This window comes from Homalodisca vitripennis, chromosome 1 (assembly GCF_021130785.1).
Source record: "Homalodisca vitripennis isolate AUS2020 chromosome 1, UT_GWSS_2.1, whole genome shotgun sequence".
NCBI classification, from domain to species: domain Eukaryota; kingdom Metazoa; phylum Arthropoda; class Insecta; order Hemiptera; family Cicadellidae; genus Homalodisca; species Homalodisca vitripennis.
In genome coordinates this window covers 28,645,383-28,717,471 of record NC_060207.1, presented here as the reverse complement: position 1 = coordinate 28,717,471, position 72,089 = coordinate 28,645,383, and the positions used below count along the sequence as shown (strand labels likewise).

General features: G+C 33.1%; 2 protein-coding genes across 3 annotated transcripts in view; one reads left to right on the top strand and one right to left on the bottom strand.

Annotated features, from left to right (window-relative positions):
• LOC124357090 overlaps nucleotides 1-17,254 on the bottom strand; it is a 23,243-nt gene extending 5,989 nt beyond the window's left edge. The window contains exons 1-2 of the mRNA XM_046808564.1: nucleotides 16,867-17,254; nucleotides 5,587-5,743 (exon numbers count right to left, since the gene is read on the bottom strand). Of these exons, the coding sequence (XP_046664520.1) occupies nucleotides 5,587-5,743; nucleotides 16,867-16,880 (171 nt within the window). The 5' untranslated portion in view covers nucleotides 16,881-17,254. The remainder of the gene's footprint in view (nucleotides 1-5,586; nucleotides 5,744-16,866) is intronic.
• Nucleotides 17,255-25,958: 8,704 nt separating this feature from the next.
• On the top strand, nucleotides 25,959-71,811 carry LOC124358857. 2 transcript variants are annotated; one of them, XM_046811102.1, is made up of 10 exons: nucleotides 25,959-26,094; nucleotides 26,427-26,553; nucleotides 31,446-31,528; nucleotides 37,763-37,846; nucleotides 42,169-42,307; nucleotides 48,122-48,255; nucleotides 50,289-50,468; nucleotides 57,278-57,495; nucleotides 69,238-69,325; nucleotides 71,446-71,811. In XM_046811102.1, the coding sequence occupies exons 2-10, from the start codon at nucleotides 26,472-26,474 to the stop codon at nucleotides 71,632-71,634; spliced, it is 1,197 nt and encodes a 398-aa protein (XP_046667058.1). In that variant the 5' UTR covers nucleotides 25,959-26,094; nucleotides 26,427-26,471; the 3' UTR covers nucleotides 71,635-71,811. The 2 variants fall into 2 exon arrangements, with proteins under 2 accessions (XP_046667058.1, XP_046667050.1); XM_046811094.1 differs by lacking the exon at nucleotides 25,959-26,094 and having other exon boundaries at nucleotides 26,103-26,553.
• The last annotated feature ends 278 nt before the right edge of the window (nucleotides 71,812-72,089 follow it).

Genomic DNA, 72,089 nt, shown 5'->3' with positions numbered 1-72,089 from the left:
TTGACAGGAGGCAACATGGGTTCTGTATGACATACCAGAAAATAAACAAGTCACAATAATAGATGTATTCAGGCAACATGGGTTCTGCATTACATACTAGAAAATAAACAAGTCACAATAATATATGTATTCAGGTGACATGGGTTCTGTATGACATACCAGAAAATAAACAAGTCACAACAATATATGTATTCAGGCGACATGGGTTCTGTATGACATACCAGAAAATAAACAAGTCACAACAATATATGTATTCAGGCGACATGGGTTCTGTATGACATACCAGAAAATAAACAAGTCACAACAATATATGTATTCAGGCGACATGGGTTCTGTATGACATACCAGAAAATAAACAAGTCACAACAATATATGTATTCAGGCGACATGGGTTCTGTATGACATACCAGAAAATAAACAAGTCACAACAATATATGTATTCAGGCGACATGGGTTCTGTATGACATACCAGAAAATAAACAAGTCACAACAATATATGTATTCAGGCGACATGGGTTCTGTATGACATACCAGAAAATAAACAAGTCACAACAATATATGTATTCAGGCGACATGGGTTCTGTATGACATACCAGAAAATAAACAAGTCACAACAATATATGTATTCAGGCGACATGGGTTCTGTATGACATACCAGAAAATAAACAAGTCACAACAATGGATGTATTGAAATACTCCAAATAAACCCCCTCTAAAAAAAAAAATCCTTTAACAACAGAAAGATTATGGCTAGTGTTTTGACACCAGAAAGGTGTTCTGCTTTTAGACCATGATAAATACAGAAGGCTTGTGAAATACATCAGCGGTTGCTGGGACCCATTCAAAACAAAAGAAGAGGAATCTCACTTCTGGAATTCTCTTTATCCATGACCATCCTCACAATGTTGTCCTCATAAAACGGTTTTTTAACAGATTTCAGTAGAACATCTTTTACCATCCAGTCTATAATCCTGACCTACCAACAAACAACTCACTTGTCTTCTTAATTCAAGAAGTGGCTTGGAGGGCAGAGCTGCCGAACATACAATGCACTCTGAAATGCTGTGGAAACCCATCTCAAGTCACTACAGCAACATTCTATGAAGAGATTATTGGAAAGCTTGTAACCCGGTATGGCAAATACCTCAATTTAAATGGTGGTTATGTTAAAACTTAAGCATATATGTATGTAACTTTTGATCATAAATTTATTTCACATGTTCATTGTTTTATTTATATAATACATCAGAGGTTGATAAACAGTCCTTGTAATTATGAGATAAGGTGTCTAAAAAATATTCAAATACTTAAATACTAAATTAAATTAATAAATTCATGAAATGAAAATCTTAATTAATTATTCAATTTAAATTTATTCAAGTATTAATGTCCTCTGGTACTTATTCTTAGTAAAAAACAACCCAAATCTTGGGTGATAGTTCCAGAATATTGAAATAATATTGGAACAACAAGTTAAAATATTGCAGATATAAATCAATAACATTTGTATCAATTAATATTATTGATATTAATATAAATATATTTTTTTTTCAAATGGTATTAATATTAATTTACAGTACAAATAGGTCATTTAAATATAAAAATCTCATAAGTTGCTAGGAATGATACAAGGAACATTTTAAATATAAAAACCCAACATATTTACATATACAAATCCAAAAACATTTGTAAAAACAATTATTTTGAGGTTCTACTTGTACATTAGTTTCCTTCTTTTTCAACATAGTTACAAATACATTCTAGAAGCTCTTTTCTTATTGGAATTATTTATACATTTAAAAACAAACACTCCATTAATATACTTTTTATTTCTGTGAAGCCTTTTGTGCTCAAGGAACACATCATCAGACCCATATAACCGAATAAAAGTTATCTCCATCTCCAGTAATAGCAAGTAAAATGTCCATCTAAGCAAAAATCTTAATTTCAATAAATTTAAATAGATATTTTAACATTTGAATTTAAAAAGTGTTAAATATTACTATAGTATGGTTTTCCTTGTGTGAATATATTAATGAATGTGTAAATACATCAAGTTACAACTCAAATGATTTTAAATCAACTACTTTCTTTTATATTTTATGTATGTAAGAACTGTAATAGTGTTTTAAGTGCAGGATAAAGTTTTTGATAAGTACCATAATATTTATACTTATTGAAATCCACATAGTTTTTTAGGGTTTAAAAGATACAAGTAATAAACTAAATTACTCACTGTTTCCTGGTACTGAAACCACTGGTTTTCTGTGAATAGTCTGGATATTTATTACACTTTTCACAACTTCGTTATACACATTTTGCAATATGTATTTTTAATTTTGAACACTAATGCACATTACCTATCTAAACCTTGCAATATAAATCATCTGTCTTGATAAAAACCTAAATGTAATAAAAGGAGGAAGAGGAAAGTTTTTATCTTGACCTCTGGGATCTATTCAAACTAACAGGTTTTATCCAAACTAGTTACCTGGCTAAGTTTCAACTGAGAGAGGACCAGATCACTGATAACAGTTGGCCTTGCATTTTTAAGCACCTGTGTTATTGAACTCAGCTTTGATTGCATTCTTATCTGACACTTCTACACTACTCTGCACAATATATGTCTGTAATACTAAATTAAAAGAAATAATATACTTGAATATAATTGATATATAATTTAAAATCAATTTTAATTATATAAATGTTATTGATTATATATGTTGTTGCCATTTAATATTAAATATATTAATACTAAAAATGTCAATGGTTACAAAGAATAATGATTTTAATAAATATAAATTCGGGGATAGAGTTTTGCCAATGGTGAAGGTCATTCACCATGGCCTGCTGTAATTAGTGCCTTTGACAACAAAAATAAAATACCTAAGTATAATGTAACATTCTGTGGCGCAGGCAATGTTGCCTGGGTTAATAGTCGTGCAATAAACATAAACATGTTTTTTTTTGTTCAAAATTAAACATAAAATATTTGTATTTAAAGTAGGCCATAACAAATTTTTAATTAAATGAAAACTTTGCAAAAATATTTCTAAAATTTGGGAGGAGGACCATGCCTATCAAAATGTAAATGTGAGATAGCCAGTTTGTCTCAAATATCATCTAGTTTCAGAAAAACATGGAACCATAATAAAGCTATAAAACAAAAAGCATTTATGTGCATCAATTATGAAAATCAAGTATATATGCAAGAGGTAGGTAATTCAAGTTTTGCTGATACAATTGTACATGAATATATGTTGTATGGCATATTTTCTTACAGAATGTAATGAACAATACAGAAGCAATGAAATATATCCATAACTAGTTTTTTAAAAAGTATAAAAAAGTTACTTTTTGTCATTATTCAAAAACTTTATGAAAACTTTTCATATGGCAAAGTACAATATAATTTTGAAAGTTTGTATTAAATGAACATTTATACATGTATGGTTTATAAATGACAGCAAATTTTATTTAGTTTTAGAAGCCCATAAACTATATCTAAATATGTGGAATAATACAAAATTTCAATAGAAAATGTAAAAATGTGCACCAGTTAGAAAAAAATTCAAACCCACAATAACAAACACAATGTTACTAAAGTAGCTAATCTTTATTTAAATCAGCCTGAACTTTGCTGAGATAGAATTGAAATAATTTGTATTAAGTGACATGAAGTTTGGCCAAGTAATTTTCCAATAGGCTACCCCAGAACTGATAATTTATCAAACAGATTTCAGTAAAAAGATATTTCTTTATTCTAAACATATATTTATTTCCACTATTGTAGTGTCCAACGACACCACACATTTAATACCATACTAAAACACGAATAAAACTACTAAAACTTACAATTATACATGGCTCGGCAGAGAAGTAAATGTAAAGAATGTCAGCAAGATGGCATTCACAACAAACAGACGACTTTTTGGTACATTTGAAATGATTAACTTGCTACGTCACAACCATGATAATAAAGAAGAATAAAACTGTAGTTTTCATTAGCGTGTTTCTTCCCGAATGCAATGTTTGATTGACAACATTTTGTTGATTAACACTACATAAACGGTAAAACGTGACAACATTTTGTCGATTAACGCTGAAAGGGTTAATAACCATGTTTTAGTTTTGTTCTTCATTGATCATTTAACAAACTTTTAACTAATGTAAAATAACTGCAGTGCTAACATTATAAACAATAACCTCTATAACATTCATTATTTTATAGAGGTCATATGAGCATTTGATGGTTTTTCAAGTTTAAGCGCCCAATGGAAGGTGATTTCGACAACCTTGCTTTTATATCTACATAAAAGGAACCTGTAATGACTCAAATTATGACATTGCCAAGCCTGTATATTTATTGTTTGTTACTCCAAGTAAATGAAAATATGAATAGTTTTATAAATAGACAAGATGTTCATAGGCATACCACAGGAGAAATAAATACCTGTTCGACATGTCCTCATTTAGATCAAATAAAATTTAAAATAGTCATGTGTTTTTGAGAATAAAACTATTTAACAAGTTACCAGAAAGAGCATGGGATGTTCACTCTGTGTGTGATTACCAGAGCTATGATATTAGCTCATTAGTGTTTTAAATCTGTTTTAACTAGTTCTAGGATTTTAATTAATAAAAAGATGTACTTTATTTCTTTTTTACAGTTCTTGTATTAATATTATAAAATATTTTACTTATATTACACAAGTGAATTGGTTTGGAAATATGTTTCTAATCTTATTGTGTATAATATACCTATACAATAGCATAGTTTGACTTTGCCTGTTGCATAATCTGCAAATGTGCTTAATGATATAAATATACAACACGAATCTTGAATCTTAAAAAGAAAGAATATAACTTCATCAGCAGGTTTGCTTCAAAACTTTAAGGATGGAATTGTTCAATAGGTAAGTAAAGAGTCTTAATATTATAAAATTATAGATTTTATTATCAAAATATTCATCATGTTCCAACAAATTAAAAGATAACCTAGACAGTATGGTAAACAAATTAAAAAAATGGATTTTCGAAATCTCTACCTAAACAGTGTAAAAAGGATTTATTCTAAGCAACTTTGATGCAGCAGTAATATTCATTTACAACATTCAGCTGTATAAGCAAATTTACAAGTTTTTAGATTGTAGAAGTTGGAAGTGCGTATAATGTAATTTCCATTCTAAAAGGTTTCCATTTAAAAAATGTTTTCAGGAGAAGCCCCCTTCCCTCCGTGGTACCTCCCACTTTCCTGTGATACTACTCTTCCCCGACTCTCCTCCCCCCTCCAAGTGGAGTGTAATAACTTATTTTAAATCCCATGCCACCCACATCACTGGATAAGTTGATGCTATCCTTTACTAACACTACACATGACACTACTTTTATCAGTTTTACAAGACAATGGATTGGAGTAGGACTTAAGCCAAAAAGCAGATGAAGAAATATGGAAAGGAACAGCAGCACAGTTTTAATTTAAAAATACAACCGGTTTAATGTGCTTAAGTAAAGAAGATTAAATCATATAAATTGTTAAACTACAAAAAGTAAAATTACAGTTACTCAAAGCAAATTTAAACTTACCACAGGTGTCTGTTGGGTCTTATCTATTATTTCACAGCCTTCTGGTTTCTCCCACACTGACTCTTTGGTTATGATGTTATAATAGTATGGCTGGTTTCTCTTGGTTGACATTTCCTTTGCCCAAATAGGAGAAGTTGTTTTACTTGAGCTGCTCATTCTAGAACAATTTTCGAAATTATAAATACATATACCCTTGGAGATATATATATATATTTATCCTGCAGAAAACGGATACAAAACAAAAACCATATACAAATTAAAACAAAAAATAAATTTTAAGCACCAAACAAACCAATCAAACCTATTCCAAGATATGGACAACATTTAGTTATATTAGAAATCAGACAAAACAAATGACAACACTTTTTAACGATCCAGACCAAAAGTTTTTAACAACAATTTGCCACTTGAAGATAAAGACCAAAACAGAATATAAAATTGAATGCAATGTCCACAATAATATTTATACAAGGAAGACAAAGAAAAAATGAGCTCAAAGATACAGAGAACAAAAAAGCATTATAAAACCCAAAAATACATAAATCCAACTTAGTAACTCAAGCATTAGAAAATTATCACCAATTAATGACATCCAAGTTATAACATCCGGAAACAAAGAGAGCTTAAAATGGACATTTAGGAAAATCTTAATATTTACAAATACAAACAGAATAATCCATTAATATTAGAACTAAAACAAACCAACAGCAAACAAGACCAAATTTTTAATATACACAACATAAAAAATCACATTTCTTTCTCCACTGAATACTGAAAGAAAAGAAAAGGAGAAGCCAGAAATGCAAAAAATGAACTCCTCCCCTCCACACCAGAAGACAAAGTGACCTACCCGAGAGATGAATTTGACTTCAGCAAAAAAAAGCAGTCCTCACCATGGCTGTACCACTAGCATTCGAAAACAAGTTCGTCATAATTAAGGTAACATTCATCCATTCAGTAGTGTAGAGAAAATGATTCAGTATACACATATATAATTTGTTATACATATGGGTTTCTATATGTATCACGTTTTCCTTTTCAGTAGTTTTTAGATTATATTTATATATATATATATATATATATATATATATATATATAAATTATATATTTTTGTATTTATAAAGTCAAGTAGTGAATATTAATACATAGTTATTCATAAAACCAAAAAGATTAATTATTTTAGAATTTATGTTACAATATACTAGCTGTTACCCGCGGCTTCGCACGCAATTTTTAGAACCAAAGTCCTTATATTACTTAGTAAAAGCAATTATGATGTAATATGATGGGAGTCCTACAAACATTTTAAAACGTAAGTAGGCATACATCAGGTAGATATTATTAAGTTCATTGTAAATAGTATCAGAGTTTAACTTAATTATTATATCATGTTTGGCACGTGTAGGAGCATTTCTGGTTCTAATTAATTATATACATAACGTCACAGCTGAATCTGCCTTGTAATCCCGATCAAGAAAACACAAATCTCGCATCACACAGGTCTCGGAAACTTACTTTGGTCAAAAAGCGTATATTTCCAGTCCTTGTCATATATTTCAGGTCTAAGATATTTCCAGTACCATAGTAGAGTTTGCCTTGTTGTTCTGACGAAGAAAAAATATATATATACTTACATAGGACCGAGATGCCTACTTTGGTTAAAAAGTGCCTACTTAAGACTGTTTAAATTCTCTTACCTATTATGTCCCAGGTTAGCTTGCCATATTGCCTCGATCAAATTTTATATAAGTTCAATTACCTAGTTCTCGGAAATATACTTTGGTGAAAATCGTGTTGACTTAGTTGAGTTTGCTAGGACTGAAAAGCCTATTACGACCTAGGGGGAAGTCCTACCTACTTCTTATGTACTTCCGGTATTAGGGGGAAATCCTTATTAAGGTTATGCAACATTCCAAAATAATCGTTATTAAAGTTTTGCGTTACACTTGTGTTTTGGACTGTAGCCAGGGAAAGAATGAATCGTTAAGGTATGTTAGTATTCATTTCTCTGTTTTTCCGTAAGCCATTGTTAAAATGTAATATCATAATGTCAAGGAAGCCCACCAGTTTAAAGTAACTTATGTGAAAATATTCATAACTTTGTTCATTAAGGATAGTTTTATAACAGTATTTAATGCATTAGATGATTTTAATTCATCACTGGCGCAATCTGGAGTAAAATTTATTTATTAAAGTTTTATTTACTGTCTGCATTAGACTACCAATCAATTAAATGTAAACAGATGTTTCAGAAAGTTTGTTACATTATAGCTGCCAACAGCTGTTTAGTGCCAGTTTAATTTGAACTATGAAACGTTTCGTTCTTATCATAACATTTGAATGTAAACAAACTAATTTTTCTATTTGAATTCGACTTTATTTGGTGAAATGAATGTGTTATGGGTGGTAAAAAGCACTCTAAGTGTTAATTCAGACCAAAAGCTAAACCTGTTCCAAATTTCAGCACAATCCGTATAGCAGTTTCAGCGTGATTTGAGAACAAACCTCCAAACATCTAAACATACATACATCCAAATATCCATACATTCAAACTTTCGCATTTATAATATTAGTGGGATTTATTTAAACTGAAAGAAATAATAAATAAAAAATTACTTATCTCATTTATATTAAGGATACATTAAGTTTTTAATGGTTAAAACTGGAATTGAGCTATTGAAACTGAGTTTAAAAATAATTATCATTCAGTCACTGTTTCAAAATAATGTTGGTTTCTTGGTCATTTTAATGTTTTAACTATGTTTTGTAGTAATTTGTATTTAAATAGTATATTTCTTTTAAAAGATCGTACTTGCTTCTTGAATTCACAGCACCAAATATTTTATTCAAGTTTTAATTTTCTTCAGGCTGTCAAAAAGAAAAAAACCACAGGTCATACAAGTAAAAATTAAATGCTATAAGCAGTTCAGTTTTTATTGACAGGGTAGAACACCTATATTTCTCATCTTAGTCCATTTCAAGTTAAAATATGAAAAATATCTTTCTGCAAATGGAAGCGGAATGCTTAGACAAAAGTACATTACTGTAAATAAATTTGGTAGTTCTCAGGTTTGCTTGGATAGCATTTGTTATTTTCTGTCCACACTCATTTCATTTACTGCAACCTGTGCTACTCATTTACCACTGTCAACACAGCCTTTCACTACGCAACATTCATCATATAAGTTGTCTAAGGACACGTCTTCAAGCTCCAGTTGTTCAAAAATAGCTGAGAAGTCTGTGAATTGGAGCTTATGGTTTAGAGGCATTGGTCGTAAAATATAAAGAGAATTAGCATCTTGGAAATCAAACCACTTTTTCAAACATTTAATTGTTGTTTCCAAAAACTGCTGAAATTTTTAGTAGGGTCGTTCTACTAGAGTGATTTTATCGTATTCCGGGTAAACTTTACCAACAAAGGGAACTTTGAACTTTTGACATTTGGGAACCCTGTCTAGGTTCCTGTAAGCATTGGGAGACCAAATCTAAACTCTTAAAACATTGATATCAACATTGATGGCCTGTTGCATTCTTGAACAGACCCTCTGTAATTTAGATGTGTGATTATCATAATAGTAATAACTTGAAAAATGTTTTACATTTGCCTCGAAGACAATGTAGCAACAAATTTGGATCCAAGTAAACAAGTGGTTAATACTTTGAGAATTATAATATAAATTTTGAAAAACTGATTCCTCACTTATTTAAGCCACTAGTACCCAAATTAATTTTTTTCAATTTTTGTTTACCTCTTAATATTTTGTTGCTAGGGCTAGAAGAAATAACAAGTTTTCATAGTTCCTACATTTGTTAACTTGTATTTCTACATATAATGGCATGTATACAAATGACAACGGGAATAGGTACAATACGTAAATGTCAATAAAAGGTTGATAACGAGCGTAAATAGATTTGTAAGTATGTTCACATACTAATATAATAATTCACAAATATAAACTAATAATATTTTATAATGAAGATAAGGATAGGATTAAGTTGCAAACATGATATGTAATAATCGCATAATTGTGAAAAACAATGGCTTCTAAGAGTTTTACAAGTAGAATACACAAAGTTAGGTGAGATTAATATACAGCAAGTGCATTTATAAAATATAAATAGAGGTAAGTAAAATAGGTAAGTGTTGTGTATTCAAAACATAAATAAAACTAGCTGTGACAAAAGAACTTCTGTCAAAAATTTGTTTTGTTTTTACTCAAAATTAAAATATTATGTTAAATATTACTGGTGTTGTTAGTGGACATATCCTGTGTGGAATGGTTTGTCATAGTACATGACAGCCAGCTTGACATGTAGCAGATACTTTCCTGGTAGATTTACTGCAGTGGACACACCTGATTTGTGTCATTGATGCTCTCTATGTGGTTTTACCCTTACTTTGTTGTTATGGATTTTTCCCTCCTTGATATTATGGTTTTGCACCGCTCTTCTGGGACGTGTTACAGAGTAGGTCATCGTTCTTTCAAGGCTGCATTTTGCGTATTGCCACCAGGAACGGCTGTAGTCAAAGTGACCAAACCACACATGGTACGAACTACAGAGCAGGCAGTATTTGGGATTTGGGCAGAATCTGCATCGCTTCAGGGCTGATAATTAGTAGTAAAACATTGCAATTATTTAGGGCAGCTGGTCAATATGAATATGATGAAAACTGTTATTAGGGCGAGCAGGAGGGGCTTAGGGGGGAATTATTATTACAGGATGTATTCATGGTTAATAGTAATTTAGTAGTGTCCAGAAAAGTCAGTGAAAGGAAAGGTCAAGTGTCGAATTGGAAGGCATACAATCAATAAATCAAGGTAACACTTAATTCGATGGAACAATTGTCATTTTAATCTATTATGATTTAAGCATGTAACTAACTGTGTCCGTGTTAAAACAGATTGATATCATGTAATACGTTATTTGCAGAAATTACTCAATCATTAAAGCTGACTGTGTTAGGGACGAGGCTACTCAGATGGTTAAGACAGTTGTCACATTTACAGTGGTTTCAATAGTCATTTTACGAGCCTAGTGGGATGGCTACCACAGGAATAGCAGATCAAGGAAATCTATCAAGGAATGAACACACACAATCCACTAAAACTGAGCCGTCCTTGCTTTTTGACATTAGTTTATTGTGATTACCACATGTTGTGAGTATTATAATCCCATTAAATTTATAACCGTTTTGAGGAGGTTTATCTAACCTATCACGGTTTATAAGTCAAGAACACCTTTGCCTGTTAGTCCAAGGCCGCACTATACACCAGGCCGGAGTCACCCCCTCTACTTAGCGCGCCACGTCATCACAGTGGCCGGCCGCATCAGCTGAGACAAGCCGCACGGCGCACTGGCTGAGTAGCTCAAGGCAACACCAACCATTCCACCCTGCGCTTGCACGTGATTAACTGACTGTGGTTATTTATTGCTAGTTTGGATGATATGTGTAGTGTCGCAACTGTTGTATTATTTCGCTTGTTAAACCACATACACCTAGTGCTTATTATGTATTACAAAATGAAAATGTAAAATTAGCACCTGCTTTGTCTCTGAAAGCTCTCTATCCCACTTCGATAGAAAGGCAAAATGTTTTACTTTGTTGTAAATTATTTGATGAAAAAACATTGCAGCTCTAAAAAATACCGATATAAACTCTAGTACTGCTTATTTCATGGACATCATTTAAAAATGGTGGAAAGTTGTGAGTGTAAAACAAGCTTATAAATGGGTAAGATTTAATGATGAATATTACAAGCCAATTAACTCAATAACAGACAAAACCAGTTTATATTTAGAAAAATTTTGTTCATGGTTAGTTAAGTAGAATGAGATAGAGATTCAAGGAGAAAAAGTAGGTAGTAGGAATGGTAAATTATCTAAAAAAAACTCAAGAAGCTTTATTACATACGACAAAAACTCTGTTAGAAATAGTCTAATTCTTAACTAAGAACCTAAAATTGTCCTACATCTTACTAGGAAAATTTCAAACAGATAGTTTGGAAGCACGTTTTGGCCAATTTAGGCAAATGAGTGGGGCGTGCTATAACATTTCAGTAAATCAGGTAATACAATCTGAAAAAAGTTGAAAACATTAAGTCTCATTAAATTATACTCTGCAAAACATTCTGAAATATGTATATCAGATATATTCTCTCAGAACGATGATTTAGAGAAATGTGAAAAAGAAATCGTTAATTCAGTTTTTGATGATTTTCAAGTAGATCTGAATGAAGTTAAAGTTACAGAGAATGATATGTTAAGTTTAGTATATAATATATCACTAATGGTGGTTATGTAAGCCATATTATTTTAAAGAATATATCATGTAAATCGTGCAAGGAATTGTTAACCCTTGGTTCTGACTCAAATTGTTCTATCGGTCCTTTACGGAAGGATAATGTTTACTTTAACTTAATTGATAGGGGTACCTTGAAATACCTCCCTGATTTCATTATGCAGGTTATTGTTATGTCTTTTAAAGTTTTTAAAGTTTGTTTATCTGATAGATATGAAAGTAAATTTCTTCTGAGAAATAATCAAAGAGCAGTATTAAAACAGACTATCTTAGAATTTTTGGCCTTAAATAAGAATGAAAAGTGTAACAGTTGTAATGTAGAAAAAAGTAGACTTACAGTACAATTCATTTTTTCATTTTGTAATATTCTTTTGAATAATTATTCCAAATAAGCAACTGATTCAATGAAAACAAAACAGTCTAAAAAGAATTGTAGTGTAAAAACAAAATCTAACAAAAAGAGAAAAGTTTCTAAGTTAAGTTCAAACTAACATATATAAAACACTAAACAAAATTGAATTTGTAAAATTTTATTCTAACAAGTAATAAGACGTATTGTTTATGTTTATTTGGTATTTATAATTCTTTGTAATAACTGATGATACCTACATACACTGTTTTACTAATATGTCATTTTTACCTTTGCAACTAATATTTTGACTACCTACTCAAAATAAGCATACTTTTATAAATTAAAATAAGTTTTTGAACACACTTTTAATCTTCATTTATACCCCAACTTCCAAATATTGAAACAAATTAATAAGTCTTTTGATAGTTTAAACTATCAAGTAGCTTTATAAACAGCATGAAGTGAAATGTTCTAATTTTAGTACATGTCTTTCAAATCAATTTTATTATTTTTATACATGCCGAAAGAAGACAATATTGCCACAGATTTAAAGAGGATGATGTAAGCTTTAATTTGACATAACATACATAATTTTACTCCAGATTTTAAGCTGTCAAATGACAGGTTGTAAGTTGCGTATTTTGCATTGAATGTAACGGCCGCTCCAAGCCGGTACGGCTGCTACTATGACGTCACAGCTGGATGGCTCCGGCCTGGTGTATAGTGCGGCCTTGGTTAGTCCCTTTAAGATATAGTTTCTGTAACGTTAAAAGTACAATGACAAATATTCAAATTTTTTGCGACTTGCATGCTCATTGTTTTTAACATTATTTATTACTGGCAAGCAGCCCTCTAGTTAGGCCTTTATTGAATTTAGTTTTTTGGGAGTTAAAATTATTAATTCAATTCAAACCTGGAATAAATTCACAGCAACTTTTATTTATTATTTATTTAAACGAGTACATTATTTATTCACAGTAACTAATGATGTACTAAATGAAAATAGTTGAAAAAATATTTAAAAAATATAAAAAAACAATTATTTAGCCCTGTCACAAACATTTGTAGGAACTATAATTCCCCGAAACTAAAACTATTTCAGTTACCAACATTTACAAGTGCTGCAAGTTACGGTATCAGTTGGCATAGATAAATAAATTTAATTTGTTTTTACAAACCTTGAGCAACGATGCAATTACTTTACAAAAAAGTCAACTATCACCATATTATTTTTTATTGCATTATAGAAAGTCTGAGATGGCTTAATTTATTTAATTAATTAATTATTTCATTTCAACGATAGAGGTAACAAGATATTGTTATCAATAGTACTTCAATCCCTATCTTACATTAGATGATCAATGCTTAGTATATGCAAATTGACAAGGCCCTGTAATTCATTTAGTTTACTATAGGTTTAAAATTCCTTGATTTGTATGGATATTGTGGTTTATTTTTCACTAGTTGAAAACACACCATCAAAAATATGCAAATTAAATTATTATATCAGCGAGTCATGTAAACCTCCACCCTCTCTAGTGCCTGATGGCTTCATTCATATGTATTAAACATGCTTAAAAAGTAATTATAATTTCACACATTTTTAAATTTATTTTTAGTCATTTATAAAAATGTTGAATACTGATAAGATTAATGCAAGTAAAGGAGCAGGACCCTCCCTGCCACCTTGTGAGTGGGTTAATCTCCCTCCAGATACATAGTGGATAAATAAACTGAATCCTCGAGATCCTGTTGTGATTGGAGCTTGACACCAGCCAGTAATTTAGAGGAAAACCAAACAATCCTAATAAATTATATAAGATTAACGGAAAAACTAAGTCTCAAAATTTATCACATGAAATGGGTTTATTAGGATCTATATGGATTTATTTGGACCACTGATGTATGAAAATTTGTTTTCATTTTTAAATATCACTGTAAGCTTAGAAATAATGTATCTCAAACAGATCACCCACACCATACCTGACACTAGTGAGTTTACATAACATGAGAGAACAGGCCTTGTACATAATACAATTTCAGAGGCCGACTGTAGACTTGTTTCAAATTTTGAAGTACTAATCTTTAGAAGAAAAACATGTCATTTATTTTATTTGTACGAAATTATAATGTAATTGAAAACCTCAATCATTAAACTTTAAATTTCAACAATTCAAGATATAATTATATACATAAATAATATATAAATATATATATATATATATATATATATATATATATATATATTATACATAAACACACACACACACACTAACTAGGTATCAGTATAACTAGGTAGATGTCATTTAAGAGCCGTGTGATATATGTTGCATTTGAAGCCACCGAGACAATGCTATATTTGGTTGGGAGTTTGGTGCTTCTGCACATTCTGTGGTGGACTGGTATTCTTACTGCCACGAAGTGTATTTCCAATCATAATTCAACGACATTGAGGAAAATTGGCTGTCCTCTGACAGTCATTGAAATTGATGAGGCCAAATTTGGAAGGAGAAAATACAATCGCGGCAGAAGAATTCAGAGACATTGGGTTTTTGGGGGAATCAAAAGGCAGAGCAGAGATTCCTTCCTTGTTCCTGTTGAACAACGTGACAGGTACACCCTGCTTGATATAATTAAAGAAAGGGTTTTTTCAGGTACGAAAATTGTTAGGGACTGTCGGAAGGCCTACAACTGTCTCGGTGACGAGGGATTCAGGCACTTCTCCCAACAATCATTCCATTATTTTTGTTGACCCAGATACCAGTGAACATACAAACACCATTGAAAGACACTGGCGAGAAGTCAGGGCGAACATCCCTCGTTATGGTGTCTGGGGTGATTTTGTCAGGTACCTGGCAGAATTCCTTTTCAAGGCCAAATACCCTCACCTAGATACCAGGCTCCATCACTTTTTTGTTGCTGCCACTCAGCTCTATCCGCCAACACACTAATGGTAAGTGTTCTCTATTAATGTCCATTTATATATTAATATTAGAGGTTTTCATGATATTATGTTTATTACACTTTACATAAATTTCTTTACATTACATTTCAATTTATATTTCTGATCAGCCCCTCTAGAATTTGATATTTTACTGATCGGTACTGGTTTTCATGATATTATGTTTTTTAAACTTTACATTACATTTCAATTTATATTTCTGATCAGCCCCTCTAGAATTTGATATTTTACTGATTGGTACTATATCTCAAGGGATGTTTTGCTTTCGTTGACACTAGCGTGGGTCAGCACTGACAGCAGCCCACGCTGATGGCCAGAGGCACTTGTCACAACCAGATAAAAATTAATTAATTTGTAGCTTGAAATTAAGAAAAACATTGTTCATTTGGGTCAAAACTCTGCTCATTACAGTATTGTTTTTCATTAATGTTTCCCACATCTGATGATGTAATCACGAGGTTGAATCACGGTTACAAAAGGCCATGAGAAGCCCGACGCGGATGTACAACATGAAAATATTAGTCCCCACATGAACCGTTGTTCCATTTTTTATGTTCTACAACTTCGTTATTTCTCATTTCCATCCCGTCAAACCTTACATGGTTTTGTTCTGTAGGACGATTCCAATAAGTTAATAACGCAAAACTAAACTCTTATTTTGCCGCTCCGGCCGTTAATTTCACAATTACCCCATATTCTCATTTATCGCAATTTACAAGTTCTGCAAAAATGAGTTACTTCTTGTTGTTTATGTTTACTTCAACATTTAATAATTAATACATTGAAAATATATGTTAATTTAAATAAATTGGGGTAGGGTACGATAAGTGGACCCGGTTTTTTATATCGAAGAATATATTCATCGATACCTAATATTCGTATCTGAAATCCTAGACTATCAATCGATATAAAAGTACCTATAGTCCTCAATAAGAATCATATGTTTTAAATTCAAATATGAATTTAATATTTACAGTGATCAAACAAATTATTATAACCAAAATTAGGAAAACTGAAATGACCATATTTACTCCTCTCACAGTTACAGTTATTTCTTTCCCACAAATTTCACATAATGAGTTTTTCGGTACGAGTCCAACATGTTGAAGCCACGAAAAAACAACGTCGTTTAGTTTTCTAAAATTGATAGCCATTTTTAATAATCAGAATTACTTATGTAAAATTGAAATTTTATCCTACGTTTACATTATAATATATTATTAAAATAAATTATTATAATATTATACTATTTAGAGTGTTTACACCTGTTGATATAGATTATTTCAGTTAATAGTTCAAATTAATTAATCAGTATCGATTGATTATATCGATGGTTATGATTAAGTAATACCGTTTGCCAATTTCGATATAAAAAACCGGGTACGCTTATCATACCCTACCCATAAATTGTAATATCAAATTATTCATTTCTTACAAACAGTCTCAAAACATTCAATATAAATAACTGAATAACAAATATAGGCCCCTTATTTAAGTCAATCCCCAAATAATTGTTATTACTAGTTTCATCTAGAAAATTGGCATAGTCTAGGCTACTATTCATATTTTGAAACCACATTGTGTTAATGGAAATAAAGTTAAATCACTTTGTATATTACTTACATGTTAGGGGTTAGTTTCTTAGATTAAATTTAAAATACCTACAAATTTCTGATCATAAGTACAACCCTCTCAAATACCGCTCTCAACACCTCGTAAAAGTCTTAACCACAACACAACACAACAGTGAACAGACAACACTCAACATAATAGCATGATGGGAATCTAAATAGGCCTAACAGAACTGTTATTTTTTACAGTGAAAAAAAAAATCTCAGCACTGTGATTTTAGAGAACACGTTAACGATTCTTTTCAGTTATAAGTACATCCATACTTTAACAATAAATTACAGTTCCCTAAACTAAAACGCGAAAAAGAACTTATTGGTAACTGATAAGCGGTTAGCAGTTTTAGATATCATTAATAACGCCTCAATTACAGATCTTTAGTCCAATGACTGCTCGGTAGACTGTATTACTCTGTTTACGCCTTCTCTTTAGGCAGGATTCCCACAGACTAATATCGCACTCATTGGTATCCACTGTGTAAGGAGCTCGTGTATGTCGCGTGGCTTAGAAATGGGCCGTATATGTATAACGTACAGTATTATTGTCAGTAATGTCGTTATTCGGTGGTAACCTATTACCGGGATAACGTGTTACCAGTTACGCTCTGTTATCGTAGTAACAACTCGGCTGAAAGATTTGGTGTTGTCATAACGTCTTTCTGGCAACAGGCAACAGGTTACTCAGTAACCGAGACTATTATCATGCAAGCAATGGAATGCACAGATGATCTGTTTCAACGTCAAACAAAATACTTTCATCTAAAGCAGAAATGGATGATTTAATTATTTCTTGTTTCAAGTTTTTGAAGTCTGAGGCAGCCTGACATGGTACTAAAATGTTTTAGTTTGTATTTAACTTTTTCTGAATAGACTAGTGCGATGTCCACTTAGAATAATGCAATAGTATACCAATAGTTCTTCTGTAGGCAAACCAATAGCTGTAGGCAGTAGTATATTTTCTATTGGTTAAGTTTGTCCTGATCAGGTCAATAGTTCTGTTATTTATCTCATAACCTGATAGTTTTATTGACTGGAGAGAATAGCTGCTATTCTTATCATTTATGGTAAGTCCGAATTTATTGACAGCCGCAAGGAACTTGTTTAGGTTAATATGTTGATCCTTGTCACACATTGTAATGTCATCTAAATATGCAAAGGTTCCATCTAGATTTTCAGATTATATAATGCCATCTATCACCCTCTGGAAACAAGCTACACCATCATCTGTTACCCCAAATGGAATTCTGGTAAATTGATAAAGCCTACCGCCAGCTTCAAAAGCAGTGCATTTCATTTCATCAATTAATATTAGATATTATCAGCTGTGGATTTGTGCCCATCTAAAAAAAGTTCCAACTTAGTATTGCAATCGCGTGTCGTCGCGACCTGACGTGGGCACCTTTTCAGAGAACTAATTATGAGTATTTACTGAGTATCCGCCACTAGATTTCTCCAATCCAAACCTAACCAGCTTTAATGAGGAAAGATAAACTAATAATTTAGATATGGTTCCGAAAGTTCCCTAACTATTACACTTAAGCCTAAACGATCTACATACACTTCTACCCGGTCTAGACTACACGGTAGCCGCACAACGACTCCGGCACAACCTCCTCTCTCCGCTTGCTAATCTAGACTGGAACCATCCTACCAGAACCTGTCCAGTAGAATTCCAGATAGTAAGAAGCTTCCATTGTTAAAGCTATGGCCTAAAGTTCGGCGCAGCTGGAAATCGTGTTCACAGCTACTGATAGATTACGCGCCAAATTCAAATCTATAGTGGCACTCGCTTCAGTATTCACTTGATAATCAGCTGGGTTTTGTGTCACTGTCTGTGGTTTTGAAAGCTAACCTTAATATTACTGGACGTGCTGTGAACCAGCTTTGAACTAGTCTAGACAAGAAAACCCAAATCAAATTAACAAAATTCAAAATTCAATTCAAGCATTTTCTATTGTGCACCAGAACGCACAGTCTGCCACAAATAAAGTCGACGAGCTGATGCTCATGGCAGAAGAGCTGCGTCCTGATATATTTGTTGTTTCTGAGCATGGCTTTACGGCTGATACTGTTGCGATGTTCAGAATCAATAACTACGAATTGGCTAGCGTTTATAACCGAACTAACTACAAAGGGGGTGGCGTGGCAATCTTTGTCAAATATCGCCTAAGTTACCAGCCATTAAAAGTGGATTATAGTAGTGATCTAAACTTTGAAGTGGCTGGGGTAAAACTTGATCAAAAATCCATTGGAAAAATCACAGTAATTGGCCTATATAGATCTCCAAATGGGTGCAGCACCACATTTTTTGACAACTTTGAAACACTCCTAAATTTCTTTCATTCAAAATTATTGAAGTTTATCATCATAGGTGACTTCAACATCGACGTTCTGAACTGCGCTAACCCCCTGGCCCAGCGGCTTCGCGATATCTTATCTTCTTTCGGTTTAACATGGTCCGTGAACTCACCAACACGAGTTTCTGCCGCGTCGAGTACGGCCATCGACAACGTCATCACAAACATCCCAGACGTTTCGGTCTCTGTTCTGAACGCGGCCATCTCGGATCACTTCGCCCAGGAAGCCATAATTACCCACACCAAACCAAAATTTGAACCTCCCTCCGTGAAAATAAAACGAGATTTAAAGTCTGCAAATGTTGATCTTTTCAACAATTGTCTCAGGAAGGAGCCGTGGTCATTCTTGGATTCTTTCGATCAAGTGGAGGAAGCCTTCAATGCATTTTTAAAGCGAGTAATTTTTCATTTAAATGTCACCTGCCCATTCAAAAATTTCAAAGAGCGTTTTCAAAGGAAAAGAGATACCTGGATTACCCAGGATATTCTCAAATCAAGAGAAAGGCTCAAGTTTTATCATTCGATATATGTAGGGACAGAAAACGAACAATTCAAAACTTGTTTTCGAAATTTCAAGCAAAATTATCGAAAAGAAATAAGGATGGCCAAGGCACGAGATGTCGAAACCAAACTGAGACAATCAGACAATTTTTCAAAAAGCGCTTGGAACATTATAAAAAACAGCACAACACAACAAAGTTTTTCAAAATTTTCAATTCCAACACTTAAAACAACAAATAAAATAATTGATGATCCGTTTGAAGTGGCAAGTGAATTTAACAAATTTTTTTCAACTGTGGCTGAACCAGACGACTCATTTTCGGATAGCCCTCGCGATGATCCATTGACGAGACCGATCTCATCTATGGTTCTTTTTCCTGTGAGTGAGGTGGAGGTGGCCCGTATCGTGCGGGATTTGAGACCGAAAAATCCAGTGACACCAATGGCATGTCTGTGTGGTTGCTCAGGGGTTGCTTCAAATACCTCTTGACTCCAATCACCCGACTGATCAATCTTTCATTTGCTCAAGGCGTATTCCCGTCAGCATTGAAGATTGCCAAAGTTATACCAATTTTCAAAAAGGACGATGCTTGCATTCCAAGCAACTATCGTCCAATTTCTATACTCCCAGTTTTCAGCAAAATTTTTGAAAAAGCTTTTCTCAAACAATTTGAACAATTTCTTGATCGTTACGAGGTTCTATGTCCCGAACAATTTGGGTTCAGAAAAAAAAGTCGACAATCGATGCTGTAACGAATCTCATTTACAATGTTGTCGAGGGCCTGGAGAGGCGAGAGCACGTGCTAAGCATATTCCTCGACCTCTCTAAAGCTTTTGACTGTGTGCATCATGCAACACTGTTGCACCAGTTGTGGTCAAGTGGTATTCGGGGACTGCCGCACGATTGGATCTCGTCTTATTTAAAAGATAGAGAGCAGTGCGTGCAGATTGCGAGTGTCTTGTCAGGCAAAGTTAAAATGCCCTACGGTGTCCCACAGGGATCAATATTAGGGCCAGTCCTTTTTCTAATTTACGTCAACAGATTGAATTCTGCAATCCAGAATGGAAAATTGATTCAATATGCTGACGACACGACTCTCCGCATCAGATCAAAATCAAAAAACGAACTTGAAATGGAGTCATTCATTGAGTTGAATTCATGCATCGAATATTTCTCCAGAATCAATCTGAAAACAAACAGTTCAAAATCAAACGTCATACATTTTTGCCTTCGGCAACAACAAGAGCAAGAGCTTCGACCCGCGGTGATGGTGGACGATTTCCTTCTGGAAGAAACAGACTCCATTAAGTTCCTTGGAATGTACCTTGATCGGGGGCTGACATGGGACGATCACATTGAAAACGTTTGCTCTAAGGTCGCTTCGGGAATTTATGTCCTGCGCAATCTTGCAAAATTTTGTTCGTTGGATGTATTAAAAATGGCCTATTTCGGTCTGATACATCCACATTTGACATATGGCTTGAGATTGTGGGGAAGCTGTTCCAAATACAGATTTGAAAGAGTTTTCAGATCTCAAAAGAAAGCCGTAAGAATTCTTTCAAAATTAAACCCCAGAGAGTCGTGCAAATATGCCTTTAGGGAGCTTGGATTGCTGACCCTTCCCTGTCTCTATATTCCCGAGGTGGCCTTGTACTGCCGATTTAAATGCGAGTTGGTGCAGGGTAGGGATGTCCACCAATATGGGACTAGAGGCAGGAATAACTTTCGAGTCGAACAGCACAGAACGGCAGCTTTCGAACACTTACCATCTCAAGTTGGAGTCGGACTAATCAATAGGCTCCCTGAAGGCATCAAACAACTCAATGAAACAAAACAATTCAAAACTCAACTAAAACATTTTCTTATGTCAAAGGCATTTTGCTCAACTGATGAGTTCATGATGAGCCGCTGGGATGAAAATTTTTGAAATTAACAACCACGAAATCCCCGGTTCTGGTACATACAAGAATCGTATTGCATTGTATGTATTTACCTTGACCAATATCATTTATCTGATGTACTTATCTACTTTATATAGTTACGTTGACGCATGCCATGCAATATTGTAATTGTTTCACGCAATAAAGGATATTATTATTATTATTAGTCGATACTGTGGTGCATTACTGATAAATATTAATGATTATCCAAGTCCTTGTAAAAGGAAATCAGTTAATTCTGAAACATATCAACGGACAATGAATAAAATTGCTCGTCTGAAAGGCAGACGTGCTTGTACGTTAGTGCCAGAGTCCCAGTGGAAAAAGTAGCATCTATAATAAGGTAATTAAGGTACCATCATGTTATTAAGGTAATTAAGATTAAGTAGCATCCTGAGTTTGCTTGTATCTAATATTTACTCTTATTATTTTAGGCTTATACACAATGTTATTCTTCGTAATTAATATATGTTACTAGAATATTGTTTTCCAATTAACGCCCTGTTATTATTTTGAATGATATACGAGCCGGTTAAAGGCAAAGTGGTGTAAGTCACTCAATCAAAGTTTTGAGATATACGGCTCTAAAGTTGAGCAGGTCTCACAAATTGAAATGTGCTAAAACTGTTGTTGTTGTTGTAAAACTCGTTAAAGGAAATGTTAGTTTGAATTTTTAAGCAGTTTTCTGTAGGATACAATGTGTTTTTGTGATACATTTTTAATCAGTAATCAGATAATGTGACTTACAACACTTTTCCGGCAAACTGTTAGATAATAGAGGTTTTTGAGTAAAGTAAAAATGTACAAAAAAAATTATTTTATTGTGAACATTTTTCAGCTATATGCTGTGTTATGAAACTAAAATTGACTGTGTTATGATACTAAAACTGACTGTCTTATGAAACTAATCTTGGGGCTCGTTGACTTCATCAACAAGGGGTCCAACGTCAGCGGCATCGTCAGATGGTGTAAGGCCTTGATAAAATCCATGATGAACACTTGGGATGTAGGGCAACAGATCTTCCAAGTCTCTCCTTTTAGCTCTTGTCACTGGTCGAGGTCCTTGGTAAAGTTTCTCAAGCTGGATTGAGGCCAGACTAACTAGACGTCCACGTCTTTGTGTGGGTGTAATGCCCAGTTTGGGGAATGGCATGTCCTCTAAGAGTGTATCTTTGAAAAATATGGTGAACGGATCACTCTTTATGTAACGCAGCCATTGTATTTTCAGCCAATTGACCTTTGAGTTGTCAGTGTCTGTTTTTCTTCTCGTCACTCGACTTTCAATGTTTTCTGTTGAGATGAAATCATCACTCGTCATTACTGTCAAATGGAAAGCATTTTTCTTCCTAGCTGTCACAATTACTCGGTGCCAGTCTTCAGGGCAGAAGATCTGTTGAAGTCTGCTGTGGTTTTCGATGCTAGCAAAATCACAGTCATTAGGGAGGTATGAATGTCCACTCTGGATAAATTTGTGGTCAATTATAGAAATCTCACGATTGTCTTCACTTTGAAGAAACCTCATCAAGATGAGGGACATTTTGAAATTTCTATTCTGGCCCGTGCAGCTATCGCTATACATTACCACAACACGATTTGCAGTGAATGCTCTTGTCTGAATATGCTTTAAAATACACGCATCTACTTCTTGGGATCCCTTGGACCCAACGGTCTCATCCCAGCAATACATAAAGCCTATTTTTGTGGTAAGTTCATGACAACCAAGATTGTACAGGTAGCAGTTTCTTTTATAGTATGCGACTTGGCAGGTTAGTTTGGGAAATGCCAATGACTTCTCTAAATCAAAGGTAAAAGCATAGAAAGTGTTATCGGATTTTGGTTTTTCAGTATCTGTTGACATGCTCTCTCTTGCCTTCTCTGCCTTTCTCAAGTGTACCTCATGTTGTTGTTGTAATGTTCTTTTTTGTTCCTCATCAACTATGTGATCGATTTTGTCCACACTGTGAACACGCTGTTCTAGACCTCTTTCTTCCCTTTTTTTGTACTCTGCTCCACTCTTGGTGCAGACCCAACAAGTTTTTTCTTTTTTAGCTGGTAATTTTTCAAGGCACCTTGATTTTCGGTTATTTCCACCAGACTCTGTAGCTGCTTCTTGTTGTGCTTCAATCCACTCATCTGTAATTGAGTCAATAATGCTGACTACAAACTTGTAACGTGACATTGGTTTTTGTCTGTTATTAATCTTTAGTTCCTTATAAATAATGTAGGAATTTAACACCATTCGTGAAAACATGTTAAAAACTGTTTTTTTTTCAGTATTTCAAAGTTATCCTTTCGTCGAGATATGTGTATAACATCATATCGAATGGGTCTATCCCACCCATATATTTGTTATAATCTAAGACCATTTCACGATTTTTTTCTGTAGTTCACGACCATGCCTTTTTTCGAATGTTCTACTTCTTTTGGTTTGGAGTTTGAAGAAACAAGAATAACTAGTTTTTTGTTACTTCTTTTGTCTGTATGCTAAAGTTAAAATTTCATTTCGCTTACAATAAACTTTTTTGTCCCACCTGTAACTGAACTTTAACAGCATCGGGTAGCCCTTTTTTGTTTTTCCGAATTGTGCCAGTATGAAGTGTCATTTTTGTAAAGCATTTTTACCAAGGGAATGCTGGTAAAAAATTAGTGAAAATATGGTAGCCTTTTTTAGGCAGTTGCACATTGTAAGAAGTGTTTTTACCACGTAGTATGAAAGATCAAATTACTTGATTTCTTCCCTTTTTTTCCTGGTCATTTTTTCCTTTGTAACAGAACAAGCTCAAGCAGTAATTAGAAATTGAATAACATAAGACCCACAATTTAATCCCCCAACGGCGGTGGTGTTTGTTGGGGAGATATTGCATCAGCGATGTTTGGGACTTAGTTCCTATTAGTGAGTCGTCAACAGACACCTGTTGGTGTCCTACATAATAGCGTTGAAACAATGAATTGCAGTGGTCTATAATAGGCTGAAATTTTTGTGTAGGGTCATAGTCAGGTTCATTATGTTTTGGAAATTTTGTGTTGTCAATTACATGAAAAAATTGTAAAATAGTCTGAAATGTATTACGTGTAAACATATTTTGGAACCATAGTGTAGATTGTGATTTGTTTTTTGTCCAATAAGAAGCTATGGTTGGTTTTTTTTATAAGACCCATGTTGAGGATAACAGCAATGAATGCCCTTATTTCTGAATAGGAGACGGGAAGCCATCCTTGCAAGCGGCTATGAGCTGATATATTTTCTCCATTGCTAGTGATTATGTGATTAGTATATCTGTTGGTTTCAGTGACCAACATAGTGATAAGACTTTGTGTAAAAAATAAATTAAAGTAATCAATAGTAGATGCAGTAACTGGAGGGCAAGGTTTAGGGGTGTCTCGTTAAAAGAAAAGTCATGAATAAAATTAGTGTCTCCTTCATTAATTGCCTGCCAAATTTTATTACCTTCATGATCATCATTGTCTGATTCAGACGAGCTGTCACTAAAGACTCGCCTGTCAACTGTAGGCCTAGGTAACGTAGGTCTTGTCGAGGGCCCAGGTTGAACTAAAGTATCACTGTCACATTGAGAGCGTATGGTCGGGGAATTACGACTCACAAATCTCGGTTAGGTGTCTTGTTCTGGTGTGTAAGTAGGGTCTTCATCAGTGTCATAAAAAATATCGGACAATGAAAAGTTTCAATCGTTATCACTACCCGACAAATAACTCAGTAGTTGCCTGTCAACTTTACTTACAGTTAAGTGATCACGATCCATTTATGAATGTCTATTATTAATAACATATGAAAAAACAGTCACAAAAACTATTAAAACTTACAAAGATATCAATTTAACAAAGCATTTTAGAGATCCTAACCTCAAAACGATGTAAACACAACCATGTGACCGAACAGACTGCTATACGTAGCGAGTTGTTTACGCGCCAACGATACCCTGGCTGATCACCGCCAGCTGTTGTTGCTTCTATTATTCTGTGTTTTTTTTATCTTCACTAATATAAAGTACTATGTGAACTATTATTTATCTATTGCAGGTTAACAAATAAAACAATATTGGTTATGAAAAGATTTCATGAAAAATAAAGCGTTAAAAATTACGATAACAGACGGCGACGACGGATCGTCGCCTGGCACTTTTCGCAAGGGTTTTTGGCGACGATATATCGTCGCCATGGCACACAAAGGTTAAATGTACGCTTGCACAAGCCGGAAGCAACAAATATGACACAGTCAGGTATCAGCTGATTGTTGCCTAAGGCTTGTGCAAGCATATTGTAATTTTGGAAAAAAAAATTAAATAGGTTAATTAACGATTCATTCTGTAGGCATTCTGTACATTTTTCAGTGATACAAAACAGCTGATTCCTTTCAATTGTCAAAATCATTGTTGCTCCCGGCTTGTACAAGTATACCATAAATTGATCGTGTTTACATAATGCGTTGACGGGTTTAGTTGCAAAAGGTACCGTTGGAATTATTATGAAACTTACTAAATAATACATGGCATCTTTAAAATTTTAAAACTATACTGGTTTTGATTTTGTTATTTGACTTTTAAAATTTTCAACAGAGGCCATTTTGTTAATATTAAAGAAAATCACACCTTTTTTTAGTTTTCTCCTAAGAATGTGAGAAGTTTGATAGCTGTAGCTTTACCAGTGCTAGAGGTATTATTTTTTTTTAATATACAAAATGGCGGCTTGCCGGTAAACGAATCAGTAAATTTCTCAACCTATGTTTATACAACATTTTTTGTTTGACAGACAACTGTGTAAGAGTGTGTTCAATTTATAGGCTGTTTATTTATACTAGCATGCGTGAATATGAAATTCTGCAAACATGACAGTTCCATCACTCGGGAACATTTGTCCGGAGCTGGATATCTTCAAAATAGAATTAGCCCTCTCATTCTTCAACAGGGGTGAGTTGTTGGTTATTCCATCTAAGCTGGTTTTACATAAATCTGTAAAGTCTCACTGCCTATTTTATGTTGATTTTTCTAGTGGATTGTGCCAAGTGAGTGGCATACAGTAATTATTTAAATAAGAATTATGAAAAACAAATTCATTTTAAAATCTTTTAAAAAAGGGAGAAAGTATCAATGTAGAGAATTTGTAATGCATCCTTCTTTAGACTTAAAAGAATGTAATTTAAAAATTATGGTTGCCTGTAAAGTCGGTTTTACGGGCGAAGATTTTACGTGACAACGTCTTTTTCTCGGTAGAATATTTATTGATATGAATATTATTAAATTGCACAATAGGAACAAGGAATTGAATGAAAATAAGAATTGCACAAATTTTAACTATAGAAATATATTTTGTTTACTAAAACATTGTACATAATTTGAAATTAATTAAAATTTGTTATTGTAAATGGTAAAGTTGAATAAAACATTTAGTAAAATTGGAATTTGAAATTCTTGCTAAACACAGTTAAATTATAACTCCGCGCGTGGTGATTGGTCGGTTTAGTTCGTTTGTTTGGTCGCACTGTTATGACAGGTTAGAGGTTATAATTTGTTATTTTAAATGTTTGACTAGCAATACGCGCTGTTTCTTCTCAATCGACTGAATTACGATTGATTGCAGAGTGATTTAAACTAATAATTTACTTAACACTATCAACATTTGTCAATAGTATGACATAACCTATAAACTCAGTTTCTCAACTTTTGTGTCAATCTAACAATTAATCAATCAATCATAGTTTACGATAATGAAATATCAGTGTACAATTATTTACCTTTATTGTTGTAGTTGTTGTAAATGATGAATCTAAGCACTCCACATTTTCACGAATAAACATAGTTATCTGCTTTATCCCGTGCGGCGGACCCACTGGACGGGCATCGTAACGTTACCGGGCGTTACACTTTTTCATGAGTGACTCCGAGCCGCAACCTAATTTAAGACGTTGTCACGTCAAAAATCTCAAACTTTTCTAATTATTTAACAGTCAAAAGTATTATTGTACTGGGGAAACTAAGAAACTGACCATGCCTTGGTATCTGGCTATCACTATATGATCAGACCTAACCTAAAGCCCACAGCCCACACAACAATTAAATTCTTTTTCAGTTTTAAAGTTCACTTTCAGTATTTCTAAAAATCTTTTTAAATGTCAATGTGTTTTTAGACCAGGGACACCTAAAACTGAAAATCCATGTTAAAGATACAAATTCAATGCAATATTTACACTATTCAAGCTGTCATCTCGGTTACGTTAAAAAAATGTATAATATTTATTTACATTGGCGTGACCATGGAAAATGGACTTTTTTTTCATGGGTTGGGCATTTATAGCCAAGTATTATTATCACAGGTGCATATGAACTGGGGGGAAAGTTTATTATTGTATTGTAGGCCTTTCGGACATTATTGCGGTAAGGAGCAGGGGCATCACGTGATCTGGGATTCGAATTTTGCAAGCTCGAGTTAATTTTTTTTCTAAAAGAGCAAGCAGTGCGCAGCGGGCAGGCATCGTTGACAGGATAAAATTGTAAAACTCCATACTCGTCTTTACGAATTGCTTCCACGTGAGATACCGAACATCCAACACAAAGGTGTGCCATTACCACTACTGAACTAGGAGGTTAAGAATAGACGTGGAGGAACAACGGTAGTTCAAAATGACGTTCCTTCTTTATTTGAGAAGGCGCGGAGGATTACCAAACTGTCAAATATGGATAGTGTTGCCAGAGGTACGATAATTATCGTAAAGGTACGATAATTTCATAGATTTTATGCGCCGGTAAGATACACGATGGGTAGTTATTGTAGTACCATGAAAGATTTTTGACAAATTTATACAAGTAACAAACCAAAAGTTAATTTGATAACATAATTTATTATACGAACATAACATACTTTTTCATTTAATGTGTTTGGTACGATTATTTTATATGAAAGTACGATAATTTCTCGTTGTTGGTATGATAATCGGTTTTTAAAATCTGGCTATACTGAGTTTGAGCAGACGCGGAGTTATAGGAAACTGTCAAAAACGGAGTTTTCAGAGGATTTAAAAAAATCGTAGCTCCTTTGATTTTCGTTGCCGACGAATTTTTTCTTCAATATTGTTTTCAGGAAAAATTGTAGTTTTCAGGGGAAAAAAATGAACATACCTTTCCATGGTCAAGTTAATGTAAATTGATACCAAATGTATTCCTAAACGTCTTAACTGTTAAAGCAAAAATACTTTGCTCTAATAAGTTAAATATGATTATGATTGTCACACCCAAAAATTAAAAAAATGTTTTAAGGAAAAGAGGGTATTGTCAAAAATTGTAATTATAACGTGCAAAAAAACAAAAAAAACTTTTCTCCTAATAACTACAACAACCATGGAAAATTTATTACCACTTACTTTCCAGGGCTATACAAAATTAATGATAAAAATAATGATTGTGTGATATAAACAGCACACAATATTCTGCAAGCTTCACTTGGGGTAGAGTGCGATAAGCGGACCCGGTTTTTTTATATCAATTAGTACAACCATCGATACTTAATATTCATTATTGAATACGCGTTTATAAATCATATCATCATATCTATAGTCATAATCACAATCATATTTTATATTAAAGTAATTAATATAGCCTAATCTTGAAAATAATAAATGACCTCTAACAATTAAACAAACAATTAGAACTGGAATAGGAAAAACTCATAAATATTAATGAAATGGTAACAGTATAAAAAAGATTTATAATAGGAAATACCAAGTATGCTTAATTATTTATATGTTTTCTCCTGGGTAGCAATGATTAACCGCTTTTGAGAAGTTGTTGAAACATCTTCTTTTTAAAACCGTACATCTCTTCTTTACAAATACTCACAGAGATGATATGCAAGAAGATTGGCTGGTATGCCACTTTTTAAACTTCGTTTTACAGTTCTCCATGAGCTTTTGATTGTCTGTTATTGTCAATAAAATAAAATATGTTTATTATGAAAAAGTGTTTATAGTAGATACAAGTAGTTATTGTTAAAAAATCAGAATCGGTTGGTTATATTGAAAGTTATAATTAAATTATATAGTTTGTCAATATCGATATAAAAAACCAGATCCGCTTATCGTACCCTACCCTTCACCTGCAACAAGAAATTTGTTTAGTAATCCACTTAAAGTAATTTTAAAAAGCCTCAAAATTTGAAAAACAGTAAGACCTAAATTACCCTCTGATGACCTAACCCAAAATTTAAACAAACCTTTTGGCTGTGAACCCTGTTATAAGCCTTGCTGCAAAACGTGTAATTTAATAATAAATTCAAAAAATGTCTGTAGTAGCACAACAACAAAAAATTATCTAATAATATTGGTGAAATGACTTGTGAATTCAGCAAATGTCATTTACCAAATTGTTATGTAAAAACTGTCCAAAAGACTACATTGGTCAGACCATAACTCCATTGCACATTAAAATGAACAAAAATCACGGCAATACAAACCTTAAAATTAAATCCAATCCTATTTCGGCCCATGCAATGGAGCATAACAAAAAATTCAATGAACGTTTTTCTTTAAAAAGTATTAACAAAATTCAGAATTCGCATAAACTTAAAATTAATTATTTAGAAATAGCTCATCAGAGGGTCCTACTAACTAAACATCCGGATAGTCTAAATTTAAGGTATGGATAGTTGTAGATATAAAATTATCCTGTACAATTTTAATTTGTTTTATTTTATAAAACTACACAATTAACTACAAATTGATTTTATAAATTAATATTCTCTGTATTATGCAAAATTATTTACTCTTTGTACCTAGTTCAAAATTAGATTTATTAACATATGATGTTTCTTTTGTTTATTATTTTTTGTTAGTTTGTTTACATTTTTATATCTCTTGAAAATGTCATATTTTAGACGAAATATAGAGAATTTGTATGTTTAATTTTTCTGTTTCCATTAAAGATATATATATATATATATATATATATATATATATATATATATAGTATGGCTCTCAGGTAGGATGGTAGGGTGGGTCTGATCATGTAGTGACAGCCCATGAATATATAGAATATTCAATAAACATTGAATCACAAATATATCATAAAAGATTTTTTTTATATATTAGTTCATAGCAGTAGAATTAATTTGAATGTGACCTTTAATGAATCCATAAGCATTTATAAAGAATTGAAAGTTACATGTACAATATTATTGACCTGTATGTATTTAAGATCAGGATAGATTTTATATACAAAATAAAGCCTGAATAAATTAAAATACTACAAACTCTCATGGTTATATACATGAAATAAAGATAAATTTACACTGAAATTCCTACAGAATAAATGTTAACATGTTCACAACGACGCGACGGCTTATTTCTGGACTTTTATTCGCGTCAAATTTTTCAATAATCTTTTTTTACGTTAAACGTCTAAATATAACAAGAAAAAAGTATGTAGGCTTCGCAAATAAAAAAAAAAAAATTATTTTGATATGTTTTTTCATTGTTTTTCCGTGTAACCTAAGGGGTACCTAAAGAATTAATTAATTTACCTTTAAAAAGCACCAAGACAGGCAAACATTAAAAATGCAATAAGAAAATGCATAGTAACTTGTACTCCATAGGGCACATGGCGCTTGTGTAAAATTGTGATGCCTTCATACCTTTCTTGTTATACTTAAACCTTTGACGTAAAAAACCAATTACTTTTTTTGCCATTATTATTGAAAAATTCAACGACAAATAAAACAGTCCGGGAAAATGCTGACGTAGTGAACGTGTTAATTTACAGTATTGAACTAAATTTCATTCTAATGGGTCTTGCTTTTTCTGTTTGATTTGCAGAGACTATTATCACAGAAGAAATTGTTGAAGATGTTGAACTATACTTGGAAAAAGAAAATGTTATTCTAGCTGCTGAAGTTATTGTAAGTAATTTCGTTAGTTTGTTATATTTTATACTAGCTATAACCCACGGTTTCGCACGCAATTTTTAGAACCAAAGTCCTTATATTACTTAGTAAAAGCAATTATGATGTAATATGATGGGAGTCCTACAAACATTTTAAAACGTAAGTAGGCATACATCAGGTAGATATTATTAAGTTCGAATTGTAAATAGTATCAGAGTTTAACTTAATTATTATATCATGTTTGGCACGTGTAGGAGCATTTCTGGTTCTAATTAATTATATACATAACGTCACGGCTGAATCTGCCTTGTCATCCCGATCAAGAAAACACTTGGATCAGACAGGTTTCGGAAACTTACTTTAGTCAAAAAGCGTATATTTCCAGTCCTTGTCATATTATTCAGGTCTAAGATATTTCCAGTACCATAGTAGAGTTTGCCTTGTTGTTCTGATGAAGAAAAAATATATATACTTACATAGGACCGAGATGCCTACTTTGGTTAAAAAGTGCCTACTTAAGACCGTTTAAATTCACTTACCTACTATGTCACAGGTTAGCTTGCCATATTACCTCGATTAAAATATTATATACGTTCGATTATACAGTTCTCGGAAATCTATTTTGGTAGAAATCGTGCTGGCATAGTTGAGTTTGCTAGGACTGAAAAGCCTATTACGACCTAGGGGGAAGTCCTACCTACTTCTTATGTACTTCCGGTATAAGGGGGAAATCCTTATTAAGGTTATACAACATTCCAAAATAATCGTTATTAAAGTTTTGCGTTACACTTGTTTTTTGGATTGTAGCCAGGGAAAGAATGAATCGTTTAGGGTATGTTAATATTCATTTCTCTGTTTTTCCGTAAGCCATTGTTAAAATGTAATATCATAATGTCAAGGAAGCCCACCAGTTTAAAGTAACTTATTTGAAAATATTCATAACTTTGTTTATTAAGGTTAGTTTTATAACAGTATTTGATGCATTAGATGATTTTAATTCGTCACTGGCACAATCTGGAGTAAAATTTATATATTAATGATTTATTTACTATCTGCATTACACTATTGATCAAGCACTGTTTACTTATTATTGATAAAATTTAAATGTAAACAGATATTTCAGAAAGTTTGTCGAATTATAGCGGTCCACAGCTGTTTAGTGCCAGTTTAATTTGAATTATGAAACGTTATTACGTTTCGTTCTTATCATAACATTCAAATGTAAACAAACTAATTTTTCAATTTGAATTCGACTTTATTTGGTGAAATGAATGTGTTATGGGTGGTAAAAAGCACTATAAATGTTAATTCAGACCAAAAGCTATACCTGTTCCAAATTTCAGCACAATCCGTATAGCAGTTTCAGCGTGATTCAAGGACAAACCTCCAAACATCTAAACATACAAACATCCAAACTTTCGCGTTTATAATATTAGTGGGATTACAAAACAGGGAGCAAATAATCAATCCAAATACTGTTTATGGATGGTTAGTGTCAGGGAATATATATATATATATATATATATATATATATATATAAATATATATACAGGGTGTATATTATGTCTGGAAACACCCAAATATATCCTTTAATAATTTAAATATAAATTTGAAACCTCTTACAATCGTGATAGAGATTGGGCATCTACTTTTTGGAACAATGTTTTGTTATGTCACACACCAACGGGGGACGTCCTGCCGAGGGTATCGTGAATATTCTTAATGGAAGCCTATACCTTGTGATACATAATTTTAAAGGTAATAGCTTACTGAATTGAATGCCACAAAAACCGCATCTCAAGGGAATTATTCTATCAGAAAATAGAGCATTTTTAGTATTGAAAAATTTACTGATGTTTCAACAAATGTAATTTTAAACATGGTTCTTGCCACAAAATGTGTTACACTAATTTTTTATCATTTTTTTAAATGTTCAATTAAATAAAACAAAAATTTCATTTTAAGCTGGTTCTATTAGCACAAATTTGCCAGTTTTTATTACAGTACAATTATGGAAATACTTATGTTATTGATTTTCTTATTACAAATAAAAAATAATGTATGCTGTTAGAAAAGTCTTACAACAAAACGTTTTACCTGCATTTGGTGTCAAAGCAATTGTTTCGAACTGTGTTTCCTTCTAACGGTTTGACAATGAGCCAATCTTGTGTAAAATGATTCGACAGAGTTGCCTAACATTTCTTCAGTTATCAAAGCAATCTCCTCTATAATCCTGTTTCTTAGGTCTTCCAAATTATGAGGCTTTCTTCTATAAACATTGGATTTTAAATGACCCCATAGGAAATAATCGATTGGTGACAAATCCGGAGATCTTGGAGGCCATTCGATTTCTCCTCTTCGGCCAATCCATTTATGAGGAAACCTTAAATCCAAATACTCTCTTACCTGTCTCCCATAATGGGGTGGAGCACCATCCTGCTGAAACCATTACATTATCAAAGTATTCTCCTGATGCAATTTGAATAGCTGGGATTATTTCATTTTGGAGCATATTGTAGTAAAGTTCGGCATTTAAATTTCCATTGATGAAAAAGGGTCCAACAATTTTGTTACCTAAAATTCCATACCATACGTTCAGTTTTTTGTGGTTGCTGTGAATGGGACTCAGTAATCCAATGTGGGTTTTCACTAGCCCAGTAACGGCAATTGTGCCTGTTAACATTGCCATTTAGGAAAAAAGTTGCCTCATCAGAAAAATAGTATGTTGGTCAGAAAATCTCTATTGTCATCACATTTGCGCATCACAAGTTCACAAAAACTCAACTCTTCTGTCGTAATCATCCTCACTTAACTGTTGTTGGACTAAATGAACTTTAAATGGTTTGTATTTATTAATTTTCAAAATCTTACTCACAGACATAGGGTGCATATCATGTTGCTGTGCAGCTTTTCTGAGCGATGTATGTGGGTCTTCAATAAAATGTTTGCAAAACATCTAGTGCATGTTCTTCATCTGTTGCAGATTGTATCCTACCCGACTTTGGCCGATTACGTACACTCCCTGTCATTTCAAAACGCTCAATAGTTTTTGATATTGTTGAAACACTTATGGGATTTCCTTTCTGGGAAAGTGTCATTAAACAAATTACAAACTTCCCGATAAGATCTTTGACGATCGCCATATCCTCGCATCATCAACAGAGTAATTCGTTCTCTTTCAGACAATTCCATTAAAATGCCAAATAAAAACTGAAAACTACTGTAATTAGATAACTTGTTGACAGCAATGCTTCAGAGACACTGATTAACTCGACAGGAATGATATGACCTTTGTCCATTTGTAATTCCCAAGCTTAGACCTGTCTAGTGAAAGCTCCATGCTCAACAAACTGAAACCTGTAGACCCAGATGATTAATAACACAATAATGTTTCTCATAGGCTAGTGACCTTTGTCTCTTTAAACCTTCCTGCTGACTGGAAAACACCAACAAGTACAGATTCATAAGTAATCAGAGGAAAGTGACTCATAAGTTTTATTCATTGTAATAAAAACTGGTAAATTTGTACTAATGAAACCAGCTTAAAAATAAATTGTTTATTTTATTTTAATTGAACATTTAAAAAATGCTAAAAAATTAGTGTAACACATTTTGTGGCAAGAACCATGTTAAAATTACATTGTTGAACATCAGTAAATTTTCAATACTAAAAATGCTCTATTTTCTGATAGAATAATTCCTTTGAGATGCGGTTTGTGGCATTCAATTCAGTAAGCTATTACCTTTTAAAATTATGTATCACAAGGTATAGGCTTCCATTAAGAATATTCACGATACCCTCGGCAGGACGTCCCCCGTTGGTGTGACATAACAAAACATTGTTCCAAAAAGTAGATGCCCAATCTCTATCACGATTGTAAGAGGTTTCAAATTTATATTTAAATTATTAAAGGATATATTTGGGTGTTTCCAGACATAATATACACCCTGTATATATATATATATATATATATATATATATATATATATATATATAAATTATAGGTCCTTATCTGTAATGTAACAAGTTTGGTAAATGCTTTAAAAAAACATAAATTTGAAAGCTTGCACCAGCGGTCTGAAGAATTTACCAAATACGTCATTTTTAACTAATCACAGGACTGATGTGACATGACACCATTGCCAAATGTCACCAATTGCAGAAATTAATTATCTTTTCAGCATTGTGACTGCCATTTCATTCCATGTCCTACTTTGTTTACAAAAACTTTTTTTTAACCCTTACATCGGGCCCGGTAAATTGTGTAAAATACATTGTTTGGAAAATGTAATAAACTCCTTTATAATTTGATGGATCTAAATAATAAAACATTATCCTTGAAGATGAAGAGTTAGTGCATCAAAAGAAGTGTCAAGAAGGCATTTTGTCCTTTAGGGTTGGCAACAATTTCAAAACAAAGCTGGAAGTAATATCTTTCTCCCACAACGGGTGTTTAATCAGTCTGCAGATCTTGGTACTTGATACTTGATAATGTAAATTATAACCTTTGTGAAGTGCTGTAAGTTATTTTTTTATATAATAGGCTTATACTACTAAGGTTTACTTTGAGAAGTATTGTGAAGTGTTCTATATATATAAATAAATTATTAAAGTGGTATGTTTTAATGTTAAAATCACTATTTGAACAAAGTTTATATTTCTTTGTGGGCTGTAGACCTATCTCTTCCAAAATGGAAAATTTATTTACTATATTTCTTTAGATAAAAATGTAATTTTATAATGATTTGTTTTATTGTTTCTTATAATTTGATTATATTTTATGCTTTTTCAAAATTATTCGTAAAATAGCTAAGCTATCCTGGACTATTGTAAGTGGAAGTTTTAAGTCTTCAAGATAAATATTCTTGTTGGTATAAATATTTATGAATATCAAGTAGGCCTATATGTTCTTTACGGTTTGAATTATATTTTATGAAATTATTTGTTTAATAGCAAAGGTCATAATTTCATTAGTTATAAAATGCTTTTATCTTTCCAAAAAAAGATGGTTTCATATTACATAATGTATGTTTTATTTTTAGCTACATCACAACAATGTATTTCTTTTTATATTTTTAGCTATATCATAACACATTTCTTATGTATCTACTCAAAGATGTGTTTTAATAAAATATGCTATAGAAAAAATCTAAAATAGTTTTATAATTGATTTTTAGAAAAAAAAACATAATAAAATACTTTTAGTGAAAATATGTTAACAAGCCTGTTGCATATTATGTTTGTAATCTTTAATTTATTACTCAGTACTTAGTTTATGAACAAGAACTCCAATAATTATTACATTTTATTTTTGTGGTGTGCCAACAAAAATAAAATTTCAGAATTTTTGGAATGTTTCTTCATAAATTAAGTATTTGATTCCAATAAGAAAAAGCTTGTAGGATGTATTTATTGCTCAGTATTTAATTTTCTACTTATTCCCATTACCAAATTAGCGTCCTATGTGGAATATATTTTCAATAAAAATATAAAAATTTAGTATTGTGCCTAATTTTTAGTTTGTTTTGGGGGTTTTCGCTAAAAATTTGCGTTTACATGGTAGTTTTCTTTTCTCAAAATAATGATAGCTTTGTTTACATTTACTGTTTTTTTTTTCTAATAGGTATAAAACATTATTTTTGAATTTTACACTTACACTAAGATATATACAAAAATACTTAGCGTACTTTAAATTTTTTTAACTTGTGTTTTTTTACAAAACTTATTGCTAAAATTACAATTTTTATTTCTACTAAAAAATTAAGCCCATTTTCTTTTTTTATGTAATATACTGCACATTTTATTACAATTTTTTTCTACCGCTCAAAAGTGATGAAAGTAAAAATTCTGGTACTGCAGTTCAAGTTACATATAGTGTGTATTAAAATTAACGTGTGTATTATTGTAACGGGACACCCTTTGTTAGTACTCTGTATTTTTGTTATTTGTTTGTTACTTTTTACATGTCTTATATATAATCTTATTTGTTGTATTTTAAGTTATCCTTAGTTGTTAGTACATTTCTTAATTTTATGATGCATATGTTTGTTATTTAATACTCATGTAATTGTATCAAATTTTGATTTGCAAATAAATGATTATGACTATAGTTAATAAGAAATGTTTAATATATGAAAAGTATGTTTTCTCTTAAATATGAAAAATGTAAATTATGTATTGATTGTTTGGTTCAAGTTGTACTAGATGTTAATTAGTTGCTGTTCAGATGTAGATGGTTTATGTTTCAGTTTCGTTTGCGATGCTTAAATCTGCATCCAGGGGTGTTAAGTCAAGACAGAAAAACAGAAAATATCAACTCAACAAATAACACTGTAAGTATTATAACAGTCTCCTATTTTTTAAAATCATTTTCTACTATTTTCGTTACAAACAATCAGTGACCAATATATTAGGCATACCTCATAAGTTATATAAAAATGATCTAATATTAGGTTGTTGCTCCTAAAAAAGGGATGGAGACAAATGACGTGTGAAATACTTTTGATTTATATTTTCACTAGCCAAAGGGTAGATGGTACAACAAGTAAACTTTTTGGAATAATTTTATTTTCATATGAGACTACACTTTATGACCTTTTCTAAACAATTGCCAACCAATATTAATGTATTAGTGACATAAGTATAATTCTCTTTGTGGATGACAATATGTTTATTTGAGAAAAGCCCACTGCTGCAAATTAAGACTTTTCAAAAAGAATACGATTAGTTTAACTCAAGGGGGTTGAAATTAAATAATTCAAAATCTAGATTGTTTCCAATGGCGTAGTGGGTATGACATTTATCAAGAGATAACCAAATCAAGCAAAGTTGGGCGATCCGGTTGTGCTTGGATGGTTGACCGCTCCTGTCTTTGCAAGCAGTCCACCCGGCCGGCCATTGTTGTTGGTTCGGAAGTTACCTTTAACCCTTTGAGTGTAGCGGCGTTGTGCTATATGGTATGCATAAAATGCAGAGTGAAAATGTTTGATTCTGCAAGGGTCTGGTTAAAAATTCATAACAAAATTATTTATTGGTATAATGTCCTGGGTTTTTGGTTTTTCTTTATATAAATATATTTTTTTTATAAATGTAATATATTGATCACTTATTTAACGTTTTTATACCAATAAATAAAACGTTAACAAAAACTATTTTGTTTTTGTATTTTGACACAACTTAGTGTTATTGAAATATTTTATTTTTTCACTTTTAGTTATTCTATCTTATACTCCATTTAATTATTTACAAAAATACATATATACACTTTTTTATACTTTTAAATAAAGTTTGGAAAATAAATATGAAAATATGAACCACTACAAAACTAGAAATTTTCTAACCTAACCTAACAAACTGTGTATTGTCTACACTGCTAATGCTTAAATCTAATGCCTGCAATACTAGGTCTTCATTGTCAGCAATGTTTTCACAACTTATTATTTATAAATATCACTGAACAAACACAAAAAACATAAAAATTATACAAATGTATTTAGTGTAGCTGCTTACGACCACCGTAACTCACGGTCAAGTCATTGTTCTACTTACACACAGACAAGAACAACATACACAAACGAAATAATTTGAAGACACTAACACTACAAACCAATTAACACTTAAAAAATTTCAATATTTACAATCATTTGTGAAATAAATACAAAACACATGACGGCTCGTCCCCGTAGCGGTCGATTCTAAACTCGACTGACACGCTCACTTTACAACCGCCGTACAAATCAGAATCTAACCGGAATGCAACAAAACCTACATCAAAAGTTACGGTGAAGCCTTTGGAATGCGTACGTATAGTCATTGAGCCAATTTAGATAAATACTATATAAAATATAAGCGTTACTACAGAAGTCGCAAATATCGATTCTGGCATTTCTTGCATATAATGCAGGATCGCAAATAGCGATGCTCCGGCACTCAAAGGGTTAAACTGTCCCCAGGTTAACTATTAGAGAGGGCTTCTTAGCTCTAACTTCACCTGGTAAAATAAGGCAGTCTTTACTTTGCTTTCATTGTTTAATTAAAAGTCTTCAAGCAAAACTGAGCTCAATGAGCTATACATTGCGAGTCACGACCTATACCACACAAGAGGTGCAGATTTCTGTGTAATAATGCTATATTTATCTGCATGTAATATATATGGTGGTCTTTTGGAGTAATTCTGACTCTTTAAAAATTATCTAAATTAAAATATCAAGCATCTGAATCATTGGCAAATTGAGTTTTAGAGATTTATGCAAAAATTGGTTTAAATAACTCGACATATTCACTCTTAGTACTCAGTAACAGTAACTGATTATTTATATATATTTTATATGAGAAAGAAAATAAGGTTTGAATATCTGATTTTGATATGAGAAGTTTTTGGTCTGTACTTAAAAGACATTTATAAATGACCAATCACATGTTTATTGTAGCACTGCTGTAAACCATTGTAAACCAAATCTTTAATAGACATATTTTCATTTAATTTAAATGTAATTATTGTATTGAAAACAACCTTTTGTATACTGGTGTTATGGAAGTTTTTCACCTGATTTAACAGTTACTACAAAACTATTGTTTTGATGTTATTGTCATCATGCTGACCTTCAAGAAGCTTCTTCAGTTGCAAAACACATGATAGTCACTGGGATCTAAATTGGAGGATAATCAAATTGTTCTCAGCCACATGCGATGAGGTCTTGGGTTTGTGTTGCCACATTTAGATGGGTATTGTCATGCAGCAAAACAATCCTTTTTTTCTTTAGTTTAAACGTTCAATCAAAATTTCATAGAGAACTCTTCGTGAAACTTGAAGAAACTCTGATAACAAAGAAATTGTGAAATACCTGTTCATTTTCACTTTATCATTCTTTTTCTGCACCAAATCATCAGTAATAACTGAGGGACAGCCACTCTGCTTCTCATCATGAACATAATTTTAACCCTCTTTTAAAGCTTTTATCTGTTTCTGTGCCTATTTTGTTCTGATCTAAAGAACAGCAATTAGGCTTATTTTCTCTTGAATAAAAAATCAATCTTGCAGAGATATATTTAATTCTGACTATCTTCAAACATTTCCTTGCATCTACACCATTTAAATCCTCATATTTTTTAAACAGAATTTAAGGATGTTTTAGTCCCTTCAATCCATTCTTTCAGTGATAGAAATAAGGCAAGTATAAAAGTTCCTGTCCATTGTAACACTTGTTTCAAAAATAGTATAATCTCCCTAAACATCTATCCTGACACTCTTTAAGTTATATTCAAACCACAAAAAACAACTTAAAAATATTGACAGGTGTTTTTACAGTAGCCTAACCTTCTGGGTGGTGCTTATGTGCAATAGTTACAAATTATTTTTATTAACTTTTTACACTGTTTTGTAGACATTTTAAATTGTAGATATTGACTTCACTAATGCAACATTATGTAATCATATGTCTTAATGATAACATAATGTACTGTTCCATGCCCACCACTCTACATACTGAGCAGTTCCTAGGCACTGTTCCATGCCCACTACTACACATACCGAGCAGTTCCTAGGCACTGTTCCATGCCCACTACTACACATACCGAGCAGTTCCTAGGCACTGTTCCATGTCCACCACTCCACATACCGAGCAGTTCCTAGGCACTGTTCCATGCTCACCACTTCACATACCAAGTAGTTGACAAGGCACTGTTCCATGCCCACCACTCCACATACAAACCAGTTCCTAGGCGCTGTTCCATGCCCACTGCTCCACATACAAACCAGTTCCTAGGCACTGTTCCATGACCACCGTTCCACATACAACCCAGTTCCCTAGGCACTGTTCCATGCCCACCTCTCCACATACAAACCAGTTCCTAGGCACTGTTCCATGACCACCGTTCCACATACAACCCAGTTCCCTAGGCACTGTTCCATGCCCACCGCTCCACATACAAACCAGTAGCACACTTGACTAGTTATCATCTTTTTGTCTTTCTACCTCACAATTATTTTATGGTTGTAAGGCTTAAGATTTTACCTCATAAGAAAAATTTTAAACTTCAAACACTTTGAATGATGTTTCTTAGAGCAATGGAAATGTTTTAAATCGATAGAACTAATAATAACTATACAAATCTCCAATGTAAATTTGTATTATTTGTGATGCTTTTTAAAATGAACAGTTTTATCTTCATGCGACTCAAAAAAAAAAGAAATGGAATTGCCTGAAGATAAAATTGTTGATTTCAAATGCTTTTATTTTTAGTAGTAGAATTATGGGAGGAGTCTCATTTTAATGATGATTAATACTCCTCCAAACTTTTTAATTTTTCTTGTAAAGTACATAGTTTTTGAGTATTTAAACAAAGAGATTTTTGAGTTTTTATATACAAAAAAATTTGAGGTTTAGTTTCTTAAATAACAAATAAAAATTTTAAAAACGCTAAATACATTTGAATTTGTATTAATAATATCGCTCAAATGAGACTTCTTCCATAATTCTACAACTAAAATTAAGATGTTTAAAGTAAAAGTCTTTGAAGTTTAATAATGTCCTTAAGGAGCAAAACTCAAGATAGCCACCTGCACAGTCACTTTGCATACATTACTTTATTTAAAGCAATTTTTGCATTCTTTCAAAACTTTTTTAATTCCTTATGACATAATTGTTTATTTCAGCCTAATCTGAAGCCTCTCTTTTGGCTTATGAGTGTTTTGCCTCCACAAGATGCCTCAGATTGTAAGAGCATCATGGATCAAGACAAGTATAGATGGAAGGTGTCTTTGAGTGATGTCGCTATGGTCTTCCTCAACTGGGGTAAGTTCATGTAAAATATGTTCGATTTCTCTTTAACATAAGATATTTATGTAACAAGTTAAGGATTGTTTTCTCTATTGATGAAGGCATTTTTAAATGTGCATAGATGACAACACGATCAATTTTGTTCTATAATGGCATTTATAGCTTGCCAACGATAAAAGTAGGGTATGCGCAAGCGCAAAACAGTACTTAAAACATACCTTGTACTTCAAAAAACTTAAATAAATAAACTATACGGTTTAGTAATTTAATCAGGTACAACAAAAATTATAAAATGGTAGGAAATCAAAAGATAAAATAAACTTTACTAATATAAAATTTATTCTGCTAAAAGTATATGTTTGTAAACATATATTCTTATATCTGATAATATAATTAAACCTGAATTAAAATAATAATGAAGTAAGTAGGAGTAAGAAAGTAGTTGAAATAGATAAATTTAAGTGTAGGAAATAAAGTTTTCACAACATCAACCAAATTATTGGACTGTTTAATAATAAATTATTAATAATAATTAAAAAAATAATAATATTAATTTAAATTCAAACATTTACCAATAAGCCAGATAGCTTTGAACATTTATATTAGATAACTATTTAAATTCACATCTCATAATAAATACTGTACTCAACTGATTATGATAAAATCCCTATTACAGTTAAAATGCTAGGTATGTTGTAGCCAGATCCTTAGGAAACATCATAGTCTTTTTTTGTTATTTTTAATTTTTCAGATAAACTAAAATTATAAAAATTTCTACTTTCACCAAAGAAAGGTGACTCAACAAATATGAGAAAATGATGTATGAAATAAGTGTTTGGGTAATAAGATAAAAATGAAACTTTGGAAAGTTAATGCCATGGTTTTAGATCAGACCAGTTAGTAACAGTTGGAGCAATAGACTATAAAATCAGTTATAGATCATGTAGATAGAGGAGAAGAGGTATGAGGAAGTTTTCAAACTTAACTGGTTAATTGTATAGCTTGATATTGAGGAACCAACTTTATTTTGACTCACATCAAACCTGCAGTATGAAACATGTAGTTCAGACTTCATATATAAGAGGAGTCTAGAAAATCTACTATTCTCTACATAAAATTCAAATCCAATAAAACATGAGATTCCACAACATTATGTTGCATACACAGAAGACATGAACTTTTCAAATTGTCCCAATTTACTAATAATAAGTACAATTAGTTTACTTCCTTAAAAGAAAATATATGTCCACTCACTGGACCACCCAACTCTGTGTTTTTATTGGTATCCTTGGTATTTGTTCTTTGAAAGTATCAATATCTGTAAATATTGTACAATATAGTTTCTGCCCTTACTTTTTAAGCTCTGTACACTACTTCATCATATTTCCTTGGTTCAGTCTAGGAATATATATATATATCTATATTTATTTTTATGTTCCTAATCAGCATTGTATATCTTGTCAGTGCAAAAAGGACCCACGGCCCCCCCATTTGGGGGGACAAAATGCATTATTTCTTAGAGAAATACAATTTTGTGTCTGGAGGATTGCTTTGTAATTCCTTTTGCAATGGTCATGGACTCACTCCACTAGCTTGTTTCTTAAGTTGTGCCAAGGGGTGAATGGTTCTTAAATCATGTTAGTGCCTGGTCTCTCTGCTTTGTTCCTTCAGCTAATGTAAAGATGCGATCGCATAATGTCAAAGGAAACAATTTCTGGTACGTTACATGTAGACCATTCACAATTTCGTTCATTAAGTCAAAGTCCAGAATGAACTAATTGGTTTGAATCTGTCACTGCTGCCGTCTATTATAATGAATCTTAGATACAGCAATACTTTCTGTCATTACTATGTGCATCACACCATGACAGCTGATATTTGTTCATTCATTAATGATAACTAGCCATATATTCTTGAAAAATAATTGAGTCTATTAAATCAATTTTTTATGTAACAGCCTTCTTTATTGTATCTAAAGATAAATATTTTTAAAGTTAAATTGCATTTTATTATTGATCACAAATATGTAATATATATTTAGCCATTGTACAGTTTTAAAAATACCGTACCATAACAAATTTGTATTTATATTAATCATTATAATAATATTTTAGTTACTTTCATTTTATGTATGAATTTTACTTTATATTAATATAATATATACATTAAGAAAGAAATTAACCTAATCTCTCTAGGACTGAATGTTTGAATTGATTTTGTCAAAAATGCATGCGTGTACTAAAAAAATTATAGAATAAGTTTGGATACAGATAAAGTAAACAATTTCTTAGGACATTTTAGTCTATCTGGTTGCTCTACAATAGTGTTTGTTGTTTTCTCCAAATATTTTTTTTACTTTTCTTTAGTATATATTTATAAATTTTTTTAGTAAGAAACAAAAAAATCAAAAGCAACTGTCAATATTCTAATACTTTGTTTGCCTGTTTCAATAATTTTTATTCAAAACAGCACACTGTTTTTTAAACAGAAAACCAGTTTTTATTGGATTACTTAATTATAAAAGCATAATAACAAAACAATCAAATTTCACTTACATTTTTTCACTTTTTGATGACAAGCTCCTGAAATAGTTGTCTGGGAGATGAGATAAAACTGTTCAATTTTTTTATAAAAATTATAATTAAAATAAACTATTTACATTACATAAAATGACAATTCATTTATATTTTGTAATTCTCTTTTGTGTCAGTCTTTGAGTATCTTTGATATCTCAATATCACTGTCCAAGTATCTGTCTACTTCTGAAGTACACAAATTGTCTTGTTCCATGAGGTAGCAGAAGAACTAAAAACTCATTTAACACTCCGGTGCTCGCGCGGTTCACAGTAACGTGAGTGATCGCGCGGAGCACGATTGTGCTCCATTGACCTCTTAATGATATTCTGCATTATAACCATATAAATCAGCATTAATATGACATGTTGGGTAAAAGAAACGTCTGTACAATTGCTCAGATATAAATTAAAGTGTATTTTACAGGTTTAGGATAAAAAAGTGTGTTTTACAAAAAAAAAAGTTATTATTACAATCAACTTTGGAAGCTTTGCCTCTAGACTACGTCTTTATTCTAGACAATCAACACAGACACTTTGTAAATGATCAACACAGACCCATTTATAGCACTTTGAACATGATTTCCTGGTTGTCTTGTTCCTTGCTCTGCCACACAGGTAGCACCTTCCAGTTGTAGCAGCTCTGGGGGGCTGAGGTTGCGGTCGGGGACCGGTCTCGCTTCATCAGGGGTGCAGCAACAGATTGCCTCTAGTTTTGATCTGCTTTGGTATCATTTCTAGGTTCATGCGGTGTTCCATTTGGGGTTTTCATCAACTCAAAAGACAGCTTTTTCAAAAAATCCAGCCTATTTATGAAGTCAAGATTTTTGATTTGCCTTGTATATTGTCATAGCGTTCACACCTCCCACATTTAGCAGGTGAAAAAAAAAGAGTCAGAGGCCACCTTTTTGAGTTTCTTGCTGCATCATACTGACGACACATTTTATCAAGAATGTCGACGCCATACTTAGTGTCGTATGTATGATGTTTTTATCATGGGCTTCCTTTCATCTCCTGATTCAGGGGTCGATGCTTGCGTCGTCATGCATGGTGGGAAATCATCAAAACCGCTTTATTCTTTTTGGGTACATAAGATACTAGAGTGCAGTCTTTTTGAAATCCAAAGATGCTACTCTTTACTTCTCTGTTTGAATCAGGTAGAAAGTTTGGTGGTACCTCACGTTTGTTTTTACGGAGAGTGGCAATAAGAGTTAGCTTTTTATTCTTCGCAGAGTCGTTTGGCTAGAGGCACGGATGCGAAACCAGTTATCACACGTGATGTTTCTGTTCGATCCCGCTATAGGCTCAACTAGTCGCATAAACTAACTCTTGAGTGTTGTTGCTCCTATGGAATGGTCCAGCTGGCTGAGTGCCTACATAAATTTCAAGATTGGTTGCAAAAAAGTTAGTCGTAGAAACAAGAGCAAAAATCATTATGCCATACTTATAGCAGGCTTGCTTGGCATGTAAACCCTAAATTGGCAGTTTCCTCTGTAACCTACCAGCTGTTCATCAATTGTCAAATAATCTGTGGGTTTGTATGAGCTCTTTACAATTTGATACGAACTTATCAAAAATTTCCCTGAAGGCTGCTAGCTTATCTACAGATTGTCTCACATCTCTACTATGAATATTGTCAAAAACGTAGGCATCGTAGAAGAAATCTAAACCTATTCAAACTCATGGTCAGGTTAGATTGCTTCAACTCCAGTACCTGTAGTGTTGTCCCACATGTCAGTGACATTTCTTCTTCCTGCTTTCAGTGCACCTGCTAGGTACAATATTCCTATTAGGGCTTTTATTTCACGTGCATCAGTAAGGTCTCTCGCATCTCTATCTCTTTGAATATTAGCCCTTACCTTACTTATGTAAATGTTTGTGTATTTCAACAATTCGTGTGACCATATTGTCATCAATGAAACATTCAAAGGCCATAGCAGGTGGTATTGGCATTTTCTGGCATTACCTTGTGGTCCTGGACGGTGAAATACAGGAATGATATTGTGTCTAGGTGTTCGGGTCGCACGAGGAACTTGAGGATCAAGGTACCATCTTGTATCCTTGTCTTTTCCTATGTAAAACTCAGGGTTGACAAAAGGAGAGCACCGTCTTCAAAGTAAATTTCATGGTCACTGCTTTCGTTTGAAGAGTCAACTTCTGTCTCTTCACCTCCATCTGATTCTTCGGATCCGACATCATCTTGAGCCTCAACGTGATTCGACTTCTTGTTCGTCTACATCTTCAACTCCAAAAAACACTTTCATTGTCCTCTTCAGTTTCAGCCAACCAACGACGTAACTGTTCACGGTCAAGTGGGGTCAACACGATCACGATGGTCCATTGTACTTTTTATTGAACAATCATTTATTTCATCATAAAAATTAATAAAAGAAGCAGAAAACTAATAAAATAAAAATCATATACAACCGATAAGCTAAGAAAAAAACAGTAACAAGAGTACTCGCGCGGAGCACAGTTGTGCTCCAAGAGCGTAGCGCTTAAATAAATAATTCACAAAAACTGCGATGCACGCTGACAGACGACTACAAACACACTGGTCGACAGAGGGTGAGTGGGGTGACAGGTAGATGACCGCTCAAAGGTCATCGGCGCTACCAACTGTCACCGACACCAAAAACAAAATACCTGGAGCACAACTGTGCTCCGCGCGACTACTGGAGTGTTAACAACTATAAACAGTTAAATACTAAACATTTAGAACACGATACATAGAATGTAAGAAGAACATTGAAGTAACGAAAAACTGAGCATATGGCAAAGTGTAAACAATAACAAAACAAGTTAAGTTATTAGTTTTGATTCCAGTGTGCAAACATAACGAATCGAAACGGAATAATCGCTTATAAGGATGCACAAGGGCACAAAACTGCGATCTAGTGGAAAAGCAAACAAATATGTGATCGTTATCTTCTAAAAAGAGCACGAGTGCTGGTCGGGCAAGATTATTCAGTCCCATTCGGCTGCAACGAGTGACGCTTGGGCAAGTTCCCCCATTGGGTTAATGTTAGTATTTTAAAATGTTTTGATGCCATTCATGTACGTGTAGTGTACATATTTAAATACAGTTTTACTAAATCGAATTGAATGGACTAAGGCTTCAATTTGGTTGTGCTATTTTATAATTATGTATTAAAACATAATTATTGTGTTAACAGTGAGTAATAAAATTAAAATTGAATTTTGAACCATTTAGAAATGTTAAGTTATTTAATAATAATGATTAAATGTTTTGTAGGAGGCACGCTGAACGATTTTAATTTGGAAGAAAAATCAGTTACTTTAGTAGAGCAAAGGCTAAAACCACATAGTTCAAGGGAGAGTTGTCAAGAAGAAGTGAACACCGTCGTGGATCCTCATACTATTCAAACTGTAAGTGCTGGAAGTATATTTGAGAAAATTATCATTTTCTCCAGTACCTTGAGAAATAATTTTCTCATTGAATCCTCGGAATTACAGAATGCCTGAATTATTGTCACTAACTTCACATTTCAGAAATGTCTCTGTAGTGACTATCAAATCTTATATCAAGTTTCTTTGTTAACATTAAAGAGATGTCCAATGTTTTGAACTATTGACTTGTAGCCTATGCATTCTTGTACTACAACATAATTAGTTGTATTTGGAAAAAGTATGTATTCAATTAAATTAAAATCTGTTGCTGTAAAACATTACAGTTACTAAATTGTATAACTAATTTTATAAACTAATGATTGTTTTAAAAGTGTGCATTAAAATTTACAAATTTAAAAACTCATCAATGGAATAAATAATATTATTAACTAAATAATTTGTTTCCAAAATCTAATTGTGTTGTTTTTATTCTTCGTGGTAAAGTCTTTAGAAGCTGTGTTCCTTTGTATGATGCTTTTAACCCTCCAACTGATAAAAAAATTATATGTAACTCTTATTACTTAGCATTTATCACATTCTTTTTAAATATCTGAAAAATATGCTGCTCAAAGACAAAAACCAGTGTATCATTCTGAGAGTTTCTTGTTATCTGTCGGAGGGTTGAACTAGATTGTGGTGAGTAGGTATGATTATATTTGTCTTTCTAGTATTTTAGTGATAAACTGGAAGATTAGCATGGTTTAAAGAATTTTCTTGTATATAAAACTGTCTTGTGTGTGTTTTGTGTATACTGTATATTATAATTGGTTTTATATATATATATATATAATTTCAATAAACATTAAATCACAAAAACTTCCCGTGGAGCAAGTACTTTTTGTGATTCAATGTTTATTGAAATTAAATAAGGCTATTGCACTTTATACAATTTAATGTATATATATATATATATATATATATATATATATATATATATATATATATATATATATAATTTTCCATAAACATTCAATAAAACATTTTTTGTAATAAAGGTTTAGTGAAAATTGAATTAGACTATTGTTATTTATACAAGTTTAATTAATGTATATATAATGTTTTATATATTTGTGTTGTGATAAATAAGTGCAGTGGGTGTTCTATTAAGTTGTTTGATAGCACTGTTTAAGTTGATTTATTTTTATTATGTTTCACATTTTATTACTTTAATTCTTGTGTTGTTGATTAAGGAATTTTTGGTAGGACGGAAAGGTCACTTGATCTGAACTCAAATTTAGCTACTATCTCGAAAATGTTTTCCTTTTTTTTTACCAAAGGTTCCACCGTATCCTGCACTGATAGCAATGGACATATCTGTTATTATTTACATCCTGTACATTTATTTTCTAATTTTATGTTGATATATTGACAAATAGTGTGAAATGGCTGAAGTAAATAATTACAAAATTATTTATGATATCTTAATACGGAAGGAAACTTGTGTGAAACATGATACTGATGCTACACGTCTTGGTACTGAAGCACAGTATTAACACTCTTTCCCACAATATCTTGGGTGTCTTAATGTGAATGGCAGTTATGTAAAGTAGTTTAGGAATATAAACTATGGTTTTTTCGTTTAGTTTTTTTAATGTTTCTTCTAACGTATGTTTATTTTCTGTATAGCCTTCATATTCGTATATATATTTGTTTAGTTTTTGGGGAATTCAATATCAGACATTATTTTCAAGATTATAGAATATAGCATTTTTTGTGACCGGACAGTATTGTGGTCATTAAATTTGTCAATTAAAAGCGTATATACTTGAATAAAGAATACAATGCTCATAGTCCGGATATGAAAACATTAACAAACAAAGAATGCCTAGTTCATAATAATGAATAAGTTAATATATATATTTAAAATTACTTAAGCAGCATTTGAAATTTATATAAAAGAAACTTAGTTTCAGATTAAGTAGAATTTTGAGCCAATAGTTTATTTTAATAATTATCAGCTGTGTTAAAAATAAGTTGACCACCAACTGAGAATTCTCAATTCCTGTTCCCAGTTGTTGGCCTGTCTAGAGGAGAGACTACCTGAGCCATCTGCAATGTCCGTGGAAGATAGAATACTGTTAGTGAGATTGTTGGTTTATGCAGCCCTGGATAAGTCACATGGATGCATTTACAACTTCAACCGAGTAATTAGCAAAGTCTTGGACTCTTTCGCCTCCTGGGACCAAGAAATGGTACTGACATCTCTTACTAACAGAAGGTTCCATTTTGTGCTTGTAGACATAACAGTATTAGCTGTACAAATCTAGGACTCTCTCAACCCCTGAGACCAGGAAATGGTACTGACATCTCTTACTAACAGAAGGTTCCATTTTGTGCTTGTAGACATAACAGTATTAGCTGTACCAATATAGGACTCTCTCAACCCCTGAGACCAAGAAATGGTACTAACATCTCTTGCTAACAGACGGTTCCAGTTCATGCTTGTTGACACAATATTATCAGTTATTCAACTCTTGGACTCTCTCAACCCCTGGAACCAGGTAACAGTACTTAGATCTCTTGCTAACAGATGGTTCCAGTTCGTGCTTGTTGACATAATAATATCAGTTATACAACTCCTGGACTCTCTCAACCCCTGGAACCAGGTAACAGTACTTAGATCTCTTGCTAACAGATGGTTCCAGTTCGTGCTTGTTGACATAATAATATCAGTTATTCAACTCTTGGACTCTCTCAACCCCTGGAACCAGGTAACAGTACTTAGATCTCTTGCTAACAGATGGTTCCAGTTCATGCTTGTTGACATAATATCAGTTATACAACTCCTGGACTCTCTCAACCCCTGGAACCAGGTAACAGTACTTAGATCTCTTGCTAACAGATGGTTCCAGTTCGTGCTTGTTGACATAATAATATCAGTTATTCAACTCTTGGACTCTCTCAACCCCTGGAACCAGGTAACAGTACTTAGATCTCTTGCTAACAGATGGTTCCAGTTCATGCTTGTTGATATAATAATATCAGTTATACAACTCCTGGACTCTCTCAACCCCTGGAACCAGGTAACAGTACTTAGATCTCTTGCTAACAGATGGTTCTAGTTCGTGCTTGTTGACATAATAATATCAGTTATTCAACTCTTGAACTCTATCAGTTATTCAACTCTTGGACTCTCTCAACCCCTGGAACCAGGTAACAGTACTTAGATCTCTTGTTAACAGATGGTTCCAGTTCATGCTTGTTGACATAATAATATCAATTATACAACTCCTGGACTCTCTCAACCCCTGGAACCAGGTAACAGTACTTAGATCTCTTGCTAACAGATGGTTCCAGTTCGTGCTTGTTGACATAATAATATCAGTTAAATACAACTCCTGGACTCTCTCAACCCCTGGAACCAAGTAACAGTACTTAGATCTTTTGCTAACAGATGGTTCCAGTTCGTGCTTGTTGACATATACTTTAAAATCTTATATCTCCATTACTAACAGAAATATAAATAAATTGCCAAGAATAAATGTCTTAAAAATATTTTTACTATCGAGAACAATAATACAAAACAAAAAAGTATCATATTTAATTTTTAGTTACAATTTATGATTAAAAATGTGCAAAAGGCCAGTTCTTAACATGATAATTCGATAGGAAGGGAACAACAGGCTTACTTTTACCAGTTAACACTTTCACTGCCGCCTCCTATTTTTGACAACTTTCTTACACTGCCGCTCGTTTTAATGTTTTTTAAATAAATATAATTTTTTAAACAGTTATATGGAAAAATTCATTGAGAGGAGGTTCATGTTTATTGGTAGAAGCTAGTTGTAAATATAAAGTTTTGAATAATATCTCCTTAGGTTTGAATCAGGATTTAATATTTGAGTGTTCTGCTGTGGAACTCATTGATTTAAACTCTATTGTCATATCTGTATATACAATTCCTAATTATGAGGTAAAGAAATTATTTTTTGCAAAGTTTGAAAAGCTTCTCTTCTTTTTGCAACAGCGAATGAGTAATAAATCAATTTTTGTCACAGGCGATTTTAATGTAAATATTTTAGAAAATAGTATATTTTCAAGCAAGTTTAGATAATTAATAGAGTGTTACGGGTTTTCTCTACAATTTGAGGAACCAACTAGAATAACCCAGTCTTCATCATCCTGCTTGGACAACATTATAACAAATAAAAAATACAATGCAAAGATTAAAATCAATATGGATTTAGGATTGTCTGACCATAATGCTATCTTTTTAAATATACCTGGTCAAAAAAAAAATCCAAAATCCGAACAAAAATAATGTTGTGATCAAAAAGAGAATATATTCAGATATTAATGTTAATAGTTTTGTTCACTGCTTGGAAAGAAGTGGTATCTCAAATTTTGACCCAGCTCTTGATGTTAATAAAAATTACAACAATTTTTTAAGTAAGTAACTTCATAATGACATTGAATAATATCTTCCCTCATAAAACTTTTAAGAGGACCACCAAGACTAAACCGGTAGTCTTGAATTGGGTTACTCTGGGTATTGAAATATCTAGTAAGAAGAAAAGGGAACTTCATTGGGAAGCAAAAATAAACAGAAATCCAGAGTTTTTAAATTATGTCAAGTCTTACAAAAAAACATTCAAAAAAAGTAGTAAAGGCAGCAAAAATAATGGCAAATAGCACCTACATAGTTCAATCTGAAAATAAATCTAAAGCTGCCTGGCAAATTGTAAATACAGAACTTGGCCACAATGGTATAAAAACTAAAACTGGTATTGTATTGAATGGGTCCAAGGATGGAGAAGACATTTCTAGTCCTCAAGTTGTAGCTGAGAGTTTTAATGATTATTTTTCAAAAATGGTTTTAAGTGCCAATGTAAAGAGAGCCACCGTTAATGGAGTTCATATGTCAATGAAGCTCACTTGTTGTGAGGCTGGGGTTTCCTTGTCTAGCTTCAACCCTTGCAATATTGGTGAAATTACTAAAATAATCTTATCAATGAAAAATAAAACCTCATTAGGATGGGATGAAATACCTATCAAGTTGATAAAAGCCACTGTTCATATAATATCAAGGCCCCTCACATTAATTATCAACCAATGTCTGAGAGAAGGAGTTTTCCCAGAAAAATTGAAATATTCACAAATATCACCAGTTTTTAAGAAAGGATTTAAGCAATTATCGCCCCATATCAGTTTTAAGTAATCTGTCAAAAATATTTGAAAAAGTAATTAACTTAAGACTTGTAAATTATTTTGAAAATAATCACTTACTTTACAGTAAACAGTTTGGTTTTCACAAAAATGTTGGAACAAGGTCAGCTCTCACAGAATTTACAAATGAGGTGATGGTGGCACTTGACAGGTCGCAGGCTACAGCGGGTGTTTTCTGTGACCTGTCTAAGGCCTTTGACTGCATGGACCATGGAGTATTGTTACTCAAATTAAACGATTATGGCATAAAAGAAAATTGCTTTAGTCTGTTGAAATCCTATCTCACAAATCGAAAACAAAGAACTGTTATATTGGATAACAATTCAAAATTTTTTTCTAATTGGAAGGATATATCTACAGGTGTCCCTCAAGGTTCTATTTTGGGTCCCCTTTTATTTTTAATTTATGTTAATGACCTACCAAAAGCCATAGATAGAGACTTAATCTTGTTTGCCGACGATACAACAGCATTAGTTAAAAACATATTAAATACTGAGCTCCCTGATTCAATTTCAGATATATCTAATGCTATGGATTCTTGGTTTAGTGCTAATGGTTTAAAACTAAACATTGATAAAACCCAAATTATAAAATTCTCATTAAGGAAAACCGCTGAAACTTTAAATGTTCCAAATTTAGTACCTTCTCATAAATTTCTGGGAGTATTTTTTGACGAAAACCTTAGTTGGAAAGTACATTTAGAAAAATGTTGTAAATAAGATTAGGTCAATATCTTTTGTATTTTTGCATATGAGAGACTGTGTCCCCCTTGATACCATAAAAATTATTTATCATGCATATGTAGAGTCAATCCTGAGATACGGTATAGTTCTGTGGGGCCAATCCTCAAATATCAAGTATGTTTTAAATATCCAAAAAAGAATAATTCGCATAGTTACAAACTCCAACACACGTAGTTCATGTAGAACTCATTTTGTGAATTTAAAAATTTTAACAGTAATAGGATTGTACATCCATGAAATTTTAACTTATATTCACTTTGAAAAAAATGCTTTGCCAGACCATCTCAGGTTTCAGCATAATTATAATACAAGAAATGGCCTCGTTTTAAGATATCCATCCCATCGCTTAGCTCTTTTTCAAAAAAGTCCTATATATGCGGGGTTGAAGCTGTGCAATGGTTTACCTGCGGCATATAAGGAAATGAACCAAAAAGAGTTCAAAGAAAAATTGAAAAATTAACTATTGAACACAGCATTTTATTCATTACAAGAATATTTTGAAAGTGATTTGTATCTTGGTTTTTAGGATAAGTATTTTATTTTCTCTGTAATTGTAAATTGATACTAATTGACCTTATTAATTTTTTATAAGGTTTGACGATGCACCTGTTTTCTATGTGTATGTACATATTGTAAACGTCTTGTGCAAATAAAGTATGTCTATGTCTATAAAAAAAACCATGGGACTTCTTCCTCTTTCTACACAAATGCTCATGCATAAATATCTTCAACCAGAAGGTCTTGTTTTAAAACATACAAAAACACAAGCTTTTTGAAAAAAAAATACAAAGTTGACCATTAAACATCATGTACTAGTCTATTACATAAATATATTTCTCATTATTATTTGCTGTCGTCAGCATTGGTATTACTGTCACTATAGCTACATGTATTTACACTTGAAATCCAAATATTTCTCAGTGTGACAAGTCTTGAAACCTGGCAATTTGGTACTTGCTTCACTGATAGGAAGTGTCTCTTCTTGCAGCCTTGCCTGATTGTTTTTTAGTTATCAAAGAGTATAAAAACAGTTTTTATTAATATTTTGCTTATATTTGTTATTTGAGTTAAAAACCAATGTTAACAATCTTAACAAATTTACTTGCATCTCCAAGAAGTCCATGGGTAGTAAAATCATGTATTCATTATCTGTGTCATCTTGGAATAAATCATCACTTTCACTGTTACTTGAAAATCTGAGTAACTCTTCTAGCACTTGATTGTCTTCAATACTATCACAATTCATTGTGACTCACAAAACAATCGTAAACTAAAGAAATAGTAAGCAAAACAATAACAATGCAGAAAACGAATTAATAGAACGACAACAAACGGCCGACATGACACGTTCGAAAACAAACCAATTTTTTCCCATATTCCAGATGACTGCCAACATGTCATACATAGATCGTAATCCATAGAGTAAGAAATAAAAACATGGAAATAGTGAATGACTATCAATGCCGAAATTCAAATACGTTTAAATGCATTTTTATTACTGAAAAAGTCAGCGCCGTCAAGATGTTGTCGGCAGTGTATAGAATTCCATGCGCGACGTCAAATGACATTGTCAGAACTGGAACAAGAAGCAAGAAGCTTTTTATATCTCTTCCATATCATAGAGATATTAAAAGAACACACTCAATGAAGAAGAAGCAGGATATCCTTCTTATTCCAGTCCTGTAAAGGTAAACCTGATATTTAGATTAGTAACAAATAATGTACTAATTGGAATCGTAGTAAGTTGGAAATGAGGCCACAATTTTGGAACTGGTCCGTTGCTAGTATTAATATAAAAAAATTGTAACTGTTAAATCTCTAACTGGCAGTGGTAAAAACTGCCATGTGGTAGCCAGATTTATTGATAAGCATTTTTATAAACAATGCACATTAAAAATAATAATCAAATGTATACTATAACTCTGATGTATGCATATTTTATACAGTTATACACAAGAAACTGTTTCTGGCCTCAGGCTGCTTGACATGGGAAGTGAAATCACAGTTAACATGTGTTGCTGCTTGTTACACATAATCATATGTATGCTACAACTCTGATGTATACATATTTTATATAGTTATACACAAGAAACTGTTTCTGAGGCCTCAGGCTGCTTGACATGGGAAGTGAAATCACAGTTAACATGTGTTGCTGCTTGTTACACATAATCATATGTATGCTACAACTCTGATGTATACATATTTTATATAGTTATACACAAGAAACTGTTTCTGAGGCCTCAGGCTGCTTGACATGGGAAGTGAAATCACAGTTAACATGTGTTGCTGCTTGTTACACATAGTCATATGTATGCTATAACTCTGATGTATACATATTTTATATAGTTATACACAAGAAACTGTTTCTGAGGCCTCAGGCTGCTTGACATGGGAAGTGAAATCACAGTTAACATGTGTTGCTGCTTGTTACACATAATCATATGTATGCTACAACTCTGATGTATACATATTTTATATAGTTATACACAAGAAACTGTTTCTGGCCTCAGGCTGCTTGACATGGGAAGTGAAATCACAGTTAACATGTGTTGCTGCTTGTTACACATAATCATATGTATGCTACAACTCTGATGTATACATATTTTATATAGTTATACACAAGAAACTGTTTCTGGCCTCAGGCTGCTTGACATGGGAAGTGAAATCACAGTTAACATGTGTTGCTGCTTGTTACACATAATCATATGTATGCTACAACTCTGATGTATACATATTTTATATAGTTATACACAAGAAACTGTTTCTGAGGCCTCAGGCTGCTTGACATGGGAAGTGAAATCACAGTTAACATGTGTTGCTGCTTGTTACACATAATCATATGTATGCTATAACTCTGATGTATACATATTTTATATAGTTATACACAAGAAACTGTTTCTGAGGCCTCAGGCTGCTTGACATGGGAAGTGAAATCACAGTTAACATGTGTTGCTGCTTGTTACACATAATCATATGTATGCTACAACTCTGATGTATACATATTTTATATAGTTATACACAAGAAACTGTTTCTGAGGCCTCAGGCTGCTTGACATTAGCTTTTTTCTTACAGACTTCTCACAATTTTACAGGCCACTGTCCTGGTTAGAGGCCTGAGGCTGCCTGACATGGGAAGTGAAAACACAGTTTACGTGTGTTGCTGCTTGTTTAACATGAACAGTGATAGGCAAAACCTCACCGGACTGACTGCTTGTTTCCACATGCTGCACCACAGGTACAAGCTACCTGCTGAGCTGTCCCTATCTGCCACCGTGTCATCCCTCGCCTCTGTCAGTGACATCTTCCAGAGGTAATCACCAATTTAAAAATACTAGTAAACTCATATTACTGGCTTGAGTGTATTTAAATTGTTAATCTTTTATAGGAGTATAAAAATACTTAAAATAAATTTAATAAATACTAACTTGATTGATTTAACTATTTTGACTCATTTTTTGATTCATATTTTAATTAAACCTGACCACCAAAAATTGACAGACAGGCAGCCCAAAGCCTATAAAACTGATTTTTAAAATGTCCAAAACTAAAACTAGTGGCTCTAAATACCCCTGTGGTGCCTGTGTGACATTGGAGTCAAATACTCATCTATTAAATGCACTGGCTCATGTCAACTATGGTACCATGGGGGCTGTGTTAATATTAAGGACAAACAACTAAAAAAACTAACAGCAAATGAAATTAAAAATTGGATGTGCAAGAAATGCCTTAACATTCCAAAATCACCTGTGAACCAATTATCTGAAAACACCCCATGCGACATCTTAGAGACGGAAGAAAGAAATAACAGGAGCCTAGATATCCCTAAAATCCATGATACTGAAATGGAGGAAATTACAAACCAAAGTAGAGAACTTTGAAAACCAAGAAAACGCTGACCTCGAAACATCGCTCACCTTAGCTGCAGAGGTAGGGAGTGCGCTACTTGCTGAAAACCAGAAACTTAAACAAGACCTATACCAAACTAGCCTACAGAACTGTAAGCTAAATGCAAAAATCTTAGAACTTAGAAAACAAAAATGAACTAATCTATGAAGAACAAATAGCACAAACTAAGAAATTGAAAAAGGAGCGCATTCTGAACAGAAATAACTTCTTGGAAAATCTGGTTTACGAACTGGAAAAGCAGCTAGTGAAAGAAAAAGAAATGCAAGAACAGCTGAAGAAGAACTTTGAAGAGCATGACAAAGAAAAAGAAGTAACAATTACCAAATTAGAAAAAAGGGCTCAAGAAATGCAACGCAAATCTCACTTTGAAAAGGGAAACACAATGGACAAATACACAATATCTGAAAAAAATACTGAAAAACTCAGAAACACAGACAAGCAATAATGAAACACCGGCCATGATTACAAACATGTATGTACTAACACAATTAGCCGAACTGAAATTACGACTTAATAAGCTGGAGAACCTGAGTGTTACAACACAAAAACAAGATATTGACATTTAACAAAACTGAAGATATGACATTTGACAAAACTGAAGACCTGAGAACAGCCACACTTCCAACTCCAATGACTTCCAGAACACCTAAAACAAACAAAGCAAGGACAGGAAGAAGAATTTCCAATCCCACACAAAAAATCAAAGACACAGAAAACGAGAAATGTTTACAGCACATCACTGCAAATAACAAAATACAGATCGAACCAAGGCTTAAATACAGAGTCACATACAACAGACCACACCATTAAAAAGCTCCGGACCGAAAATTCCACACACGAAAATGAAACTTACAAAAATAATTTCAAAGTGACAATAGCCCCTCCTATCACAGCCACAAAACTCAAACTCTGGTGGAAACCATAGCTGACTTCTACTATAAGCAAACTAAAAAATTAAAACTGGAAAATGTAAAACAAAAATCGCTGCATCCTCCACCACCTCTGAACAGTATTTTAAACCCTGAAACAAACAGACAATTACCATCCCCTGAAAACCCTAAATACACCACACTACCAAATAACAGCCCTTTTTTAGAAGCGGGCCTGAAGGGAAAAGAAACACACATAACAATAGCTACACCAACAGAACAAAACACAAATCTTAATCAATTCACTCTCCTTCACCAGAATATTAACTGGTTGTCAAACAAAATTGAAAAGGCTAAATCATTTTTTAAGCCACAAAAAAACCAGACTTTATTATATTAACAGAGCATGGACTTAATCAAGAAAAACTAGAAAGAACAAACATAGAAGGCTACTCTCTCGTCGTTGGAGGCTTTACGAGAAAGAACCACATTAAGGGAGGAGTAGCAGGCTATGTTAAACAAGACCTACAAAAATTTGTAAAACTACTAGAAACCAGCTCAGATGAAACTGAACTTATCTGTGAGTCAGCCCTTTTCGAAATCAAACTTAGAAAGGAAACAATAAATGTCCTCGGGGTCTACAGACCGCCAAGCACAAAGATAGACAATGCCATCGATATATTATTAAATGTACTGGAACAAAGCACTTAGCACATACAAAAAAAATCATAGTCATGGGTGATATTAATGCCGACAATCTACATGAGAACAGTGATAACACTAAATTAAAAGAACTTCTCGCTGCATTTGATTTGGTAAGGATGCAGCTCCCACCCACAAGAATCACCCATGAAACTTCAAAATCAATAGACTGGGTGTGCACTAAAATAAACCCAGAATTAGTAAAAACATCAGTAATCCAAAGCGGCCTCTCTGACCACACAGCACAATTAACCACACTAACCATAGTAAAACACTGTCCCACCAAAATTAAAACAAAGAAGAGAAATTTCAACAAAAAATCAATTGAAAACTTCAAATCAACTCTAGCCAAACAAAAATGGGATGCTGTGTACCACTCCAACAACACTGACACAGCTTACAACATATTCCACAATATCATCCAAGCAAAACCCTTGACAACACCTGCCCACTGAAGACCTTCAAAAATAAACATAACAAAAACCCAGACCTGGGACATTGAATGCACAAGACTCCAAGGAACAGTACATCCGAGCCCTAGAAAAAGAGCAGTGCACAGGCCGAATAGAAGACAAAAACAGAGACAATAGCCAGGAAAAAGGACTACGACTTAAAGCTCAAAAAAGAGTCGGTAGCAGCACATATAAGTAACTCCGAAAATAAGCCCAGAGCCCTATGGCAAATAATAAACAAAGAGAAGACAGCCAGACACAAATCGAACAACCAAATATACCTTCAAATCAATGGAAAAATACTTCACAACCCTGCAGAAGTAGCAGACTGCTTTAAACAAATTTTTCTCCTCAATAGCACAAAGAACTCTCCAAGACAGCCACTTAAATGCCACAAATACTACAAGCCAAAATCCCCTGCCACTCACTAACAACACTTTTCAGTTCAAACCAACAACAAAAGAAGAAGTGGAGAAAATAATAGACTCCATGAAAACAAAAACCTCATCTGGCCTAGATAACATCTCATCAAAACTAGCAAAATATCTGTAAAGAAAAATTTTCTGATCCCCTAACACACATCATAAAACATATCCTTACAACAAGGGATTTACCCTGAAAAACTAAAAACAGCAAAAGTATTCCCGAAATACAAAAAAGGACCAACCACCGACATGACTAGCTACCGACCAATATCACTCATATCCACCTTCTCCAAAATTATTGAAAAGATAGTACTAGAAAGACTTTTACAATATCTTGAGCACAATAACCTACTAACTAAACATCAGCTTGGTTTCATGAAAGGACGATCCACAACCACAGCCCTAATTCAACTTATAGAGCATGTCATAGACAAACTGGAAGAGGGCCACACTGCTACTAGTTTATTCTTAGACTTTACAAAAGCATTTGACTGCTTAAATCATAAACGCCTTCTTCAAAAAACTAAAGAGCATGGGTGTAAAAGATAAAACTGGCAGACTGGTTCTGGAACTACCTAAACAACAGGAAACAACTGGTGGAAATCCAATACACTGAAAACAATTTATTAGAAAAAGTTCAGTCAAAAACTGCCCGACATGCAGATGGGAGTGCCACAAGGATCAGTGCTGGGCCCGGTCCTGTTCCTAACTGCTTACAAACGACCTACCGACTACCCTAGAGCGCATCTGTCACACAACCATGTACGCAGATGACACTGTCATAACAATATCTGACAAAACCACGCAACACCTTGCCAGAAGTCAAGCTTAAGCAGCGCCCTAATCACAACAATACAATACTGCATCTCGAACAACTTAGTGCTAAATGGCAATAAAACTGTTCAAATAAACTTCTCCACCAGGCAAAAAAATACACATCTTCCAATCACTGACCTAGAAAACAAAAAACCAAACAAACAAATCACCTTGGTATATTAATTGATGAACATATAACCTGGAAAGCACACACTGAACAGCTTTGCAAAAAATTAAGCACCAGCATATTTGTAATACGCAGAATTAAACAGATTAGCAATAAAGACGCAGCTAAAACCGCCTACTTTTCACTATTTGAGACACAATCTCAGATACGGTATAGCACTATGGGGAGGAACAGCTAACTGCAACATGGAGAGATCCTCAGGCAGCAAAAACTAGCAATAAGAGCTCTAGAAGGACTCCAATACCAAGAAAGCTGCCGGGAAGCATTTAGAAAATTTGAAGATCCTCACAGTAGTAAACTTGTACATCCTAGAAGTAATTCTGCATGCGGTACACTCAAGAAAAACTAGAAACAGAGACCTTCACCAGTATCACACACGCCATGTCCTTGACTTCACACTGCCTGTACACCACCTGAGCCTCACAGCCAGGAAACCATCATATAAGGGAGCGGCCTACTTCAATAAACTTCCAGAATCCCTAAAGAATGAACCACCCAAACGTTTTAAAAAAAAGCATTAACTGCCTGGCTACAAGAGAGACCCTTTTACTCAGAAAGTGAATTTTTAAACTTGTAATTTAGATTAAGCTATGTAATTTTTATACAACCATGAAATCTGTACCAATGACGCATGTAACTGTTCTCAACGAACATGTCAATAAAGTGTATTGTCTATTGTCAACAGGAAAATTAAGGCTTAAGTTGATGGGTTAAAATTATTATCCACTAGCTGTTTCCCGCGGCTTCACACGCAATCTTATAACCAAAGTCTTTATATTACTTAGTAAAAGCAATTATGATGTAATATGATGGGAGTCCTATAAAAATTTTAAAATGTAAGTAGGCATACATCGGGTAGATATTATTTAAGTTTGTGGTATATAGTATCAGAGTTTAACTTAATTTATTATATCATATTTGGCATGTGTAGGAGCATTTCTGGTTCTAATTAATTATATACATAACGATGATTTTAATTCGTCACTGGCGCAATCTGGAGTAAAATTTATATATTAATGTTTTATTTACTATCTGGATTACACTACCGATCAAGCACTGTTTTTATTATTGATAAAATTCAAATGTAAACAGATGTTTCCGAAAGTTTGTCGAACTATAGCTCTCAACAGCTGTCAAAATACGTTTCGTTCTTATCATAACATTTGAACGTAAACAAACTAATTTTTCAATTTGAATTCGACTTTATTTGGTGAAATGAATGTATTATGGGTGGTAAAAAGCACTCTAAATGTTAATTCAGACCAAAAGCTATACCTGTTCCAAATTTCAGCACAACCCGTATAGCAGTTTCAGCGTGATTCGAGGACAAACCTCCAAACATTCAAACTTTCGCATTTATAATATTAGTGGGATAACTATGTAGCATATCATTATAATTCTAATGGTGTCAGATTCCTTTTTAGTTCATACTTCTATACTTCTTAATAGAGAGGAACAAGTTTAATTTTAAAACAGAATTGAGTTAACTTAAATTTGTAGCACCGGTAGATGTTTTACAAAAAGGTTTTAGAGATGGATCAACAAACGAAGCTTTAAAACCTGAAAGTCTTTCTGTGCTGCTGTTGTTACTTTTATCTTTAACCATTTAAAGCTCTTACAAAAGCAAATAAGATTTATGAGGGACCTTTCCTCTCATCTGTTTTGGACTCAAAAGATAAGCCCCAAATCATCTTTTTGTGATAGGATAGATGGCCAGACATTTTATCCATGTATGTTTTGTCACTTAGCTATACTGTTAGTATGCCATTTACTATTCGTATATGCTCTTTATAATATAAGTAAAGACTTCTCCATTTTTTTTTTTACGTTGAATAAAATTGCTGAATCTAGAGGTCATTTGCTATGTTGTCGAACAAATATATGTATATAGTTTTGCCATACTTTGGTTAATGGTTGCTGCTAACGTGAAGTTTGTTTTTTAAAAATATTTTGCATTTGAATTCCAAACGCCGAAAATATCTAAACAAAAAATTGGAATATGACTCAGAGTATGTTTTCACAGCACCTGTGAAGAGCTGTTATAGTGGACATGTTGAAATGGATTCTGGAATCGTCCCTTATATACCTTTATTTATTTACGAGGCACGTCCAGAAAGTAAGTGTACTAGTACTCTCACAGCTGTAGAGGATACTGTTTCGACATGTTGGCAACACTGCCGCGTAGCCTGAATCCTCCCCTTCAAAACGAGACCAATCTGAGGTTAGTATGTTGAAAACTCTTGCCGCAGTAGCATCTCTCACGAAAAATGTCGATCGTATCTCCCGCCAAGTGCAAACTTCGCGCCGTTATTCGGTACCTCATTATGCTCCGGTTGAAATTTGAGGTGAAAGTCATTTGCTACCTCGTTGTGAAGTTTGAAGCTCAGGTTGAAATTTATAATGAAATTTGAGGTGAAAACTGTTAACGTTAATGGAGCTATGAATCGTACGAGCGTGTACAAGTGGTGTCACGAGTTTAAAAATGGCCGTACTTCTGTGCATGACGTTCAGAGGAGCGGAAGACCTTCAATTGTGACTGACGAACTTGTGGAAAAAATCAAGAATATGGTCCGTTGCAGATTGACGTTAGATGAACTTTCTGCAAGGTTTCCGCAAATCTCCAGATCCCTGATACACGAAACAATCACAGAAACTCTCAGATATCCGAAATTCTCTGCGAGGTGGGTCCCAAAACTGCTGACAGAACAGCACAAGTTGAATCGAGTGCAGAGCTCCAAAGAGTTTACGGAACGCTACAAACTCGAAGACGATAATTTTCTCTACTCTTGTTACTGGAGACGAAACCTGGGTTTCTCAATACACGCCTGAAATTAAGGGGCATTCTAAACAGTTTTCACCTCAAATTTCAATTGGAGCATAATGAGGTACCGAATAACGGTGCGAATTTCGCACCTGGCGGGAGATACGATCGACATTTTTCGTGAGAGATATTACTGCGTCAAGTGTTTTCAACACTCTAACCTCGGATTGGTCTCATTTTGAAGGGGAGGGTTCAGGCTACGCGGCTGTGTTGCCAACATGTCGAAAAAGTATTCCCTACAGCTGTGAGAGTACCAGTACACTTACTTTCTGGACGTGCCTCGTATTATTTATTCCAAGGTGTTAATATGAAGCAAGTTATCGGGTTGTTAGATTTAGGGTTTCAATACATATTGTGATGTGTCACATGTTTCTTTGCTACTGAAATAAATATTGCAGATAGCTCAAAAACTAAATTTTCAGCTAAAAATGAACTATTAGCTGAAAGAAGACATAAGAAAACCTGCTATTGCCTCCAGCTTTGTGGTTCTTCCTACACACAGACCTTTATCCTCTCACCTTCTCTTTCCATGTCAGAATATTATCTCAAAGTATCCGATTCTTGCTTGACTTTCCCTTTCCGTTTCTTTAAAATACTAAAGAAAGAATGATGGTGTGTCTTACCAAATAAGACACTAATAAGACATTTTATTTGTCCTTCAGCATGTTACATACATCGCAATAGATATTGTCATTCTCAGTTTTTATCCTTAGATATATTAAAAGACTACAGTCTCATTACAGTTAGCATTAGTACTAGCTTAATGGTGCAAAGTGCAAGTAAACAAATTATGAGTGCTACAAAGTGATGGACAAATACAGCTCTGATAATTGAGATGACCCAGACCAGGTATACATGGGGTGAAGTGAATAAAACCTAGAATATACTGGTTAGCATCTATCCTCTAGAACTAGCAGTAGCTGAAATCAGAGTGAACAAACAACTGCTAACACTAGGTAAAAACATCTAGGCTATGTTAAGAAGTTGCCAGGAAAACTTAAGCAAGCGATTTATTTATTTATTCTCTCATATAGCTTATTTAAATACTTTTTAGATTAAGGTTGTTGCTATAGTTAATGTAAATTTAGAATTTGTAATATTTAAACGTGACATGAGTTGCTTTGAAAATCAGTGTATCTGAAAAACACTCGAATTAATGAAGGCATTTTTATTTATTTGTAAGTGCTAGGGGAAGCAACTGATAGATGTCAAAAACTTTATCTTCATTTAAATCAAAGAAAAGACGCTTGGTAAACCATTAGCGAAGCTCTCCTCCTACTAGTAAAATAGTTATTGCAGCACAATTGAACAAGCTGCTGAGTAAATTAAAAAGCAATGTGAAACAAAAACAGACAAACAACAAACAGGAAATAAGTCGATACACCTGAGATCATGGGAAAAATATTCATTTGCATTATAAGCCAAGAAAAAAATCCAGTGTTTTCAAAAGTACCAGGGAGTATCTCTGTTGATGTTTACCCCCACCCCCCACCACATCATTACAAAAACAGACACTGAAGTGTTCGTTGAAACCCAGACTAAGGAAACATTGGTAACACAGCAGGGATCACTTCTGGCTGGTTTATACCTACCAAAGAACCGACCACTGGGCACAGCAAAAACTAATGTGCCACTTCAATCTGGGCAAGCTTATGGATGTCCAGTAGCGGCACATCACTAACCGCAAATGTTGAGATTCTGGGGTTCATGGGCAATTCGATAGGTCTAGTCTACTGTGGAAGATGACTGTTGGAGTTGGTGGGGGTTTGTTTCCTTACCTCAGAGGTTCTTGTTAACCTCAACAAGGGTGTGCCACCCCCTGCCTACTTTGACTGGAGAGGCTGGTTCAGAGCTGACCTCTCCTTCTTCCGGGATGACTTTGAGATGTAGTGCCCTAATTCTTCCTCATGGATCTCGATAAGAGGCGGGCCCCTACTCCCTAACCTTACCCATCCTGAATATCCTATCACTCCAGAAGCAGCACAAAGGTTCTTACAGGACTAAGTGCAATTTATAAGTTTCTTGTCCTAAGAGAACAAAAGTGTGAAAGCTGTCATGGCTTATGAGACCGAAGAAACAACAGACTTTTCAATTCTCCAACTGCAACGTATAGTTTTGTTGCAATAAATTTATTTGAGGTGTGTGTGTGTAGGTGCACAACTATAAAAGGATTTTTGAGGAAATGGGACAGAGTGAGTGGGTACGCCTCTGTACATACTCATCATCATGCACAGTAGGTTTCTTAATCTGTACATGTAGCTCTATCAATAAAACTGGTTATAGTTTTCCACGCTATAGATCCATGAACACCTACATCTTCGGGTAGTTTCCTAGGAGGAAAGTTCACCCCCGTGAATAATACTTGCGTTTAAAAACTCCCAGACTAAAAGAAAATCAACACTTTCTGTTTCAAACTGTAACAGTTCTATACACTTATTTATTTCTCTACTAGCACTTTACTGTTTTTGCTGCGGCACTGTAGCGTTTTTAAAGCTACATTGATTTATTTTTTTTATTAAAACTTAAATTAAATAAAAATTTTGGGATCGAAATATTGGGACTTAATTTTAGATTAGATTGTGAAATGTCAGGGTAAAAACGAACATGTAATCCTTTGGCAAGTTAGTACTGGTAGTTTTAAATTGTTAGGAAGGCAGGTTGACTGCCTTGAATTGATTAGAACTTGTCTTGTTGCGAGTATTGTTCTCATGGTTTGATACAGCTGGACCAATGAGAGAGCACCGCGGATGTCCTGCAAAGTTGATTGGAAAGGGAAGTATTTAAGCGCCTGCTCATAATTTTCGCCCTTCTTTTGGTTTTTTTTGTGAGTAAAGTTAATTGCAGTGCGCCGTATTTCTTAAATTTTTCTGCGAGTGATTTTGAGGTAAGCACCAAATTTATTGTACGTTTTATTGAAATAGTCATCCTGATCTGATTTTAAATTAATGCTGTTGTCTTTTTTTATAGGAAAAAATTAAATTCAAAGAAACTACAGAGCATTCTGAATAACTTACTCTCGAAGAACAATAGAGCATAATATAATCATACAAGTTACATTTGGTTCATGCTTGCAAGAGAAGTGAATTAAAATTGAACTTTGTTAATAACTTTAATTGAGATTTGGAAAAGTAGTAATTTATTAATATTTAACTGGAACTGTTTTATTGTGAATTATTAATTGAAAATTAATTGAACTTTAATAATTGTTAGAGAGAGAGTTGTAATCTGAATTGCAGAGACTTGAAAGTTATGGTTCAAATAGTGTAAAGAGAAGTTTAAATTTTTATTTTGAATTTTGAGTGAACTTAGAAGTGAACATTTTTATTTTAGTTAATTTCCAAGTGGTATTTCATGTTTATTTTAAAACTTTATTATTTTATTTTAGAAGAGAGCTCTGATTTTTATTTTGATATATTTGATTAATATTTTTCAAATATTCCTTTCTTGCCAAAGGAATTTTTAAATTTACTAAACGGTCTGTCATTTCTTTGTGGAAAATAGAGTGATAAAAATTCTGAAACATTGAACTTATTAATTTGCCAGTTAAAAATAAATCCATTGTTTTTATTTAGAACTGTGATTTTTATCTTAGACAAACCCGATAATATTTAATAGTTAACAAATTTAGTAATACATTGTACTTAATATTCACTAGGATCTTTACTAATCAAAAAATATTTTATATCGTCTTGGATGTATTATTGATGATTTAAATATTAATACTCTGGAATATTAATATCAACAATCCAAGTCGTTATAGGCACATGCATGAACTTTGCCATAATGTGATGTAAAATTATCCACTAACCAAAAGCTAGCATGCTCTGAGTGTAACTTAAATAAATCCTAGCAATTGCTAGCTTTAAGACCTAGACATTTCTCTTTATTCACTTGGATATGTCAGCAAGTGCTAAGTTTCTGGGAAACTCCTAGCAGTTGCTAGCCTAGTTAGCTTGCTAAAGTGCTAACTTTTTATTCACTTCAAACCAAGCAGTTGCTTGAAAATCTCATAGACCTAGCTAGTGCTAGGTTTTATTCACTCCTCCCATGTTGTCAGATGTTACCTGTTATATGTCTGAATACCCCAGTTGCACCCAATACCTGTTATATATGAAAGCCTCCCTGCCTCATTCCTTGTGTCCACCAATATTCTGGATTTTTGGAACAAAGTTTCTAACATTAAATGTGTGAGCTCTAACCTATTCCATGAAAGATTCAAGGTCAAATTGAATTAATGTAAATTTACAGCCCTTATTAGCTATTTTCCTGTATAACCTATTATTGATTTATAACACTGTTTTAAAGATATGAGTTCATTCTGAATTTGTGAAATTTCTAAATGTAAATGAAATCAAATTCCAGAATTAATTACCAACAATAAAGTACTTAATACCTAATATACTATCTTACAGCTGACCAATAATCAAATTCCTGAAAATTAAAGAGTTACCAGGTTCTTTGCCTCTTCTCTTATGCAACAGTTATAACCGATACAGCGTTATTTATGTGAAATTGCTATTGTATTTTGTAACAACATTAGCAAAACAGATTTATGTGAAGCTCAGTTTATTATTAACACGTTTGTGGCAGCTGGAATTAGCTGTAATTTTTAAAGTGACACTGTATTTTTTTCCAATGAGCATTTTATGGAGTGATAAATAGTGTCCATGAAAACGCAGCTGGATAATATTCAGAGAGTATTCAAAAACCATTCTTGCGTAACCCACCAGTGGGGTCATTTCATTCGTAAAAACAGTCCTAAGATACAACAGTGGATCACACCGTTGTGAACATGTTAAAGTTTACTATAACTATAACTAAAAAAAAAATGAATCAATAAGTAATATTGTTGATATATTAATATTGTGCTGCAGATACAGTGTCGAAGATGTCTACTACATTGCTCAATTGGTCAGCTCGGTCATGGGGAGATTGAGGACTGACAAGTCCGCTTGTTCTCAGGTAACTATTTTTAACTACAAGAAACTGATGATATGGAATTTTTGTAGATTTATCATAGAAAGTTGTTATAGAACCAGAGAGAACTCACCTACTGTATATACAGCACTGAAGTAACATATTAAATAAAAATAATAAACACTAATATTTCACCTGCACTCAGTTGAAGTCTAAAATGTCACACGGATAAGAAGTGTTGTGGTACAAGTCAAGAAGTGATAATTTACGAGTATTGTCCACGCCAATGTTGTTGAATTGTGAACCTTTTATGTGTGTGTGTGTGTGTGTGTGTGTGTGATTAACTTTTTAAATCAATTTAATTGTTTTATACAATAGTTTGAGTTTCATTACATTTAGTGAATTAGTTATTCTTATTCAGTTGCTTTACATTTCCTTTAGTCTCTTTCTTGTGGTTCCCTTAACCCTTTGAGTGCCAACATCCGATTTTACCTATATTTCCTTTAGTCTCTTTCTTGTGGTTCCCTTAACCCTTTGAGTGTCAACATCCAATTTTACCGGACGACAAAAGTTGGCCGAAAAGTGCAGACGTCCGATTTTACCGGACGTTCGGGAAAAGTCACTAAAAATTGTAACCTTTAATATTTTTAAATAATATCATATTGAAATGTTTGTGAAGAATTGTTCTTTTCAAAATAAATTGTTATAGTACACTTCTGATCAAACTTTAAATTATATGAAACTCACATATTATAAACATTTTTGGTTGCCATAGCTACCAGAAACAATGTGACAATAGTTTCTTAAAAGTTGTATAACTTACTCATTATTGAAGATAATAATATAAGTTTTTCAAGATTTACAGACAATTGCATACACATTCCAGTGATATGGACTAAGAAAAGGATATGAATTTTTTTGGTTATAATAATTTGGTTAAAAAATGAAATTAAAAAGTATTTTAGAACTTTTTTAGGCAAGTCCATTTTTGGTATTCCTAAATTTAGTGTTATGGTAACTTTGTTATTTTATGTTAATTAAACAGAGTTTTCAGAGAAAAATAAAAAAAGAATCATGTTGATAGCTTATTAAATAATCGAACTGTAAATATTTTACTAAAACCTTGCAAAATGCCTGAAAAAGGGCTGGCACTTTTAGGTACACCCACTAGAAAATTACCTGGCCCAACTCAAAAAATACTTGGCACTCAAAGGGTTAATAATCACTTTAATGACAAAATTCCACATTTTATCATGATTACAATGATATTGCTTTATCACCAGCATTTTGATGCTCATCTCTCTTTTAACCCTTATAATGTCAGTATATCTTTTCACGACTTCCAGCAAATGGCACAATATTAAAAAAAAAAAAATTTTTAATGTGTAAAGTTCATTTTTATTTTTACTTTCTATAATTATGGTAAGTATAAAAAAGTGAAAATTTTAAAATTATCTTGTACGTACATATATTTATGGGACATTAAATTGTAGATATAAATAAAGTCAAAATAAAAGGCACACAAAATGTTATTAGCTAAACTATAAACATTACCAGACAATTATATAAATATAATTAAAATAAATTATATATAATAAAATTAAAAATAAATAAAAACCATATAAACAGAAAACACGACGAAGGAAACCGACTCAGCGATGGTTTGACACGCACTACCTGAAGCCAAACTGCAAACAAAAGCGCACGCGCTGTACGGCGTCTGTGCCGTGTGGCGGGGAGAGTTTCTAGACACCGCATCTATTGTTTCAAACAATGTAACGCGACAGCTATATTTTGACGCTTGACATAGGTCAATAACCCACACACATGGTTGACGCATACCGTTTGTGACATTGATCGGATTTAAAAGGAACTTAAATTTGCTATAGATGCAGTTTTGTGTTGATGCGCTGTACCGCGTCTTTGCCGTTTGGAGATAGTTTGTCTATGCGCCATACGGCGTCTGTGACATTATAAGGGTTAAGATTCCCTTTTAGTTTTTATATATCTAATAAAAAAATCATTGTTTTTATCTCAGGTTTCATTCCAACATCCACAAGTATCCTTTCTGTAGGTCTCAAATCCAAACTCCCCCCCCCCCCGTTTGTCCTTACAAAGTAAAATTTCGTTTCTGAATATTTTAAAATCTGTTTAATTCCCTACAGGAAACCTTGGAAAGGCTCAGACGATGGGCAATAGACACCAGGGATGAACTGCAGCTTCCTCAATACAGGCAATTCCTGGAAGCAAACATTTTACATGAACGTCTCTCTCGGCTCAATAATGAATGTTCTATTGTGTTGCGATGCGTTCACAATAAAAACTTCCAGGCACGTTTAGAAAACGCCAGTTGATCAGAAGACAGTATGATTGTTATATAGAGCTCAAGATAGTGTACAGACAGATTACTACCGAAGTAAAACCAGTAGTATTTGTGATTATGACTGTGATTGTAATAAAACATTTCTTTAGTTTAAAATATTGTGTATAATAATATTATTTTTATACAAATAAATTTTTGTTCAAAATAACTGGCTTATTTTATTATATACTTACTTACTCTTACTCCCAGGGCCATTTATATCGGAGGTGATATTTAGCCGCACCAACAAAGCTCCTCCATCTTGAACGGTCCTCTGCATCTTCCTCTGAAGCGCCCATCTTCTCCATATCAGCCTTCACCTGGTTCCACCATCTCACTTTCGGTCTCCCACGGGGCCGTCTTCCTTCTGGGTTACCGTACATTACCCTCCTCAGTTTGCATTCCTCTTCTCTTCTCAAAACATGGCCTGCCCAACGGAGTCTTCTT

Excerpts from the sequence above, each read along its gene's own strand:
- LOC124358857 (XM_046811102.1), top strand. The coding sequence starts at position 26,472 with ATGACAGTTCCATCACTCGGGAACATTTGTCCGGAGCTGGATATCTTC. Across the intron at positions 57,496-69,237 it reads GTCAGTGACATCTTCCAGAG|ATACAGTGTCGAAGATGTCT; the intron begins GTAATCACCAAT and ends ATTGTGCTGCAG. Across the intron at positions 69,326-71,445 it reads ACAAGTCCGCTTGTTCTCAG|GAAACCTTGGAAAGGCTCAG; the intron begins GTAACTATTTTT and ends AATTCCCTACAG.